The following is a 62,183-nucleotide window of genomic DNA, read 5'->3' on the forward strand; positions in this document are numbered from 1 at the left end:
ATGCGTGATTGATGATTGTATGGTTATTTACTATTAAATGACGGTGAAAGATATGATCTCACTGATCCACTCCAGCGCCAGGGAGGCCGTGAGCGAGCGTGCAGCAGCTTCCCCGTCGGGGGCTGTGCAAGTGGGAATCGCCTAACCGCCACCTGCATATTTAATCGACCCACGTGGTCCTGGTCCATCCGTCGTCGGCGACAGCCAATCGGTGTTGACAACGTAATCCTCACATCACACACAGGCAGCGCACGAGCAGACACACCAAACGAAGAAAAAATATAAATCGGGGACAGTGTCTCTGGACTGGCAGACGGGGTGGTGGGCCTCTTATCAAAAAGGAGGGTATGTTCCAATTACAGGGGGCGTCACACTCCTCAACCACACTTGTAAGGTCTATTCAGGGGTGCTGTAGAGAAAGGTCCATCGAGAAGTTGAATCTCCGATTCAGGAGGAGCAGCGTGGTTTTTGTCCTGGCCGTAGCACAATGGACCAACTCTACATCCTCGGTAGGGTGCTCGAGGGCGCACGGGGGTTCGCCCAACCAGTCTAAATGTGATTTGTGGACCTGGAGAAGGCGTTCAACCGTGTCCTTTAGGGAGTCCCGTGGGTTGTGCTTCAAGAGTACGGGGTACTCAGCCCCTGTACGAGCAGTGTCAGGATGAGATCCTGCCCCAAGTGGAGTATCTTGGGGTCTTGTTCATGAGTGAGGGAAGGATGGAGTGAGAGATTGACAGGCGGATCTGTGCAGCGTCCGCAGTGATGCGGACTCTGTATCAGTCTTGTGGTGAAGAAGGAGCTGAGCGGATAAGTGAAGCCCTGGATTTATCGGTTGATCTACGTTCTGATCCTCACCTATGGTCACGAGCTGTGGGACTGGGATTCCCTGCTAAAGCTGCTGCCCACACGCCCCGACCCCGGATAAGCTGTAAAACATGGATGGATGAATCTCAGTCAGTCACTGTCAAATGTAGGTGCACTGCCTCTCACCAAGTCAAGATTCCATCTTCAAGTGATGCTCAAGAACATAAGCAGTACTACATAAAGTTATTGGACTGCGCTCTTGAAGAAAAAGAAAAAAACACAAGGGGGCGCTGATGGCCCTAAAATAATCAATTTAAGCAGCAGCAGACTTGTACAGAGGCTAATGGCTGGTGCCAGGCATTACCAACCTCCCCTTACAAGGACTCTCTTGTCACAAGCACACGCAAGGAGTCCTCACAAGTTCAGTCTGGGAGTCAACAGCTAAAAACTAAACACACTGCCCTCTGTCTCTCAAGCACAAGTACAAAGAACATGATAGTTTGTTAAGCAAATTTGATTTTCTTTTTTTAATATATTTTTTTTAATTAGCCACAGCGTCGTGCTTTCATGTCTGCAAGATGCAGCACTTCTTTTGGAGGATCATAATATAATTTTTCAAGATGCAGAAAGTTGTGTACAGAAAGTCTTCACTGGTTTAATTGGTAAACTGTTTAAGGTTTGTTTTGTTTTGCTGTAATTTGATACTATGGAGGGTTTCCGACAAAGTATTTGAGCATTTATTCCTCAAGCCTGATATTATACTGCTCAGTAATGTACAGTTCATTTACGCTGAGGAGGAATTCCAAGATCAGTTGGTTACAAAGTTATGGGTGGTGCCTTATGCAGTTAGGGAAAACTATTTCCTGGAAAGCAGCTATTGCTATGGTTTATTTCCCTTTGAGAGTTAGTTCAAAGCCCTTGATTTTGTCTTGTGTTTAACAACTATCGTTTAAGTAGGTGTAAGTTGCGTGCAGTGAGGAATATTCATGCCTGAATTTACTCTTTGCCGAGCTCAACCAAATCCCACCTCTGCTTGGAGCTAGCAAACATGCATGGCAGAGAAAACGGCTCTTGAATGAGCAGCTGGCAGGCCCAAAATGACGTCTGTGAGAGGACAATCAAAAGGGTTGCAAAATATCCACCCCTAATCATCAGTCAATATAGTTATCACCAGAGATGGGCATTCCGTCCCAGGAACGGAGGACAAGAGGATTTTTTAAAAAGACGGACTAAGCAAAGACAGAATGTAAGGACGGAAGCGCTTTAAAGGGACGAGGACGGACAGTTTTGGAGGATGATTATTTTTTAGAGTAAGGATGGAGGGATGATGATGGAAGGGCACCAAAGTCACGGACAGAGGACGGATCAAGTGCTAAAATAGGGTCAAGTGCCCATCTGTGAAATGGAATTCTCCAATTTAATGCTGGTTGTGTGGCCCTGAGGTTTAAACCCACATCCCATTCTGACTATGGGCCAAGGAGCCTGAAAAGGACTCTCTGTCTGCCTGTTTCAATCATGGTTTGGCCTCCCGACCATACAGGATACAGGAAAAAGAAAACAAGAAGAAAGACTAAATTTGATTCACCAAAGTTCTTTTCCAGGGAAAATCCCTGCTGCTCCAGGCAATACTTTTCAGACAGGAGCCAGAAAGGTGTTCAGGCCTCAGACATGTACGTACCCGTATGAACACACACACCCACACCCACACACCCACGCCCGCCCCCCCCCCCCCCCCCCCCACACACACACACACACACAGACATACACACACACTTTTTGAGTGTATATTGTTTTGGAGACTTGAGTGCAGCATGTGTGTCAACAATAAGAGTGTGATGAATAGTGATGAACAGACATGCACTGGGGCCCAAATAAATGGGTGAATCAGAAGCATTAAATGTTTAACTTCATGAGGCCACCAACTGATAGATGATCGGAATGCAGTTGGCCGAGCCCATAGCAAACATCCTTTTAAGCGCTGATGATGCATTCACATATGCCCATGAAATTCAACTAGTTGAATGTTTGTCTTGAAAGCATAGCTTAGCAAAAAACGTCCATGTTTCATTCAACTTCATCTAATGGCCCATAAGAGCATTGCAAGTATGCAAATAAAATTCATCATGGAAGGTTTAAGCCAGTGACTGAGCCCGAACGTGGCTAATGGGTGGGCCTGGAAAAATCAGGGTGGGCCTGAATATTTCTCTCACTGAGCACAATCCTCCTGTCCCGACACATCGTATATTCAAACAAATTGACAAACTGAATAATATGAAGTTCAGAGCTTCCTTAGACCACCGCAAGTATGCCATTCTTAATATTCAATAAAAGAAAAAACACAACAAAACGCAATTTAAAAAGCAATTTAATAATAATTGACTATAAATGTAACAGTATATGTTTTTTTCATTAAACCTCACTGAGTGGGCAGTCTGTCAATCTTGGTGGGCCTGTGCACACCCGGGACCATCCATGACTCCGCCCCTGGTTTAAGCCTTGGTCAACCTGTTGAGGGCAACCAGGTGGTGGACAACATTTAGCTGTAGGCCTTTTTTGGAAAGTGACTCTCAAATGGCTTTTCTTCCTGGCCTCCTCTTGCTAGTTCACGGTAGCTCAAGCACTGGATGGTATGGCCGCCAAACTGATCTCAGGCTCAGTTTAATGAATGAGAGTACAAAGACACATTGCTTTATAAGACAAGTGATGCGATTAGAGTCCTGTGCACAGTGACACATCCACTTTGATTCATTCCCTCTCATCAGTTCATCAGCCACTTAAGGCCTTCAAGGTTAGAAAGAGCTAACATGAATGTGCCAAGCAAGAACGCCCAAGGTGAATGGCACTATTGGTGACTTTATAATCAGTCTGCATTCAGCTGTTCCACTGACTAATTCCCATCAACTCTGCAGATGAAATGTATTAAACCACAACTTCCCTAAATGAAAGGGCATGTTTCTTTTAACTGTGGAGATGTAAAGGAGTAACTGTATGCCACCCCTCCCTCGTCTCCACCCTCAAGCAAAGCAGTCATAAAAGACAGGTGATATGGCTCCCGCACAGGGATGTGTCGGAGGAAAGTGTGTGCAGGTATCCTGCTGCCTGTGGAGAAGGGCCCACCACACCTATTGATCCTGTTTGCCCCGACAGGCCCAGATTATATGTCGGAGCCTGGAGGAGGTGTCTATGTCCTAGGCTTGTGCTGAAGAAAGTCGATCTAGTGAGAAAGAGGCGGAGCCATACCTGGAGGCATAGGTTTTTTTTTTTTTTTTTTGGAAAGGATGTCAACACACACCTTGCAATGGGAGAATGCACTCCCACTGACTAACCCTTTTTTCACCGACAAAGAAATAAAGCCATCTCATTTTAACTGACCACACCTGTGTCACCAAACACAATAAATGTATATTTTTTAAAACAACACCAGATTTGTTTGGCTATGAGACAAAGTCCTAGCAGCTTTAAGATTCTTCACAATTGCCAGGTATATTTACGCTATAATATGGCAAGTACCAGCAAGCACACCTGATACTTACTTTGTAATTACACTAAAAAGGATAAGATCAAGCCACCGCCTCATTTCAGAACGTGCTCACTTCAAATACACTAGAATCTATATATTTAAAATAAATTGAAATAAAAAAATAAAATCCAAATAAATATCACAAGCAAAAAAATGTCAGATCAATACAGGACAGGTCCATTTCTAGGCAGGGACAAGAGCGGGCCTGGCCCCTCAAATAAATGTTGTGTCCCCCTCAAATCTAAATCCCCCAAAATATATTTCACATATTTTTATTATCTCATGCCTCTCTCCTCCGCTGCACTTCTTACTGTCTTAAAGTAGAAGTCAACCCAAACAATTTTTTTCAAGAATAAGTTCCCAGCAGGCCCACTAGTTGAAACACGGCATTCTGATTAAGTTTGCGTTTGTGGACTATAAATGAAGCAGCAAAATGCACTCGTCTTTAGCCCTCTCTGGGGGCGGCCATTTTGTCTTCTGTTGACTGAAAATGACATCACAACTGCTCACAACTACCAATCACAGCTGACCTGTTTTCTGAATCTGAGCCGTGATTGGTAATTGTGAGCAGTTGTGATGTCATTTTCAGTCAACAGAAGACAAAATGGCCGCCCCAGAGATGGCTAAAAACGAGTGGATTAACACTTATTCCACAAACGCAATATTTAACAGAATGCCCTGTTCCAACTAGTGGGCTACCATAGAACATATTCTTGAAAAAAATATGTTTGCGTTGACTTCCCCCTTTAATGTGTTGCTTGCCCCCTCAAATATAGAATAAATCAAGTTGTTCCTCGTGTCATGTTTCTCGTTTTCTGTTCAATCTCCCCTATTCACTCTGCTTAGATTATTGGCCTGCTGCCGGCTCGCTGTGAGTTATAGCTGTCTGCAGCGAGCTGAAACCCAACATCCAATCAGCCTTCAGCATGCAAATGAGCCAGTGTTGTCAATTAGACATGGTAATAGTGCTGGAGCACAATGCCCCCTCAAGATTTGTGGTTGCGCCCTCATACATGCATGTCTAGACCCGGCCTTGATACAGGATACAAGAGCCTATTTCCAACATGGTGGCTTAAAAGAAGTTGTCCTGCAATCAAAAATGTTGTTCAGGGTTGCAGACTTCACCCGAAAGAAAGTGTTCCTGAGCCATCCTGAAAGTTCTTCCACTTAAAGTGAATAGTTTCCTGTTGACAATCAGCAGTTAGGGATTCAAGTGCTATACAAGCCATATTGCACAGCTTCAGGAAGGTCTTGAAGTGATCCTTGTCGCACGTTCTCTGACTCCCAGCTGATCTCTGGCCATTCAAAATCTGCTCATAGAGGATTTTCTCCGAGAGGCGGAGGACAGGCATGCAGATCACATGCCCAACACAGCACAGATGTTTCTGTGCCACCCATCACGGCGGTGATGGGTTTGCGCGTCTGGTCAAAGATCTCAATATAGGGCACCTTGTCTTCCCAGGAAACACCCGCGATCCTTTTTAGACATCAGGTGTGGTTGTCCTCCAGGGTTCGTATGCGCCTCTGGTATAAATCCAGGTTTCCGAACCATACTAGAACATAGAAAGACCAACTGCTTTGTCGACAGCTGCTTTGGTGACGATGGTGAGGTTCCTGCTCTGGAATACCTTGGAGCTAAACCCGCCAAAGGCAGCGGAGGCCAGGCCGATGGGGACATGGATGTCATAATTGATGTTGCAGGAGGGGGACAAATTGTTATAATGGTAAGGAATGACAAACAAGAGGGAAGGCGGGCACCGGTGTTTGGTTCTGGATATTACACAAGTCTGCATTTTCTTGGTATGATTTGCAGACCAATGGGGCTGTAAATAGAGGCAACCACATTCATTATAATGTGTTGTTTCCTGGCGTGTTTTTTTTCCACATTCTGTTGTCACCTAGTGTCTGAAACGGTGATTAATCGCCAATCGGCGCTTGGTCATAGTTTTCGGACATTTCGCGACGCTCAAGTTTTGTTGTATCGCCACAGACACACTGGCAGGCGCCCATCACTGTTCGCTCTTGCTAGCTCCCATAACATGTACCACTGCAGCTGTCTTGGCAGAATTAGCTTTCAGACGCTAAACGGATGAGGTTAGCAGAATGAAATTGACTTCTTATTGTCCAGAAATGGGGCTACGTGTCTTGGACACCTGCCCCGCTCATGCAGTTGAGTAGGAGTAGCTCCACGCCTGCAGCCCGCCAGCCGGGGAGCAATCAACAAGAGCATAGGCAGCATGGAGCCAGCTATAGCGGGGCAAACAGAGATTCAACTGTGGGCGTCCAATCACCGACCAATCATGGCTCAGCTTCAAAAAAAGGTGAGCTGTGATTGGTCGTTACCTGAGCCCTGAGCAACTCTGATGTCATTTTCAGTCGACAGAAGTGACAAAATGGACGCCCCTGAGATAGCTAAAATGGATGGCTTTTGCTGCTGAACTCATATTCCACAAACGCAATATTAATCAGAATGGCTTGTTTCAACTAGTGGGCCGCCATAGAACATATTCTTGGGAAAACAATGTTTGGGTTGACTTTCTCTTTAATTTATTATTTCTTATTGCACATTATTGGATCTTAGTATATTGCTCAACTGTACTTAATGTTCAGGCTAGCTCGCATCATTTCTGAAGTGTCATTGCAAAGAAGTTGAGATTTTTTTTTTTCGTGATTTGCACAAAAGAAGGAAGGAAGATCTTTTTGACAATAGTGATTGACAGGTTGTGCCCCCAGCTCACCTCCGCTGTCATGTCAGTTCTACAGAGACAGCAGGGCATTGAGGCTTTGTCACACAGATGACTTTCCACAAACAACGGACTGTCAGTGGAGACGGAGCCGTAAACAATTGACGAGAACAGAAGATACAAAAAAACTCACTGTTTTGCTATCATCGCCCAGCAAGATCAATCCAGAAATTTTAAACCAAGATTTTTTTTTGTTTTTTTTTTACTTGTGATGCTTGATGCCAAATACAAACTACAATACACAGACTAGTTTAGGCTCACTTTGCACATTGCAGAATGCATGCAAGAATTGCAGTGGCCCCTAAGGTCCGAAAGACTTATCACTAGAAAGGAAGAGACACAGAGGGTGCTTCATGTCCACATGATTAGGCAGCTCTTTTGCTCTTGCTGCAACAGCAGCTCTTCCAAATCCAAAAGTAGACCCACAATTGCAGAAACGATATTTAGGATTAGTCATGCCAACTGTTGATAGGATTTGTGAATTTAGTTTGTGTTTAGTATGTTTTTAAAAATAATAATAATAACCAAAACTAACAAGTCTACGAAACAACATACTGATACCATGCGTCGTACAGAGTGGATGGACTGAAGGTTATATTTATAACATTTAATTTGAACTCTTGAGGATACCCATGGCAGCGACTTTTTGTGTTCTTACCGTATTTTTTTTCATGTACTTACAGTCAAATTGAACTAAAAATGTTATGGTATGGCTAATACTATATACAGTAAATTGTCATTAAGAATCATAAATGTAGGTGTTGGAATAAACCAGTAGTGGAGAAGATCCGGCCATTACACTGGTTATGTACACATCCAATGTTTAAAATGGCCAAGGAAGGACATGCACAGTGTATACCCGTCACCTTGCACATGGATGTTGACCAGCATGATATTCATGAGCTCCAATTGTATGCTGCGGTCACTCGACTCTCTATCGCTTCTGCTAAACGATTTGTCCTCTGTCCCATGAATAATGGTTTCATTTGGAGGAAAGGAAGGTGCACAACAGGTTGACGTCACCACTGTTGCTTACTCAGGGCTCTCTCTCTTTCTCTCTCTAAAAAGGATCATTTACATAAGGGCCTTTTACCATATTATGACTTCAAATGTGTTTTTTAATGTTTTGAGGGGGCGGGGTGGGAACTGTCATGCTTGAGCACTACTATTAATACCAATACTGTCTGCAGCTCTTTTTTCACCTAAAACATGTCTTTTTTTCTGCCAGGACTTTCTTTAATCTTTTCAAGAATTTATACATTTCATCTTAATGTGATCAACATTCAAAACATTTTCTGTAAAGATATGTACAATCATGGCCACTGGAATTATAGGTATCTAGTGTAAGCCTTTGCTGTGAAACTGAAAACCTTTGCTGGAAAATTATTATTATATTTTGTATATATTTTTGTATTCCAGTATATTACTGCAAAACGCAATGCTCCATGGGAGAAAAAATACAACAACAACAACAAAGTACAGCACTTTTGCACCTTACTAAAACAGCGTTACATCATGGTATGGGAAGGTGAATCAAAACAAAAAAAAAAAAAAGAGAGGAAAATATTCTTGTGGTCCCATTTTTTTTCACCATGAAGGAAAACTTTTCCAGCCAGCCACCACTGGAAAACTTGAAATGCCACCTGGATATAACCTGCCTGTTGGATAAGTCCCTTTTTTCTATCTAACAATGGCATGTGAAAAATAGCTTTTGTGCCTTCTGTAGAGGTCAAGTGTCAACATATGTGGAATACCCAACGATTCCATTCCACATTCAATGCTTTTCATTTGGATAACTCAAAAATCAAAAGTTCAAGCATCATCACCTGGCCCAATGCAGATAAGTGATTCATCACTGAATATCGCTTTCATCTAGTCATCCACAGTCCACGATTATTTTTCTGTAGCCTACCGGAGCCTTATTTTTTTCTGTTAAGGATGGCTTTCGTTTGGGTTTTCTGCATGTAAATCTCATTTCCCTTTAGGCCGTTTCTTGCAGTCAGTCACAGATGTCGACTCCGGTTTCCACCCATTTGTACCTCACTGTTTTTTGTTGTGCACATTCTGTTTTCAATACATGTTGCTTGAACTTTTCCATCTTGGCAGCGCTTTGAGGCCTTCCTTGGTCTAACTCTTACATTTTGGAGACATGATTCATGTCAACCGAGGTCCAACAACTATCCAGTATATGACACTCATATTTAACTGCTGACTGATTAGCAGATGAATTCTGATGCAGCTGTTCGATCTCGAACTGAAAATTGCAAGCTGACTGCATATTTTTTCATCAGAATTGAATATATATATATATATATATATTTATTTTTTTATTGAGAAATAACAGACTTTTTTGTTACCAATTACCCTTTTAAAGTAAATGAAATAATGTTTCAACAAGCAGCTTTTAGTGTCCTCTGATTTTTGAAGTATCAATTTGTTGTGTTTATGAAATATGAGGCAATCATACATTTATTTGCGTTTACAGTCAAAACGGCCCTCCGAAGGATCCATAACTACGACGTGGCCTGCAACAAAGGTGAGTTTGACACCCCTGGTGTAAAGCCAGCACTATGTGATTGTTATTAAGACAGGTTGTTGTAACGTTGTGTTACATAAGAGCTGTTGTGAGCTCGCCATTCTAGCAAGGTCCATTGAACAAGCGGCAATGGATTCCCTGTGTTTGTCATTTCTTCTGTATTTACGGGATTATTATATCTGTTGATTTGCCTGCCAAACCGGGGGCCTAAAACAAATACATAATGAATTGTTTCAATACGCTGTTTTACTTCACTAAGTTGTTTGATGAAGAGCCATTCTACCATCTGAAAGAACATATGGGGCTGCAAGCCATTCACACAGCGGAGCAGTCATCAAAATGTCTGGTCCAGTCAGCAGGCCCTCAACTTAGCATGGACTTCAACACTCACACAAGTACTTTCTCTGGTTAGTATTTAAAAAAAAAAATCAGAAGAGCAACTTATATCTGACTAGCTTGATTTGAAGCATGAAAAACCGGCGATGTGAAAAACATTCTCCATTTGCGTGGAGACCTCTCTGTCAGTGCGGAATGACGAAAGTCCGCTGCTCTACTGGTTCACAAGTACACGTGCACACACACACCACTCTCCTCTCATCACTGTGGCTGAGGATTGGCATCTGAAAAACGAAGTGTCTCCTATATTTGGGTGACAGAGAGTCGAAGCATGTCTCATTCATCACCGCTGAAGGAAGATTACTTTAAAACTAAGAATCCAAATCTGGCATGAATCAAAGCCGCCAGGCCTCACTGGAAAGAAGCCGATTCATGAATCTTAGAGGGGAGAAAATGGATTGGGTGAAGACCATTTTAGGAGATTCACGCTTCGTTTGAACTCACATTATTGGCTTGAACTGGCACAAATTATAATACACTTTAATAAAACAAGACATGCCTGCTGTTTTAGATATGGTTGATAAGCAAATCGTGGGCAAGATCTTGCCTCTATAATAGCCTTTTCAGTATTTAAGTGAAACATTGAACACTGGTGCTGATATGCATATCAGAGGCTGGAATTCTAATACTGCACTAACAAATCAGTCTCACAGTGCCAAAAGTGTGACAGGTTAATGTCACAATCTCCAACCGCTTATCACTGATAACATTCAGCCACACCTTCCACAATGTTTTCCCCCAAAAAATCGATATACAAAGTACCCATCCGTGGTTTACGGTAGTCAACTGACCTGACAGTTTAACTGTTGCTGTGCTGGATGATATGTGACAATTCAAATTCTTCCTGTGCCATCTGTCCAAAGTGATAACACCCTTCACCTAATAGCGCCTCTGCACCATTAGCAGCTCATAAAGTAAGATTTCTCTTGTCGTTCCTATTCTTATATAGAGCTCTTCAGAATCACCTCAACCACAAAACGCACAGGGAAATTTTATTGCTCCCAGTTTCCAGGCGTGGAAAACATTTCACCCCCAAAACAATGAGGTCATATGTTTGTCTGACTCCTATAGCGTCCACTGGTAGCGACTATGTACTGTGACATGAGTGGTCAATTTTAAAGCATAATTGTGTTCAAGATCCCAGTGTTCACAACTTCATGCCAGCCTCATCTGCTAAAACACATCACACAGCAAGGGCCATCTGCATTGACCCCAACTCTTAAGAGCTGGCTTTTAAAAAAGGTCAACGGCTGCCCGCATGGAGATTGCAAAGCCAGGTGATGCATCAGTCAATGGCAGGAAGCCAGAACCTGATACAAGCATCAAGGTTGGTGCGATTGACGGTTGGTGGTGTAGCACTAGCAGTTGCCAAGCTATTCACACGTCTATAAATCACGTTTACTGCAGGCCATGGCAGCCTACGATCACCCACACGCCTACTGATGCCCGTAGCACATTATATCGCTGGCGTCGGAGCAAAACCTTATACACCTCCAAAATGGTCACTTTTCAGGAGACCCAACAAAATGGCAAGTTTGTTCAACCATTGGCATTGCATCATGAAAGAGAGCAAGCCTTTTTCAACACTTTACATTGGTTAATAATGTGTAAAAATAACAGCCACGCGTGTGCACTGACAAAATAGTGTAGAGTTTTGAAAAAATATCAAATCCACCTAAATGTGACTTATGAGGTTTTGGGCCGATGCCAGCGAGATCTAATCAGCAGCCTGAGGGAAAATGGCTAGGACAGTAAATTGGCAACTTCTCTGTCTCTGTTGAAAAAAAAAAAAAAAAAAAAAAAAATCACTCTAAAAAATAACCCAATTCTGGGTCAAAAATGGACCGATCCACTAGTTGCGTCAACAAACCCTAACTGTAAACCAAGTTTCAGGGTTGTTTTTGCAGAAAACCCAAAAATAGTAGTTTTGTACAAAAGTACCTCAAAAATTGGGCTGTTTTGTACCAAACATGCAAGAAAGTGGGTCAAATTGTCCCAGTTAGTGGATCGGTCCATTTTTGACCGAAAATTGTGTTATTTTTAACCCAATTGTTTTTAGAGTGTACAGAAAATACTTAATACATAGACTCATTCAAGGAGTTCAGATCATTGTGTAAAGGTTTTTGTCATTTGTTTTTAAAAAGCACTTTATTTAATGTTATTTATTTATGAGGATGGAAGTGTTACACAACCCATCATCGCAAGTTATTTGGCAGCAGATGGAAGTCATGTTAAAGCTTGTACAGTAAAAGATAGGTTTATCACATGGCATTCATGCACAGAGGAAGTGCATGACATCGACTGAAGCTAATTAGGACGCTTTTTAAAAGCGGGAACTATATGTTGACAGTTGGAACTGTTATCGGACGAGATGTATAAAAATCGGTTTTCTTTACTCGCACACACATTCAGTCACGCTGATATATTCATCGTGGTGCGGAACGGAGCACCCTCAAATATCAAGTTACACTGATATGCATGATGTACTATGAAAAAGCATGTTTAAAAAATAGAAAATACCCTATATATTTTCTATTGATGGTTATGTTATTACATGAGTGCAATCAAACCTGGAAAAAAAAAAACCAAAGTCGCATGATATCTCCCCTACAGACTACGCTCAAGAATTGTCCCAAAAAATAATCATCGTACAAAAGAAAACTCTATTATGGTGATAAAAATAAGAGTATAGTGTAAAAAAAAAAAGTATGTATGTATATATATATATATATATATATATATATATATATATATACAGTAAATATATATATATATATATATATATATATACAGTAAATATATATATATATATATACAGTAAATATATATATATATATATATATATATATATATATACAGTAAATATATATATATATATATATATATATACAGTAAATATATATATATATATATATACAGTAAATATATATATATATATATATATATATATATATATATATATATATATATATATATATATATACACATACACACATACACACTGTATATGTATATATGTATATATACACACACACTGTGCATTCATATATTTATATTTTCCTCGCAGTATTTACAAGAAGATATAGTGAGCGCAATGTACCATGGTCCTGCATGTTCCTTGGTCATATTTGGTCTGTAAAGCAAAATTCTGTCTCGATGACCCGAATGAATAAAAAAGGCCTGACATGATCTGAGTCAGTTCTTGAGTGTCATGTCCTGCGCGGGAGCGGGAGACCCATTTCCAACACCGTGACAAACTTCCACTCTTGACAATAGAAAGCGCCCCGTAAACATTGTTCCACCTAGAATCTGGAAATGGCTGCGCTCTGCAGTCCTTGAGATCCAACAAGTTCTCTGAGGCGTCTCCAAGCTTCTGTCTCATCGAGCAGCGGCGGTCCTTAGCTTCATCTCTGGGAATGTAGGGGAAGAGTCGGCAACCCCGTGAAACAGGGAGCGGAGTAAATGTCAATGTTTGTCTGCGTGGTGATGAGGTATCAGCGTTTCTTGATGGCCGCGCCGTTCGAATGGGGAGGGAGCTTTGGGAGGCAGGGCTCCTCAGCGCCGGCATCGTGGGAGAAGACGGAGTCCTCGCCAGAAGAGCAAGTGGAGCTGCGGGTGTCGGGGTAGTTGGGGGAGTACTGATCCAAGGGCACAGACAGCTCTAAATACTCCTGCAAGCAGGAAAGAGGAAAGACTCACAATGAACACGCTGTCTCCACAACACATATGGCCGCTGCTTTCACCCTTGATGAGGAAAGGACCGACCTGGTTGGACGTCACGGCCAGACAGCGGTCCAGGTCCTCGACAAGCTGCTTGAATGTGGGCCTGTGGGAGGGCACAGCATGCCAGCAGTCCCTCATCATCATGTACCTGCGGGAGGTCAAAGGAGAGAGATTGACCTCAAATTGTCCACTTTTGAGAGCGTTCACCTCATGTAAATAGGTCCAGTAGTAACATCTGCTGAAAGGAAAATCTTTTGTGTCGGAAAATAATACCTCTTGGTCCAAAAACAATCTCATAATTATACATTTCTTAGTTGGCAGACCACTTCCTCTTTGATGGAGGATGACCTAAGATGGGTGGATGTACAGGGCCATTTTAATGCTGGGGTGGGCTGTTTTGTAGTGTCTCAAAAAGGACAAATAATAATAATAAATTCTTCAATCTGCACCTAAACCTAGAATGCAATGATCAATGAATGTGGTAATTCGGAAAAAGGTTTGCACAAACTGATTATGTGACTTTGTAACAAATTAGAACTCCCGAACCAAAAGGGACCAACCAATACATAACCTCAGGCAACCCGAGAAGGTAGCATATTGTCGACAAGTTTTTGGATTTGTTGCGAACATTCCAGGGGAAAATGCCAGATGAGGTCATAATTTCCTTACAGCTCATGAGTGCATGTGGAGGGTTTGTCCATGCGGTGACCTTCCTTCAGCAGCTTAAACAGTTCTTCCACAGGGACGCCGGGGTATGGAGAGCCTCCCAGGGTAAAGATTTCCCAAAGCAGAACGCCAAATGACCAGCTGCAGACAAGCACAACGTGAACGCGCGCGCGCGTTTTCACCACATTGCATTGGGACTGAATGAAGAAAAAACAGCGATATGATACTCACACGTCACTCTGGTGTGTGTATATTCGATCAAATAGCGCTTCAGGGGCCATCCATTTGACCGGTAAACGACCCTATGGGGAGAAGTATGCGCTTCATAGTTATTCATGCTCATCAAATTGAAAAGTATTTCTCCAAACTGATGAATCTACTTACATTGGTGGTCTTTTTGTAGTAATCAATGTGGTGTATGTCTCTTGCCAGGCCAAAATCAGCTATTTTCATCACATTGTCTTCAGTAACCAAAACATTACGAGCAGCAAGATCTCTGTGGATGCACTGTTGGGGTGGGAGGGGGATGGAGGGGGGGATGTTTATTGCACAACAAATATGAAGAGGTTTGTGTAAACGCTGTTCGTTTCGTCTGGTCTGGTCGTGCTTGTATTACCTTTTTGGAAGACAGGTACTCCATGCCTCGGGCCACTTGATAGGCACAGGACACCAGGTCTTTGATGGACATGTTCTCAACAGGAACTTGGTCTGGGTTGTAACAGTACTCCATGCCTGGAGGGCGCCGTGCATGCAAAAACTCCCTCAAATTGCCCTTGGATGCATACTCCACGATCACATACAAAGGACCTACGGAGCACGGTTGGAAATGTTGGTTGGTTTTACATACAAAGACATCATATGAGTGAATTCAAACAGTAATGTTCAGGAAAATCAAGATATATTTTCCGCTCTGACAAGGGCGATTAAAAATTGCGTTTCAAGACTAGAGCAGCAAAGCAATGACTGCATGGGACGTGAGAGGCGGGGGCTCATACCATCCTGTGTGCAGGCTCCCAGCAGATTTATGATGTTCTTGTGTTTCCCGATGATCTTCATCATTTCCATCTCTGAAATCAGGTCTGACAAGTCTTTCTCCGTGGCATCAGCTGGAGGGCGTCACAAACAAATCACATTAGGGGGATGAGTTCATACTCTGCTTTGAAAAGAATCGAATACTCCCTGGACCAAGCATATAACCGAGCAGTGTAAGCTCTTGGACCATCGTCTTACAAATTGTGCTCTTATTCAAGTCAATGAAAGCTACTTTTGTTCAATCCTCACCATAGCCATTTGAACGGTTGTTTATGCTTAGGGATCCTACAGGCAGAAGTCTCCAACTGCTATACTCATCCAAGACATATTCCCCACCAACAATGGTTTCAGATAATCCTCAATGGTAAAAGAGGGGCTGACTTACACTTCAACATTTTCACTGCAACCTTTGTCACACGATTTGGCTTCTCTTTGTCGAGACCCAGCGCCTCTCCCATCACCACCTGACCGAAGCAGCCTTCGCCCAGGGGCTTCCCAAGAACAAGTCTGCAAGCAAGACATTATGAAGAAAGCTACATGCAGTTACTTCAATACATTGATGGGTTTGTAACAGTATGCTTTTCTTTCTTTCATAGTTTCATACCACTCTGATTTATGGCATTAGCTAGGTGCCTTGTACTAAAGGGGAACCTGAAAACATTCCATGCATTACACATTTTGTTCTTAAGCCATGTTTCCATGTACATTTCAGTTCGATTTGTCAGAAAATGCTTAACGTTGCTTTTATCTGAGAAGAGCTGCATTTTCACCAAACAGTGTGGAAAAAAAATAGAAAGCCGTAGGTAGGCCCTTGTGTGCTACCTGAAAGTGTCAAAATGACCTCTGCAAAATATGCGGACTTTCTAACGGGCCATTTCCTGGCGTCACAGACGCATTTTGTCCCATGTTAGCGATAAAACAGAAAAAAATGGACTTGATGGCATGGCACCTGGAAGAATGAAAAAGACAACTTCTGTACACACCGATCTCGACGAAGCTCCCAGCGGGGATCTTGCGGTAATTCGTACTCAGACACCCCTGACAACATCGGAGAGCCACTGGAGGAAAGGCGAGAAGGTCGAACCAACATCACACCAGAGTGGATGGAGGAACTTGAGTCCACCGACACCTGAGATAAGGAAGCCTGACATTACTCCCCTCATAGTGAAACAGACACAGATGACTGCCGAAACTAATTTAGTGAAGAACAGTGGAGGTGGAGAAAACATTTTGTTGTTAAGACCCTGTTGAATAATCTGTACCACTAGGTTCAAGAAGAACACTATACTGTACCTACCTGGTACAAAACTTGGGACTCTTGACAATCTCTATGGAAGTATGCTTTTAGTACAATTAAAGCACAGACATACACTCAAAGAGGTGAGAGCAAAAGGGGTATAGAGAGAAAGGAGTGGAAAAGGTAAAAATGTTCGGAACCCCCTATCTACTTTCTGTTACCTGTCTGCGCAGAGGGATGCTCTTAGCCAGCTTGTGGACAGCCAGCTGACTGTTGAAGTCACTCTTCTTTGAGGAGGTGCGAATCTTCACAATAATTACGATGGCAACCATGACTGCGATGAAGAAGAAGCCCACGCAGTAGATGACCACCTCCAGATAAGTGTGGTTGGCAGGAGGATAGTGTGGGACGGCTACACGTGGAGGGGATTGCAGGGGCAAAAGGGGTAGGGGAGTAGCATCAGCTGTTACATGTGAACTGTACATACGGAAGCATGTTGAAACACGCTCGTTAGCAAACACCATAGCATTCTCATACACAAACAGACAATCAAGCGATTGTGTCTGAAACCAGACCCTTTGACGCCACACCACGAACACACTAATAACGTGATATTATCGTCAGTGGTCGCAGCATGTTATACTACAGCTATATGACGTAAAACCCAAACAGCCAATTGGTTGTTTTGGAAGTGGAACATTTTAATTGCAGGACATTTATAAATCAACGTTTAAAGAGAGAGAGGCCATAAACATGCTAAGGGTATGATCTTCACACACAATGCTCATGGTTCACACACCCACTTCACACATGCACACACACACCCACACACACACATTCGCACACATACACACACGTATGCATGCACCCACACGTGCACGCGCGCACACACACACACACACACACACACACACACACATGCACACTTTTACTGTTCTAGTGTCACATGTAATGTTTGTTACTTGTGTGGAATTTATAAAAGTGTTGTGTGTTGAGTCTTGTGATAAACAAATGCTACTCTTTAAGAAAGAGCCAATAGAATCATGAATTGAACTGATCTTAATGTAGAGCTGAAACTAAATAAGATATTGTTTTTATCCTCCCATTCAATAAAAAGTGTATGTATTATTAACACCAAGAGTTGCGTGCAGCCTAATGGACAACACACAGAGGCACACATTGGCTTGGGATGCGACTGTATATCGATATATTGGCTAGTTCAGATTGGGATATATATATATATATATATATATATATATATATATATATATATATATATATATATATATATATATATATATATATATATGACAGTAATAATGAACAGTATAATGATTCCTTTTTAGGAGATCCTTGGTATTATGAAGGATACCTATAACTTGTATATGCATATATGTGCAGTATATATGTATGTATGTTCTGTATCCAAACCCCCAATTCCACTGAAGTTGGGACGTTACGTAAAATGTAAAAATAACAGAATACAATAATTTGCTAATCATGTTCAAGCTACATTTAATTGAATACACTATAAAGACAATATATTTAATGTTCAAACTGATAAACTTAATTGCTTGTATCAAACAATCATTAACTTGGAATTTTATGGTTGCAACACGTTCGAAAAAAAGCGGGGACAGGTGGCAATAAAGACTGAGAAAGTTGAGCATTGCTCATCAAACATCTGTTTGAAACATCCTACAGATAAAAGGCTAATTGGGAGTTGGTGGGTGCCATGATTGTGTATAAAAGGAGCGTCCCTGAATTGCTCAGTCATTCACAAGCAAAGATAGGGCAAGATTCACCTCCTCGTGAACGACTGCCTGAGAAAATACTGGAACAGTTCAAGGACAATGTTCCTCAACTTACAATTGCAATGAATTTAGGGATTTTATCATCTACCGTCCATAATATCATCAAAAGGTTCCGAGAATCTAGAGAAATCGCTGCATGTAAGCGGCAAGGCCGAAAACCAACATTGCATGCCCGTGACCTTCGATCTCTCAGGCGGCGCTGCATCAAAAACCAACCACAATGTGTAAAGGATATCACCACATGGGCTCAGGAACACACAGGTTTTGAAGAAGAAACATATGCTGCCATTCAGGCAACGTCTTGCTCATGGATGCCCCTGCTTATTTCAGCAAGACAATGCCAAACCACATTCTACAGGTGTTAAAACTTTGGAGTATATATTATAGTATATATTAACTTTGGAGTTAAAGAGTGTGGGTCCTAGACTGGCCTGCCTGCAGTCCAGACCTGTCTCCCATTGAAAATGTGTGGGGCATTATGAAGGGTAAAATATGACAAAGGAGATCCCGTACTGTTGAATAGCTGAAGCTGTACCTCAAGCAAGAATGCAATACAAACAAGCTCCAACAATTAGTGTCCTCAGTTCCCAAATATTTATGGATGTTGTTCAAAGAAAAGGTGATGTAACACAGTGGCAAACATGACCCTTTCCCAGTTTTTTTTGGACCATGCTGCAGCCTTAAAAATCTAAGTTCATGATTATTTGCTCAAAACAATAACGTTTATCAGTTTGAACATTAAATAATATTGTCTTTGTAGTGTATTCATTTAAATGTAAGTTGAACATAATTTGCAAAGCATTGTATTCTGTTTTTATTTACATTTTACACAATGTCCCAACTTCAATGGAAATGGAGCTGGAATTTAGATTAGAATCCTGTCCAACATAGCACTACATAATGGGGTTCTTCCATCCCTCTGATGTGCTTTGCATCCCAAACCAAGTGTGCTGCTACACCCATCACCAACACCAGCATCACAGTGTCAAGTGAGCTGCACTTGTGTTAAGAGGCTGAGTGACAAGCAGCTTGAAAATTGGCCAAATGCCCATTCCAACACGGAGGAATGAGACTCACAGAGAGCCAATTATCAGAGCCGGCCAGAGGACTGACAGCAGGAAATGACATGGTGGATCCATGTCATTTAAAGCGCTTGTCAAAGAAAATCAGCTCAACACATAATGTAATGCAAATATCTATTAAAGAGCAGGAAGGTTTGGACAGTCCAAAGTGAAATCTGAACAAAAATGCCAAACTACAGAACCTGGGTAAGGCTATAACAAATTCCAAAAGTTTTTTTCTACCTGATTTTTAAATGATTCGTTTTTGAGTCTTCATTTTTTGTTTTTGTTCCAGACTAGCTTTGAGGTTGCTTGTGAGTTGTTTGGCATTCTTAGACTTCATGTAAGCACAGCAAGGCCCAGAGTGAGGAAGGAGCCATGCTGAGAGAGGGGAAGTCAAGAACTACAACATGCGTTCTCACATTCTGACAGAATTCCATTTGTTTCACATTCTGACAAATGTGAAGGCAGATAGACTGTGGTAAAGGAAAGTGACGGGAATTTAGGGAGGGAGAGGCAGAACCACTGATACCTTCAAAAACGGTCAACCATGCAGAGTGATGAGAGTACCCGATAGAATTTCCCGCCAAGCAGGTATACTCCCCAGCGTCATCAAAAGACACATTTCTCAGTTGCAGGACTTCCATTTCCTTGTCCGTGGTGTTAAGGCCAGCGGTCTAGAAAATAAAGGAAGTAGACCCAACAAGAGGCCCAATAGAAAGAAAGGAACCATGAGTAAAGAATTCTGAAAGAGAAAAGTGACAGAGGAGAGTTTTCCTCCTCCTACATCAAACACCATTTTCCCAAAAAGGTATGACTTATAGCCACAGCCAAGGACCTGTCAGGGAGAGCCCCCCACACAAGAATCTGTTAGTGGAATAGCTAGTTAGGTTGAATCTGGCTGACTAAACCCAATATTGAGCCATCCCTTCACCATGTTGAATAACTCAGTCTCACCTCCCCATGCACGAGATGGGCAACATGGAAAACTCCACAGCAGAACAGATCACACTCACACTCACACTCGGGCACACCCCACATTCCTGTCTGTGGACAGTGAGCAGTAGACAAACAACTGGACGTCTGTGCAAGAGGAGGCTAGGAAAAACCAAAGGAGAGTCCAGACATAGAGTGTGAAGCGAGTGTGACAATGTAGAAGGGCAAGGGAGAAATAAAATGACAAAGAAGATGGCGAAGGGACTGAAGGTGGAATGGGAGGGCAGAGGAAAGAGTGAGTCTTGAGAATAGATCCAATGTAAACCAGAGACTAAACACCTTCAACTGTTCTGCTGGGAATTTTCCATAGAGTCATTTACAGTCAGGAGCACTGAGGCAGGAGAGAGGGAGGGAGAAAATGGAGGCAGGGTGGGAGGAGAGAAACAGCTGAGGGTGTCTCCTGTTGTACGGCCCTAGCTTTTCCAGGTGGTCTTGGGAGTGTCTCCACTGTGTAGTCCTGTACATCTTCGTGATGTTTACCTGTGGGCTCAAATCTGTTGACAGTCAGCCAGGCCGACTGATTGGCCTCCCCTATATAATTGGACACTTTACATATATATTCTCCACTGTCCTCCTCAGTCACATTGTGGAGGGTCAGCAACTGAGCGTCCGAACTATTGACCCCAGAATGCTGGAAATAAAAGAATGTCATGTGCAGTTCAAAAATATAAATCGCATGGCTTGGAGATATTTCATCAAAATCACTTTTTGACAATTTGCTTGATAGCTTGAATTCAATTAGTTTCACCCTTATACACATTTACAGCTATGCAGCAAAATTCTCACAGCAGTGTGGGTGACTGGAGGCAAACAAATCAGCGTGCGTTCCTACCTTGAGGACACGAACATATGGTAAGTCGTCTGCACCAACGCGACTCCCGTTGACCTCGACGTGCTTTAACCACTGGATGTGAGGTTGAGGGTCACTAAAGACCTTGCACTCAAATTCCACATCACTTCCCACCACTGCAGTGCGATTAGCAGGCAGGCCAGCCTGCAGGATGGGCCTGTGTGGAGAGCGCTCTGCAACAATTAAAACACACACATTATATATATATAATATAATATATATATACATACATACATATATACACATACATACATATACATATACATACATATACATATACATATATACATACATACATATATACATACATACATACATATATACATACATATATACATATATACATACATACATACATATATACATACATACATACATACATACATACATACATACATACATACATATATACATACATACATATATATAAAAAGCGATACCGTTGCAAAAAACTATACACTCTCGTCAATTCTTGTTTAGAAGCACCACCTACCGACAACATCCAGCTGGTAGGTGTGATTGATGCTCCCATACTGGTTTTCCACCACACAGGTATAGTTTCCCTTGTCGGAGGGCACTACAGATTCCATGATGATGGTCCAAACATGGTCGCGAACCTAATCATTGGAAAAAAAGGTTTCAATGAGCGTTACCCAAAATACGCCCATAAGCAATGTAATCATAATATCTCTCGGAGTTTTCCGAATTATATCAAGAGTGAATCATTACAAAAAAATGATAGCAAATCTAGTCAAGAGAAGAGTGGAAAATCTTCAGGGAATCTTTACAGTTTTTTTAAATGAGGAAATGCTTTATACTTCTGATTTTACAAGACTGCCAGTGCCGAATAATCTATTTTGAAGCCAGTCTGAAGATTTTAAAAATGGATGTACAAGATTACATGAATTGCTTTGAGTGTCGCTGCGGCACAAAAGAAACCTGTACTTACTCACATTTTGCCTGTGGCTTTGCATTTCTTTAAAAGTACGGGTAAGCTAATTAAGACAAAATATGGACGTTTTGCATCTGCTTTCTGAATATGAACGGATCATTAATATAGTGTTGAATGAAGTGGAACGTGATGGTAACTAGTCCCAGGTCTACCCCTATATCCTGTTGGTAACATATCTTTGAAGCAGCAGATCTTTTTTCTACCCACCCACAAGAAAATTTGGTACATGTTTCATATTGAATACATATATGCAACAGCCTGTCTTATTAGCACGAGCAGATGACTGGTTCTTTTCATGTTATAATTTTTCTTCCATAAATCTGCCAAGACCGGGACTATGTGATTAGCTAAAAGACCTCTAAGGCAATGGCAACATCAAACATGCATGTACAGAGACTGAACCATGCGCTTTCCCTCATTTAGCCAACACAAGAAGGAATCCAGCTGCCTGCTGCCAGATGTGTTGTGCTTGACTTCATACATGTGGTCCACATTATTCCCTTCCTCCTGCACGTCTCTAAGCAGACGGTATACAGTATATGAACAATAGATGTCTGGCCATAAAAGCAAGCGTGAGTGAGATGAGAGACATCCCGAGCCGCCAATGTGGAACTTTGCACCATGACTGAAAAAAAAAAAAAAAAAACAGCAGCCAGATGGTAAAGTGTGCTGCCTGGCTGTTGTGGTCTGGTCAAAGGGGGAGGGAACAGGCAGCTGAGAGGAAACTCCTAAATGTGTCCCACCTGGGAGGGAAGAAGACTTGGGGATGCATGAGGCAAGGCTAAACTAGCCTATATCGTACCTTAATAGAAATAGCAGACATTGGAGAGGAGGAGGATGTTTGCGCTTTTCTCTAAATGTGTAAACACATGCACCACATATCTGTGTTGCTGCATCGTGAATGTAGCAGAGGACATTGTGAGACACCAACAAAAGTCCAATTTAGAAACCTAAGCTTCATGTGTGCAAACGAAAATGACTGATGAACTTCTTTAATGTTCAGTTCAGCACATAATTCATCCTTTGTGATAAAAATGTATTAATATAGTTATGTGGAGGAGCTACGACAAAAGAAATCCAGCAAATATCTGGCAGATCTCCCTTCTTGAATATTGCAATCTCCCATTTGATCAACAGTCAGTCAACTATGAGTTCAGCTTGCTTGTATAGAGGGCGTGCTCTGTGTGGTGTAGGATCCGTGTCACAGTGCTACGCATTTACTTTACAACAGGGAGGGGCAATTAATTTTGCAAAGGGGCCACATGAGAAACTTGAACACTTGCCGAGGGCCAAGCCAACATGCTAAGCTCATCTTTGTACTATATTAGTTTTTATGTATTGACAAAAAGCATAAAAAAACATTATCTTGTTTCAATAAAATGCTACGTGTGGACAGGGTATATATTGTTAGAATTAGAAAATACGTTAAATGAGTTTTAAACACAATTATTTCATTAAATGTCATTAAATTTACATCTAAACACATTCAAATTTCTAACAAAATTTTGCGCACCTATCGTCAACTCATATTAGCAGTTCCTAGTCACTCCCAAATCCAATTGGCCCTCTTTTCCCCCACCGCGCAAGAAATAAGAATGTTGCTAACATTAAGACCACTGTTGTCACTTTAACTGTTTTGTGAGGGCCAGTCAGAGCCCGCGGATGGGCCGGATGCGCCGCCCCCCCCCCCCGTGCCGTACTTTGCCTAGAACTGAACTCCAACAATCAAAATACATAGTCCAGGGTCATAGTTACTGATATCCTGTATAGATGAGATTACATTTGCACTCCTGCTCAAAGAGTTTGAGCTTCCAGAACAAGAAACAACATGTCGAAGATGGTTATAATTGGAAATATTAGAAGATCAATAGAGTCTAAAGAGCAATAGACAGATCAATAAAACTGACCTTAAAACCTCCAATTCGATGGTCTCTTTTGAACTCTTTTCCGTTCTTGTACCATTTCAATATGGGTGTTGGGTTGCCACTGGCCTGACAGCGGAACTTGACAGTCTTGCTGGCAGGAACAGCATGTAGCTTTTTTTCCATTTTTTCTGGATGAGCCCACTGTGGAGCCATTGCTACAACACGGAAATACAGAAACCCCCGTTAATCAATACTTTAAATACAATAAAACAAAGGTCAAACACAATACTCACTGATTGTCTGAAAGTTTCTGGAATACTTCACTCAATTTTTACATTGTGTTCTTAAAACGTGGTAAGTTTTCGGGTACAGATAAAGCTTAGAGTACGAAAGTCTCAAAAGGTCAGCGTGTCAGTGTGATTCGGAAGCGGTCACATCACACACTCTCGCACACACACACGCACGCCCCCACACAATCTTTAATCCTTGAACCCTCAAGAGAGTTAACGGTGTGAATTCATATGCATAAACATGTTTATCTGACACAGCAGCCCTAGTTGGGTAAAAAGGATTAAGCCAACTCACGAAGTAGTTTTTGACTGCCTAATAATTTTGATTCCTCCGAGGAAGATTCTTCATCCTCATCATCGTCCTCAGATGAGGCCAGGGTGTCAACTGTTTCAATAGAAGTATTTTGTTAGGCATTTTAGTGTATTGACTTATGATTACATGACTATTATTGGTTCCTGTCTCATGAATATACCTGTGACGTTGAAAAAGACACTGTGGTTGCCAAAGGTCATGCATGCGTACAGGCCAGAGTCTGTCAGCTCCACTGTCTCAATCTCCAGCTGGCCATTGCGTATGCGTGTGTGTTCTCCATCCACTATGACCACATGGTCTTTGGTCCAGTTGACAGCATGAACGGAGTCCTTGGTGAAGCAACTTAGGTCCAGCCGATCTCCAAGATAGAGGGTGAAAATCTCTGCTTGTGTTTCCAAGGCGACTAAATGGAATAAGGGGAACCGGTTATAGATTTAGCAGTTTAGACAATATCGTCATTTCCAAACATACACAATAAACGAAAGAAATAACCAGCTGCAGCAATACAGAACATAAATCACAGCCAGAATAAATATGAACTTGAATAAAATGAGGCTGTCCACTTGAAAAATGTACTTTAATCATACGGCGATGACCAAGAGACACTAGAAAAGATCTTCCTTGATTTCCTTCTGGCACATGGCCCGCGGTGTGCCTCTTCCTGAAATTAGATTGCCTCCTAAATGGGGCCCAATCGGCAAAGAGGTAAGGAGCCACTAGGGAAAGGATGGTGAAATTCAATTACAGGAATGAAGAGCGGGGAAGCGTCACAGAGCAGGACACCTGAGCCCCCCTGTTCTAAATGACTACATAGCCCGAGAGGGAGGGAGTAACCGAATTATGTTGACGCACAGTCACAATGGTGTTGTTTGTGTGCTTTTAAAGGTGGGAAGCATCACTGGCCAACTTTTCTGATTTTGTCGCTCAAGGATACCGCTAACATTGTTTTAAAGCCAGTTTGTAGTCCTTTATAAAATGTGTGGCTTTTACCAAATGTGCCTAGTCTAGTCGCTATCTGAAAAAGTACAACAACAATATAACCCCTTCCACCATCCCAACAAAGCCCTCCTCACAATAGTAGCCAGGAAGCCCGAGAGAGTTAGCATGTGCACATGAACGCACAAGTGAGGGCCTGCAGTGGCAGGTTCTAGTACCAGTTGCTATGGTGACCCCACTTGGGCCTAGTAAAGGTATTTCCTGGATCGCATATGTCTGACAGGCCCTTAATCCCAGCAGGAAAAGGGGCCAGGCGCTAGGATCAACTTTCTCCTCAGAAACACAACCAAAGGGTCCAAAGCAGAATAGACATTTAGAGTGATCCAACCTGGATGCAGTCCAAAGCGCAAGGTAACCCTTTTGCTCTGTGTGAGGGCCATTCAGTGTTTCTGTTCCTGCCCTCTAAACGCAGATGCCACTGATAAAGATGTGTCAACATCCCATCTGTTAATCTGGCTGCAGACATCATAAAACACCCAGAAAAGTTGTAAAAAAAAAATAAATACATTGCTTGTTGTTTTATTGTAAACCACAGTCCAGAACACTTGAGCGTGAGGAACAACTGCAATGAGAGTGTGACACAAAGTATGTGAAAAGTTAGCTAACTCAAAAAGAGTTGAATGGAAATTTGATGATGAAGACTCCGCAGGAATTTGTTTTCAACTCTTCACCCTAAACCAAATATGAACCTTAGTGAATATTTCTTCTGAATCTGAGCATGTTTGATCTCTGTGAAGCCCCCTACTGCTATGATTGGATTACACTGGATTAAAGATCTTTGCCGCCCATCTGGAATGTTCTTCCAACTATTTGGCGAGATAATGATTGACATCGTTTAAAATCAGCCTAATAACAGAAATCCTTAAAGGAATTTATGTGAAGAGGTAAGCATGCTTAAATGAGGGGTACAAAAAAAGCTCACTGGTGTGAAAGGAAGAGTTGGCGCCACTCGTTGGAACACACTTGGGCTTTGCGATAGGAAGCAATATGCTGCATGAATGACTTGTGGGATTTCCTGCTCCCACTGAAGTGATGGCTAAATGCAGCAAAATCTGCTAGCTGGCCAGGGCTTTGCAGTGGTACTCTGTCAAGCAACCACAAGAGATTGGAAAGGCGGGCAAAGTGTATAAGGGACTGATTCGAGACAAAAGCCAGGACGTGCAGGAAGCACATGAATACCACAATGGCCATTAGCAAGTCCCCCAGAATTCACCTACAAACTGTTTCTCCTGAAAGCACTCCAGTGGAGGACCCTTTCTCTGCTAAATGAGATGATGACAATTAGCATGGATTAACAGTTGGGAGCGACGAGGATTTCTGTGCAGGGCAAAGTTAAACTTCAAGCTCTGCCAGTATCATTCAAATGACCCAAACAAATAACAACTTCAAATTGGCAGCTGGAGAAGAATAAATCATTTCACTTCAATGAAACGCCTCTGGAGCTTTTCTTTTTGTGCTGAATTATCAATACTACCTTAACTAAAGGATTGTCCTAACCATCAAGAATCCAAAGCCATCGATAAATCGCTTGGACGCAACTCAGAGCAAGGCATTCTGCGAAGTCTTTTTTTTTCCAGCCCAGCCATCTTGGGTGGTTACACACATGCTGCATGCACACACATAAAGCTGTTAACCCATTAAGGCCTAAAGTGCCTGGCTCAACAGCTACCCAAAACCTAAGGTCACCTTTGGAATTACCCTTGAAAACCTGAAAATTTTCCAGAAATTCAACACTTACAAAATAATTCATAATAATTAAGCCCCTGTAGCAGGCAGAAACATAATTCCCCAAAAATTAGAGAGTTTAGACATGTGGCTTTCACACAGGCAGATTTTATTATTATTTACTAGTAAATAATAATGTATTATTATGTTTCAATCGAAGATGTAAAAATAACGTGTGAGTGCAAGAGAAGCACTATTTTAATTTTTTTTTTTAATTGAGTGGTCGTTGAGTGGAGGTTACCATCCTCTATTTTGTTGCAAGACGTCAGTATCGTCATTGTGGACAAACCATAACATATCACGTTCTATTGGTTCCACTGGTTCAAAGTCCACAAGCGCGTCGTCTATATATCACTGCCGTTACTTATTTCAGAGCTCCTGGCAATCGACGGCGTCTGCCATTAGCCTACGGCTCGAAAAAAATCCGCGATATCCTCCGTGGTCTCCGTCATACACCGTCATGTGTATATTCTGATGCATTAAATTGGCTAAGAGACGGAGAATTGGATTAAAAAAGGACAGTGACATATCCCCTCTCCCGGCTTTAAAGGTAGAAAGACGCAACAGTGCTCCCGGCTTTAGTGGTAGAAACGCGTTTATGCGCTCCCGTCCTAAATGAGTTAACAGTGATCATCAACCTCTTTTATTGTGGCACTTTCAAAGTATTTGGATGACTAGTCAGCTGACTTACAGTACAACCGCGACACCGGAAGAAAGTTGGAGGAAACGACCCTACACGCTGTCAAAGGCTGATTTTTCGACGACGAATACTTGGCCATGTGTGTCTTATCCCAACATTGTTAACTACCTGGTGTTGATGACAGGCTCTGTGACACACCCCCAGATGAAAGCTTACAAATCACTGGAGGCTTACAACTACTTTGTAAGCGTATGGATACAGAGTGTACACATCAAAATTGAATGAATGTTGAACCCGAGCGCCTTTCTTATCATCTGCAATCATTTAATGGCTGTACAAGTGGCGTCTTGGGGGAACCAGTGTATTTAATTTGATCAGGGAAAAGCCTTTTCTTATGTGAGCAACACACAACATGAAGCCCCTAAGACTAATAAAAGAAACATGCATACGGTACTAGATAATTTCCATACAACTATTTTGTTTCCCCGCTCAAGACAAAAGGAGTGAAACCAAATGCTTCTGCTGTGATTGTTTGTCGACAGCTGAAGCCATCCGTCACCCAGTAGGGAAGTGGGCAAAAGTGAAGCATTCCCAAGCTACAGTCAGTGGGGGAGCAGGAGGAAAAGCACAGAGGAGCATAGATAATACCTGGCCATTTGTTGAACAAGGACTGAGGAGTGTTTTTCACTTCCTACGTATACAGTAATCTATACTGTAGCTCACAGGAAGATGCTCATGCTCCACAAACCTTATTTCTAAAGATGGCCCAGCGTAGCAGAGCATTGTTCTTCCATGTTTTTTCTTTGAAAGAAAAGCATTAGTGAATCATGCATTCACTGAAAAAATAATAATGTTTCATTACTAAGAAAACCAGGAGCTCAAATGGTGGTAGGGCTTCCCTTGAGCTGCAGATGGGACTCATTTACTTCAGCATGTTCCACCATTGGCTTAAATGCAACCTTGGCAAGTTTATTTTAGGGCCTTAGAGAGACCCTATTGCTGAATTATTTGGATTATAATGCTGAGCTGATCATATCTCTCTGCTGATTTCCACTTCCGACTATGAGTTGTCAACACTCAAAGCCATCTATCCAAAAGATTCGCTATTATGGTGATGTCGCCAATCCAAAAGGTACATTTATAGAGGTTTCATTTCACCATGTCTTTCCCCTTCATGTGGAAGGGACTAAGCTGAAACTGAATTCATCATAGAAAAGTCCTAACATTTCACTTTGCAGTTCAAGGGCTAAACGTTTCAATTAAGGTATAGTTCTTTAGTTGTTTGTTACAGTCCCAATATTCCACTTCATCGTGTAGATGACGGTAGTACTAGGAGTGTGCATCTCTCCAACAAAAGATCATTCTAAACGTATCTCGATACTTGCCGTGATACGATTCAAGGATGGTTCAAAACAAAGTGGAGTGTTTTGATTCGGTTCGATTCAATGAGATTATGATTCGATTCAATATGGTGCGGCTCAGTTACAGAGGCTATGGGGCAATGAGTTTCTTGTTCGTTTTACATACCGTATTTTCCGGACTCTACGTCTCCGGAGTACAAATCGCACCAGCCATAAAATGTATAGTAAAGAAGAAAAAGACATATATAAGTCGCACTGGAGTATAAGTCGCCCCGCCCCTCCACCCGCTCTCGGAATCCAAGTTGTCTCTGTCGTGTAACGCAAATAAATGTGTCCATATAAATCAAATTAATAAAATTGTGCGCTTAGTACACATCATTTCCACCGAGCTACGATGGTAACAATTAGCTAACATCCAAACATGTAGCATTACTAGAAAGTTATGGTAAAATACCTTTAAACTCACCAAAACAGTCGTAGATTGATTAAATAAGTCTTTTATTTATCGCCGACCATGTACAATGTTTCCAAATCTCCAAAAGTATTTTTGTATTCGGTCGTAATCATCTGTTCTCTCCTCTGCTCTCGTGCATGCGTGTGTGTGTGTGTGTGTGGCTGGCTGATGATGCAAGACCATGTGCTGCCAGGCACGGCGCCTTTAAAAGGAACAGTACACTACTTTGGACAGGTGGATTGATAGACAGTCAAATTGTCTTTTTATCATACTATTTTAAGTACCGTATTTTTCGGACTATAAGCCGCCTGTTAGGAAAGAATCTGCTCAGGTACATACATGTACATTTACAGTTCATAATTGTTTTGTAAATGCAGTAAATATAAAAGTTTTCAACATAGATAGGTGCGGTTTATATAAAGGTGCGGCTTATTTAAGGTTTTTCCCAAAATGTTCTAAAAAAAATTTTTTTTTTTTTTAAAGGAGTGGGTGCGGCTTATATAACGGTGCAGCTTATATCCCAGAAAATAGGGTACTTATTTAACACAACATTATATTCTAACCGTTTAAATTATTCAAGCATTTTAATAGCTTTTAGGATTTATCTTTATGTTGTTTATGTCACCTGCATGTGACGTGGTACAGGATAAGTCCGGTCTCGACCCTGTTTGGCTGACTGACCAACTGACACCACATGGGTCGTTTAAATATGCAGACAGGAACTCGGCGGTTCGGCGATGCCCAGTTCTGCGTATGAATGAACTTACTGTCCTGAACGTACTGACTTTGGTAAGTAATGGATATGGTGAATATACAATTTGCTGGAGAAGCGTTACAACAACAAACAAGATGATTGCGCTTTTTCATAGTCTCTGACTGAACCTGTGTATGCCTAGCCAAAACAATGCAAACAAACAAGTCTTTTCTTTTCCGCATATGAATTATTTCCACTGTTTCCATGGAAATTGAGACCCTTGTTTCAGCATACAAAACAAAATGCCATTGTCACAAAAAGAAACGGTCAAATGACATTGCTTAGCCAGTGTTGTATAAAAAAAATATGTAAGAAGTCCCTAAAATTGTGGACACTTGATACGAAAGGACAAACTTCACTGAATGCGGTAATGTGTCACATTCATTCCACTTTAAACAAACACGCTTTGCTTATCAATAGACTATTCATCAACAGTGAAGATAAAGCAGCCTTAGGAGTTCACTTCAATCACCTCTAAACCAAAGTGGTTGAGTTTATCCCATAAACTTACCTTCATCAGGAATGGCAGGGTGGCACTGTGTCCTTAAAACTTGGGCAAAGAAAGCCAGAAACAGAAGTACACTTGGCCTCATCAGCATCCTGTAGAGGGAGCTACAATTGTTGTCTTTTCTGCGACTGGAACTCCATTCAGAACTTTGGGGCATCAGCAGCAGGTCATTTGCACATGTGAACTGTGAAGAACAGGAGCACAAATGCATGAGCTTGCCTGGTGTATTAAAACTGCAGGTAAAACGACAGCAGGTGTCAAAAGAGTAAAAAGGGACACAGTAGAGGTGGGCGATATATATCGATATCGATATCATCGTCAATCTTGCTTTCACGATGTGTAATTTTACATTATCGAGTATTAATACTGCCTCGAAGCGAGTCAGCCGACGGCCGCGAAGTATGAGGAAATGCTGAAAAATCAGTGCGCATAAACGGCAGAGGAGGAGCAAGTGATAATTATTCACCAGCGGGAAGGACCCGGTCACGTGACTCTGTCCGCACTACAGCAGAGCTGTTTCCTTTACATTTGTCGAGGAGTGTCGAGCGGATATTCATAGCAAAGTGCGAGTCCATGTCGTCCGTAGTCTGTACATGGTTTGGGGTTGACAAGACTGACGGCGGTGGGAATAACACTGTTAGATGTGCCAAAACGGTCACCGTGAAGAGCAATTCTGTTGCGCCACGAGCCATATGGATTACGAGGAAAACTTGGCGACCGCGGAAGCACGCTAAACAAAAGCTTAAACACACACTCAGAAAACAGTCGCCGAGTTGAACCAACAAATATAAACGCACGCACGCACTCACTCAGTACTTTAGCGAGCAAGTCAAACGTGACATCCTGAATGATCGGTTAACATTCAGTTTACACGCTTTTCGTCCGCATCATTCATAATTAGCCTGTATTCCCGAGACATGTTGCACAAACTACGACGGTTTATTAGTGTGACGCCAGCATACACCCAAACATGAATAGTCACAAGTCTACAAGTCACAGCGATGAATGAGTGGGAAAATGCACTTTTCTGTAAATTTTTGTTTTGTTATTCAACTTTAGTCTGAATACGTTGGCCAATGTATGAGAATGGGTGTTGTCATGACGAAGGCCTTTTTTTCTCTCCCTGGGTGACACTTCATCACGCGTCACATATCAAATACATTTTTTTCTCATTCTGATTGCTGTAGTTAACAACTTTTTCTCCTTCTGATTGCTCTAGTAGTTGGCAGTGGTACACCAGTACTTACTGCAGCTCAAAATGTCACTTCATTACGGAATAACAGCAGAGACAGTTAAATGACACAAATATTCCCAAAAATCAATGTACGTCTATACATAATTGTTGTTTTTTTTTATTGTTAAATATTGTCGTAGAATATCATTATGTTTTGCAGAAGCTGTATTTAGCAATTTAAAACAGATGTTGTTCACAAACGCTGTCTATCCACAATTGGTCTGTGAAGCAAGTGCAGATTTAAAATATTTTTGGTAGAATATCGGGACACAGCACTAGAAGTAGAGGCAAAAAACAACAACTTCAAAATGACAACATTCTCAAAGAAGAGAAAAATACTCAGAAAGTCTGCAAGGTTCAGGGAAGCACTTCAACACGTTGGACTTATTATTCATATAAACTGATGATGAGAAATGCAGACAACCAGTCTTAGGACAGGCCAGACACATTTCGCATAGTTTGATGGCATGAAGATTGTCATCGGATTTTCTCAAGTTAGTTTTTATTTTTATTTTTTTTTACAACTATACGCTGCAAAATGGAGCCCTGTGACTGACCCACTCACATGCACATCTGCTTGCATCATCACCCCCTAGCATCTGGCCTCAGAGATTAACACTTGCCCCTACCCCCCTTGAGGAATCTGTTAAAGACCAAAAAAACGACCGCGTGTCATGTGACACCGTTGTAGAGAGACATCATTTCCACACTTCAAGATCTATTACCTAACATTTGGTTCTGGTCCAAGCCCAAGAGCCTCGATCAACCATTTGCTACCATACGCTGAACGGACAGATTTAGCAACAAACACACACACACACACAATTTGCATGGCTGTCCGACTACAGCAGAGAGCTGGAAACATTTTTTTGTAATTAATTGTGCTGCGAGTACATCAATAAGCTAGTTGTAAAACAACAAACAACGTCACATGCGAATCAAAGCCCGTATCGGTTTTATTTGTTTACCCAGAGCAGTGTTCTGATGCAGCTGTGGTCTCTTTTAAGCGTTAATCACCAGTTGAGTGTTCTCCCAAAAAGTCACCGTGTTTCCCCCCCAAAACCAATTCATTTTCACTTTCCGAGAACACTTCACTATTCCAGCAGCTGAGTTGGGCCACAGGGAACCAAGGGTGATGAAGAAGCTTGGTCATGCGGCTTCGTAAGAAGTGACTCACTCTCTGGGATGATTCCAAGAAAGCGCTTCTGCGTCAAGACCACACGTACCCTGTTCCCTCGGCATCACAGCCAACAGTCAGCAAGATGGAGGAAGTCGCCTGTCCAAACTATGACACAAAGGTCTGTCATCCACAGTTCCCCTGAGAGCGGGAGTCAAACTAAAGTGTGTTTTACTATGCACACACTCAGCATAGGCTCTTCAACTTGGTTTACAAAGACCCATCTGAAAGTGACCTGAATTATTATCCCATTCATAATATCCAAAGCCGTCTTGCGACTTTTTAAAGTAAAACTACGTAAAAGTCTGTCTTTGCGACAGTGACTATCCTCTAAGTTTGGCTGCACAGTGAGCAGAGGTCAACTGCTAAGACAAGTAAATAAAACTAAGTTAATTTTTTTTGTGCGTTATAAATTTTTTTTAATTAATCTCATAGTTAATGCTTTAACTTTGACAGCCCTAATATATATATATACATATATCTATATATATATATATCTATATATATATATATCTATATATATATATATCTATATATATATATATATATATCAGATCTATATTCAAGTTTCAAGTTTCGCGGCGTGCATCGTGGCTTTTCAAAATGTACTCAAGTGCTCAATACAGCCATATCAGCAGCCATATTGCGGCAAGAGGTGTTGTTTCAAAGAGATTGTTGACTCGGAGGCTTTGTACATACCCTCGTGCAGTACAAGGCACGTGATTAGTTCCCTGCGCGAGATCGACGAGAGCACGGGTGGATTTATCCTGTGAGCTGGTTGGCTGCGCATCATCGCAGCCTCACACGGGATTTTCTTTGTTTTGTCTCACCAGTCTTGTCCACGCTATTAAACGAACGGCATTTTTGAACAACGCTCTGTTCGAAAACTCATAACGTTATTCAAATATGCCGTTTAGTTAGTCAGAGTAAAACCGGATAAGTGGATAGTGAACAGCTGTGTTTTTAATCTTAAAATGCAGGTTTGCTTCCCTCAATTTAATTTTTTTAATATTTGAAAATAAAATTCAAACAAATAGTGCATTATTTCTCTACAAAATCCAAACGAAACGTCTGTCTCTTTCTCTACTCATTCAGTTGAGCGAAACAGTATCCGACCATTTTACCAGGTCCAGGGTACACACTTTACTACAAAAATAAAACTTTTCCTCCCTAAAGATTCATGCTGCAGAATTGTGGTTCATCAACAGCATTCCATGAGATGACACTTAAATGTAAAAACAATCAGTGTCAAGCTGCTTGACACATTGCCATTTGGTTCACATGCACATCCAAAATGCCTTTCACATTGAGGGTGGTGCATAGGATCGGTTTACATGTCCATATGGGAAGTTGGAAATAAATAATTTATTAATAGTCAGTGAAATGGTGGACGAGTGGTAGTGCTGAACAATTTTATGAAAAGATTGAATTGTGATTTTTCTGACAGTTATTGTGATTTCGACTCAATTCACGATTTTCTTCAAATCAAGCTTCTCTGCAACTGAGCAACTGTGATGTTGTTTTCAGTCAACACAAGTGGCAAAATGGCCGCCCCCAGAGATGGATAAAAAAGAATGAATTAATAACTCTTACTCTACAAACGCAATATTTATCCTTGCCTTGCCTATAATGCCTTGTTTCAACTAGTGGGCCTGCATAGAAAATATTCTTGAAAAAAATATGTTTGGGTTGACTTCCCCTTTAACTGCTTCAAACAGAGACTGAGGGCTTAGCGATATGTCCTGAAATTCATAAAATGGTATAAATTGAATCCATTTAGAGTAGCGGTGTCAAACTCACTTTTGACATGGACCCCACATCGTAGTTACGGTTTTCCTTTAGAGGGCCGTTATGACTGTGAACCCAAACCAATGTATGATCGCCTCATCCTACATATAGGCACAAAACAATTGACGAATAACTAGTTTTGAAATCAGAGGCCAGTTAAAATTGTTCGTGCAAATATTATTCCATTCATTTTAAAAGGGGGATGGGAAACAAAAAAAAGCTTGCAATAGCTCAATGTTTTTAAGTGTAAAGACAATGAAGACAATTTTAGTACTTTAGCTAAAAACATGAAGTCGATGCAGATCATTTGCTTTCGTGGGCCACATAAAACGATGTGGCGGGCTAGGTTTGAACCCCAGGGCCTTGTTTTAAATGTTTCCCTCTTCCAACACACCTGATTCAAATAATCAGCTCAAGCGCTGCAAGAGCCTGATAACGATCCTGATCATTTGAATCAGGTGTGCTAGAGAAGGGAAACATCTAAGACAAGCAAGGCCCTCGAGGATCGGAGTCTGAAACCTGCGCTTTAAAGTTACGGTCAGAGCTGGGCATTGCCTTACCGAAACGAAGTTACCGTCTGCATATTTAGCTGACTCACGTAGTCCCAGTCCGTCCCTCATCGATGACCGACAATCGGCATCAAGAACTTAATGTACATGTCACACACGCACTAGCAGACACACCGCCAAATAAAGAAAAATATCAAATAAAAACAACAGACACACACACACACACGTACAGAGTGGTGATTGGTAAAATAAAAAAAACATGGGGCACATGTCATTGCGTCTGTGGGAACACAAGGTACACAACACCATTTTCATTTTATTTATTTGGCTGTGTGTCAGGTATGCAGCACCTGCGTGTGACGTGGTACTGGTTAAATCCGTTCTCGACGCCGTTTGGCTGACTCGCACCGATTGAGACCACGTGGGTAAATATAAATATGCTAAATATGCAGATGAGAACTTCGTGACGGTTAGGCGATGCCCGGCTATGGTAATGGTGAGCGCAAAACTAAAAATCATAATGGAAGTTATTTCTGAATGGGTTCTTTAAATATGAAAGATAAATATTTCATGTTAAAAAAGGTCAGCAATTCTTCTCTCTGCTTCTTTTCATTCAAATTTTGCATTTTCTTATGAGCAGACATGCGTTTTATTCTGGGTAATGAAATGATCCATCCATCCATCCATTATCCGAGCCGCTTCTCCTCACAAGTGTTGCAGGCGTGCTGGAGCCTATCCCAGCTGTCATCGGGCAGTAGGCGGGGTACACCCTGAACTGGTTGCCAGCCAATCGCAGGGCACACAGAGAGAAACAAATTCACACACTAACAATACATAGGGGCAATTTAGCGTGATCAATTAACCTACCATGCATGTTTTTGGGATGTGGGAGGAAACCAGAGTACCCGGAGAAAACCCACGCAGGCACGGGGAGAACATACAAACTCCACATTGGAAGGCCGGGGCCGGAATCGAACCCACGACCACTGAATTGTGAGGCGGACATGCTAACCAGTCGAACACTGTACTGCCCGTAATGAAAACAGTTTAACAAAAAGTCCCAATCCACAATCATGTTTGATGTCACCAAATCTTGTGAAACTTCAGGTTATTGAGCATCTCAAGCAGTGTTCCGGAACTTGTCCACAGGCCATTTGGTACTAGGCTGCACCGATATGTTTATTTATCCATTCATCCATTATCTATACCGCTTCTCCTCACAAGGGTCGCAAGCGTGCTGGAACCTATCCCAGCAGTCTTCGGGCAGTAGGTGGGGGACACCATGAACTGGTTGCCAGCCAATCGCAGGGCACACTGAGACAAACATTCGCACACTCAATCACACCTAGGGGAAATGTGTTCGATTAACCTACCATGCATGTTTTGCGAATGTGGGAGGAAATCGGAGTACCCGGAGAAACCCCAACGGTGAGATGGCGTACAGCAATGTGTTTTGGAAGATACTCCTCTCTGCTCAGCCTGAAATATACCTTGAGGCAGTTGTAGTGGAAGTGTAGGACATGAACAAGGATAAACTGTCCAAGTTGCCGCTGAGCCATTAGTTCAGGGTATACCAATTGCCTTATCTGCTGCTCGTCTCCTCCTCCTCATTTGTTAAAATGATCCAAGCCAGAGCTTTCTTTTACAACAATGAAAGATACAGCTAGTCAAGATGTGGTCCACTTCTCGTCCAAACCAGTGGCAAAAGTCTCCATGTTTACATACTGTTAGGTAGTTATGTACATCAGCACTTCCAAATATGGGCACGCTGACACCAGGGCACCGTTGTCTTTCCGCACTGCCGCGCAGACCTTTTGCACTGGTCGAGTGCAGTGTGAAAAGTATCTGGCTGCTCAGTGTAATGAGTAACAGTACATAAATCAAATCATTTATGCACACAAACTTAATTTTACCAATCAGATTATGAAATATCTTAGATCTACTTTTTACTTGCTTTTTTATATTAATTTTAGTTTTTCTTACTAACAAGTGGTTCAATTCTCTTTCCACTCATATGGCAACTAGGAAGCTACAATCTTGCATTAAAAATCGTGTAAAGTTAAAATTGTTTGATTATGGTGACCTTGCCACAAACTAACTGACTTTGCATTATTATACTGTACGGGAACATCTGTTACAAAAGTCTACGGGAAATGTGTTGTGAAATTAGAAGAAGTCATCAAACATCACGACATCAACATGTGATGTCACAGAGCTGATTGTGTTAGACTGGTGGTTCCACTGAACAAAACGTTACAACATTTCAAGTATGGACAGAATCAATTCCAATCCAAGAGCGCCTATAATCATAGCAAAATAAATACAAAGACAACAACAAGGAATCCAAACCCATCCTAAGAAATATGGCTTTCAATCACACAGAATGCAATAGTTTCAATCATTTTCCAAAACTGGAAACTGTATTTGTAAGTAATTTTGTTGCAAGGGGAAAGTATTACCAGGTGCAAAATTATTCCAAAACAGCCATCTTTGCACTTTTGCAGGAACGGCATTTGACGAGCATAACTTCACAGCATTTCTGAATGAGTGACCAAAGTATCTGAGCTTTTATGTTCGAGAATCATTTGACATAGCGAACGAAAAACTAAAGAACATTAAAATGATACAATGTAGATGGATGTTGCTGTAAAAACAGCATAGCAGCAACTGAATTCATTTTTTAAGGTGCAGTATCTTTTAAATACTGTATACTGTGCCTTACTGTTATTTGCACATCAGTTAGCATTGTCTTCGGATTTTGATTTATTTATTTATTATAAAACACAAATTTGGAGATGCACCCTAATTTCGTTGCATATGCAGCATACTCTGACAATATAATCTTTTTTTAAACTCTATTGAAAATGTTCAGATAAAATTTAAGGATGTATTCACAATGAAGTGAATTGTTAGATGCTCTTTCTAGCATTTCTTTGCCAGGACTGTCCCCAATAATACGAAGATATGTCAAGAAAGTTATACAAATACTCTAGTGGTTAAGTATTTATATATATACATACACATGTATATATTTCCTGAAAAAAAAAAGAAACAAAAAGACGTGTTCAAGTGTAAGGAAATAATTCATTTGTGCATTCCTTGTGAAGGGAATGATCTTATCAGTAGGATCTCAAATTGCAGCGGGAAAACAATGCTAGCCCCACAGCCCGTCAACATACAATAAAAACGTGTTTGGGAAATAAGAAAAGGAGAAGCTCACCTTACTGGCGGTCAGCCAGCGCTGGTCTGATAAGAACACTTTGGAGCTGAGATTGGAGGGAGAAAACGTTCCCCCCCAAAAAAGTAGAATATCCAGTCGTAGTGGGAGCTGCGACACTCGCTTTAGTCGCAACTGTGGAAGTTTAGCTAACAAGCTCTCGCATATTTTCCCAAACTTGACCAGGGAAGAGAGAGTGCGTGCCAGATGAAAGAGCAGAGAGAAACGCAGAACGAAACTTCCGTAGGGTGAAACGGATTTGAGCTAATCGGGTGTAACGTGGGATACAGTCAGGGTTTTCTCTGCGCGGGCATTCTTTTAAAACGCCACTAACACAAACACTGTTTGACAAACTTTAGTGGTTCGGTCGTCCATTGATCTCAGCGTCTTCACTCCCGATGAATCGCAGTCCTCTCGCACCTCCGGAAAAAAAACAAAAAAAAACAAACAAACAAAGTTCCCGATCGAGTCAAATGTTGTTTGTATTATTTCCTCGCGAGAATATGGCACCCCGGCAGTTTCTAAAAAGTTATTAGGACTATTCTAGTCGAAGAAAATGTTCAAGAACGGGAATCCGTGCAAATCCAGACCTCCCCCTTATTTTCTGACTAGTGGATGCCTGGATGGTCATCCTCGGCGACAATTGACAAACCTAAACAGTGATAACTTCCGGTATGTAATTTGCAAATAAAAGCTCAATGTAAAACTTGAAGAAAATATGAAAAACTGTCTCGTGCAGTGTCTGCTTCATCACATTACTTTCAATTGGAGTATTTGTAATTAATATTTAGACTATTATGAATAAAGTAATATGCAGTTTATTTGATAACCTCACAAAATACAGTAGTGCAGCACTGTGATAAATAAGAACAAATACAACATTAATACAACGATGGGTCAGGGATAAAGTGGTTCTTGGGAGAATACATCCAATATTTCATGAGTTTTCAAGAAAACAAATGGTGACTGGTGAAATTGCAGGGCTTGTCTCCCCTGACATGTACATCTTTATTTTGAAGTCCACGTTACCGACTCTTCGGGCTGTTATTTTGAGATTTGACGGCGCTCTGTTGGAGTTATAAGAAACCTGGCTCCCCCTGCCATCCGTTGCATCTCTACGGCTCCCCAGGTTTTGCATTGTGGGGATTGACCCCAACGCTTCTACTTGTAATACAGTAGGATATTGTTTTACATTGCATTTCTGCTTGTAACATTATACCCTAGCCGACTATATCTAAACAGAAAGACAACTGAGATACGCATAACTCTAAATAGATACGCAATAAATAATGTAAGGTTACTGTCATGACATGATAATAATTAGTCATTTATTCTGCAGAATCCCTGCAGTCAACGTAAACTTTTAAATGATAGAAGCCTCTAAGTATGAGTCTTACAAACCGTGTTCATGATACAGTTGATGTGACAAGGTACGGAGTTTGCATCGGTGTTTCTAGCCCATTTCCTAAATTGAATCCCAGCACCTTCTAAGATTTGAGTCGGTTTTTTGTTTGTTTGTTTGTTTGTTTTGTTTTTTTACTGTATTACCCCTTTAACTCATTCAGTGCCAGACTTTTTCAGACCCATTGTAAAATATGTCATTGGGACAGAATGAGTTAAACAAGCTAGAAAAGGTGTATAACCATACAATACTATGTTAAAAACGTAATAATTTGACAACAAAATACAAATACAGCATCCCCTTGCCTCAGAAGTGGTTTGTGCCACCCAACCCTCCCCTCTCTGGTAGACCAGGCCCTGAGCACACTTCTGCACAGTTATATTGTCACCTTCTGGGAATAATGACCTCAGTTTTTTTTTCTGTTTTAATACCCCAAAACTCGAAAAACTAAACCAAACACTGATTATATTATCCATCCATCCATTATCGATACCGCTGATCCTCACAAGGGTCACGGGGCGTGCTGGAGTCCATCCCAGCTGTCTTCGGGCAGTAGGCGGGGGACACCCTGAATTGGTTGCCGGCCAATCGCAGGGCACACAGAGACAAACATCTGCACCCACAATCACACTGATTATATTATATTTAAGAATAATTTCATTTCAGGGGTAGAATTGGATGATTTGTTTATCCAAAGATGTAGCTGACTTTAGTAAAGGTGTAGGCCAGCAACCTGAGATGTTTAAGGCCTTTTTTGTGTGTCAAAATATGACATAGCCCATTATTTTAAGAGGGTGACAATATGCTGCCCTCCACTGATGTGCAGCCAGGTTTAAGTACTTGGCTTAAACTAGGATATCGATGGCCTCTGACTGGAAAGGACTTGGTTCAGTATTTTTTCACAAATCTATACTATTGGCCCATCCACTCGTGGGTCTTATTTTTTTCAAATCATTGAACAATTGAAAGTGTTGAAAAGGGCCTGTTCTATCAAATCAATCAATCAAATGTTAATGTTAAAGTTGAATGAACAGCGTTTTTGAGGTTTACTAAAAATTGATGATTTTGGAGGTCCAACACCAGCGATATGTGAAACATTTCTTACTATTCGTCATTTCTCTGCATTTAATCATAGCTCACTGTTTATATTGTTACGTAGGACTTAGCTGACATATATTTCTATCTGGAACATGTTTCAGTTGGTCAGAGACAGCACCACTGCCCCCTGTTTGAATTGGAAAGAGAGAAGATAGCTTTTTTTTAATGTGTTAATACAAAGCCAAGGGGCTACTGACAAGCTAACTGACTGGATGCCAGTGTCATTTTAAGTTTGATTAGAAGTACTAGTACTCAGTATAGGGGGTGGTTTACTCTAGAAAAAAATGCATACTGTTAATGTGTATGTCGAGGTGCTGCTGTATCAAAACGAGTTGTATTTCCACAGAAATTAGTAGGGTTACAATAAGTTTGTTTTATAAATCCAATCCATTCCTTTTTTGTTGAGGTGCGACATTCAAACAACCTTTGTCAGATTTGATGGTTTAATCACAAATTTTCGTAAAAAAGTGTTATACTTTCTCTTTCATAAAAGTGGGAAAGAAATTGCATGAAAATGTACATACAGTGAAATTGATCTTGCCTGGACAGGGGCACCCCCTAAACCCCTGATCCTTGACTCACCCCTAAGTGTAAGCAGATGCTGAAATAAATCTTCACTCAATGTGATGAGCATTGTTGTAAATATTTCCGAGGAATGTGTTTCACCCGCACAAATTCACAGCACTTTCCTCAACTTCCTGTTCAAACAGCAATGCAATAGCCTTTCTTGTGTTGGTGGACAGATCTCATGCTTTGGCATCATTTCAAACACTATCAAGTTTGGAATACAGCACATCTAAGCACTCTGTCTGATCAAAACAAACTTTTAACTGGTGCCTTTGAAAGCCATTGACTTCATGTCACAGATTACAAATGATTGATTGCTGTAAAGCACATGAAGTCCTTCTTGGTAGCGTAATGAGATAACAACGTAACAGATGAGGGTTTTGACACGTGGCAGCTTTTCGTCATGTGCAAAACGCTCACCCTGTTTGATCTAAAGGGCATCCATAAATTTAGATGACTTTATTGTTTGGATTACGGTACAGATGTTACATACTGTATTTCTTTTTGAAAATAGGACATTACAAAGTATGTAATTCACCTCTGGCAGTCCCTGACTTTGGTGCTCATAAAAAATGGCATGATACTACTAGATGCCTTCTTCCAGAACTATTGAGGGTATAATGTCAAATCTGTCGTATGAATAAAACACATACTAACTGTGTCTTTTGGTGCACATGATTTGCTTTGACATAATCATGAGGTTACCAGGAAGTCACTTCAACTGGCAATAAAATACAGTATTGCAACGTGATTTTCCACCTAGTGATTATATCCGTGGATGTTGGATTTTTTTTTATTTTTGAAAGAACTGCCTAAAACTTACATCTGCATGACAGAAGACTGAAATGCTAGTTATTGTCTAAATTTGCGACTGCTCAAAAGCATACTGTCTTTGTCCTCTTTGACAATTCCGTTACTTGTAATACACATTTTGGTTCAAACAGTGTAGTTCACCATATTGCAGTGGCAGGTCATATCTGACAACAGCATACAGCATAAACCAGAGACAAAAGAAGTATGTTTATTGTTAGAACTAAAGAGAAGGACGGAGAAATGTGTGCACTCTGTGCAGCCACATTTTAAAACTTAAGAACAACAAAATGACTCGGTTGATCTTCATGGGGATGGGACAATATGTCACCCGTGGTTAAACAAAACAAGTGGGAAATTATTTATTTATTTATTTATTTTACAAATGTCAGTCACATGGGGTCGTCTTGTATTTGATTTGAAATGTGGATAAATCTGTTACACTCAGATTTTCATTTCACACAAGCAGACAAGGGGTCACTGATAGTGTAGTGGTACACACGCCTGAGTTGTGTGCGGGCAGCATGGGATCAATTCCCGCTCAGTGACAGTGTCTATGTGTGCCCTGCGACTGGCTGGCAACCAGTTCAGGGTGTAGTCTGCCTTCGCCCATTGACGGCTAGGATAGGCTCCAGCAACTACCCGCGACCCTGTATAGGATAAGCGGTTTGGAAGATGACATTACATGACAAGCAGACAAGGAAAAGGAGACGATTATAAGTGGTGATATTTTTTATCACAACAACGCACTGTTTTTCTCCTGCAGCCTTCTTTTGGCAATTGAAAAACAGTCCAAAAATAACAGGATAATAAGATACCACTTTGTTTTTCAATTTTTACTGTCTATTGGGACAGTGGCATGGTAGATTTGAAGTCATTGGAACTTCTGCTTTTGCAACAAAAGCTCTCTTTCAACGCAGTCTATTTATGATGAGGTGGGGCATTTCTTGGTCACCGCTCACTCCTTTTCTGTTTTGTGAAATATGCCAGACACTGTTAAAAGCCAAGAATACCTTATGCAAAAGTAAACCAAAGGCAAATTTGACCACACATCACCACGAAAGTACACAGAGAATCCTGCTACAGGTAGTGTGAACAATATCTGTCCTCAGGATGCTTTGCATCATCATTTTCCTAGCAGCTTCCTCATCACCCCAAAAGGATGCCTCATTGTCCGTCCTTGTGTTTGCTTTGCATTGTTGATGGGCAAGTACAAATGTCCTCCTATTATGGACAAAGCCCTCACCCCGGTCTTCCAATCCGTTGCTTGAGCTCACCCCTCATCCATCCATCAGCAGTGGCCCTGTCCTACACAGCCCACCCCACCCCCAAGGCTCACCACCCCCAGCTTGGTCTTTGACACAACGCTGTTGTGGTTTTCCGGGTCTTTATGCTGCCTGTTGTCTGAGGCAGATTGAAGACCCTTTGTGTGCGTCCGCCCCTGTCCTGAGTGGCCGGGAGGAACCAGCTGGGCTGCGAGTGGAGAGACAGGAATGCGCATATGAATGGACCAGTGTGTGTCGGGTACCTGCTGATAGAAGGACGACGTGCCTGTATAGTTTTTCTTCATTGGCGTAACCAACTTGTTCAATTATACGCACGGTGTAATGTGTAACGTTCTTTGGTTATTCACACTCATCAAAGTACTGAATTGTCTTTGTCATTTTTGGAGTTGTGGAGTTGCTGCTCCAGCTATACAATCAGGTCTTTAAATAATGGGGCATTGACTTTATCCTCAATTTTGTGGCTCCAAACACCACTGTAATGGATTTGAAATTAAACAATGTGCTTTACATTCAGCTTTAATTTGAGGGTATTTACATCCACATCCAGTGAACAGTGGTTAGGAATTACAACAATATGCAACCCAATTTTTGAGAGACCAAAAGTAATGGGACGTATATAACAATCATGTATCAATCTTCACATTTTAATAATTAAAGCCTGAAGTCTGGAACACCGAGACATCAGTAGACATTGTATTTCACCCCTGGTGATGTTTTGTCTTAGTTTCTGCTTGTCCTTGGGGAATTTTCCCTTCAATTTTGTCTTCAGCAAGTGAAATGCATTCTCAATAAGATTCAGGTCAGGTAATTGACTTGGCCATTGCATAACATTCCACTTCTTTGACTTAAAAAACTCTGCACTCTCCAGTGCTGTCCAATGAGTTGTAAAGCATCTGGATGAATATTAACGAATTATATTGCCCGAAACACTTCTGAATTCATCCTGCTGCTTTTGTTGGCAGTCACATCATCAATAAATACAAGGGAATCAGTTCTGTTGGCAGCCTTAAGGCCTACATAGACCAACGTTGGCCAACTGTGACCGATGCTTACCCCCTGTGGCGTCAGGCCGACTGTTGGCACGTCGCGCTGGAAAAATACACCGCAACGACAGACTGTGATGCTGACCATTAAGTACCTTCTGCGCATGCGTGAGATGTAATACCCCGCCTTACCATCGGCGGCGGCAGTCAACCAGAAAGCTATTGGCCGGGCGCGGATTATAAAAACGTAAAGATTGCATTACGCCATATTTTTCCACTCACGATGAACTCCCATGCAAAGAAAACCCTCAAACTTTTGGCACACTATTGTGCAATACTTTCATTGTCAACCCTTGCCCTTGTACTTGTAAGAAGATTAAGGCAGCAAAGGCGTCCTCACTGTTTATCCGCATTTGTCACTTCTTGTTCTTGCCCCGTCCGCTGATTTGCTAGCTAACAGCCAATCAGAGTGAGCAAATGTCACGACTTACGACCGATTCAATGTGTTAAAACACCCATCAGACGGTTACCGACGGGACCCAGTGTTAAGACGCTGTTCCCTACATCAATCAGACGGTGCAATCCGACGCCCCGACACTTCCCGACGTCAAATTGGTCTATCTAGGCCTTTACATGCCCACCTGGCCATGTAACACCTGTGCAGCCAATTGTCTCATTACGTTGGGTCCCTTAAAAATTGAGAGGCACATCATCAGCATATATCAATTACAAACTGTTGTAATTCCTCCACCGTTCACCTGATTTGGATAGAAATACCCTCAAATTACATCTAAAAGTCTGCAGTTAAAAGGCATCATGTTTGTTTGATTTCAGATCTGTTGTGGTGGTCTTAACAGCGAAAAAGATGAGAACTATGTCGATGTCCCAATATTAGTGGACCTGACTGTCCCTGCAGTTGTCTGAATCCAATCCATAGAAAAGATATTTTGTCATTGCCTTTACTGCAACTACCAACCATTACAATATGTATGCCTCCACTATTAATAGTTGTAGCACTACAATTTAAATGCACATTTGTAGTGATACTGCACTGTTGTGAAGGAAAACGTCAAGTAAACATCTTATATTAAATGGACTAGGGGGACACACTTTAATTTGTTGATGGGCTGTAGAGAGATTAACAATCACTTAAAGAGGAAGTCAACCCAAACATATTTTTTCTAGAATATGTTCTGTGCAGGCCAACTAGTTGAGACAAGGCATTCTGATTAATATTGCGTTTGTGAAATATGAGTTAAGCAGCAAAATCCCCTTGCTTTTAGCCATCTGAGGGGGTGGCCATTTTCTCACTTATGTTGACTGAAAATTACATCACAGTGTCTCAAGGCTCAGCTTCAGAAAACAGGTGAGCTGTGATTGGTCGTCACCTGAGCCCTGAGACACTGTGATGTCATTTTCAGTTGACAGAAGTGACAAAATGGCGACCCCCAGAGATGGCTAAAAACGGGTGGATTAACTCTTATTCCACAACGCAATATTTATCAGAATGCCTTGTTTCAACTAGTGGGCCTGCATAGAGCATATTCTTGAAAAAAATATGTTTGGGTTGACTTCCCTTCAAGCCATCAATTGCGTCACATTTTGAAGTATTTTGCTTACTGGAGTGTGACAAACCTCTGAGTGTGCTGAATTCCTGGTTTGACAACGGTGTTGCGCAGTATTATGCTGTCTGGAACAGTTGTGTCATAGTGAAGGTCTGCATAAATGTACTGTCACTTTAGATAGCGGACTACATGAGACGTAGTAAACAATATCTCTTGCAGCCAAGAAGTGCACTCTTGAGGACTACATCAATCAAGTTAATTCTGTACTATGCTTTATACAGTAGGACTCTGATTGGTTCATTGATATTTTTGATAACATGTTTATAAGGGACATGATAATGAATGTGTGAGAAATATTGTTATTGGCTTTGGCAGCACTCAATTTGAATGTACTGTAATTACAAATCACTCATCTGCATGCATTGTTCCTCAAATTCCACCAACACACAACTACCATATCACTCTATATTAACAAAAGAAGGGGGGGGGGGGTGCGCGGTAATTGGGATCAAAAGTGAAGTTTTATTTTTATGTGAGATGCAGTATTATATGGTATGCTCTAATTGTTTTTTTCTGCACAATGAAAGGGCCCTTGAAGCTGAATGCTGCAAGTCATTAATGAAAGCTGTTTGATAGATCAGGCTCAGGCTGGAGGGAAAAAAACGGTCCTGGTTTATGTTATTTCAGAGAGCCCGCAAATGGCCAAGTCTCATGTAGTATAAACTCAACATCTCCCCACCTGCGTACATGGAGCACCTAAAACATAAAGTTGTATCATGGATTTGGAAAAGAAAAAAACGTGTTTGAATAAAAATGCTAAGTATCACATTGTAAGGCGCATGCTTCTGCCAAATTCTTTGGATTTGGAAAGAGATTTCTAACAGCCATCTGCTGTGATGGGATGTAGATATATGATCCCAAAGCTTCATTATTGTCCTCTGACTCATATGGTATAGTTTATGACTTGTTTGTCTGGCCCCGCTTTTGAGGAGATTACATCTCCATAATCAATAAAAACAAACCATCACCCAAGCAATCAGCCCAATGTAAAAAGTTAAAAGTAAAATAAACTCCCCTCTCAAAAGTACCCACAACAAAACCACTGGCACGTTGATTGCAAATGTATTCCTGTAGAAACGTGTTTGTGAAAGTTTCTTAGGATGGCTAAATCTGTTTGTCTATCGTCTGGTTGCCATTTTAGACCAGAAGAGGGTGCAGGGGCCATATCATGTATTAAGCAGTCTCTGGACTTATGGCTCTTATCACCTGCTTACCTGCTGAGAGGGAGACATGTGCAACACTTCAAACAAATGATAACTCCTGTTGACTTTCACGAGGATCCAAATTGGATTATGCATCATCTCTGAGAAGCAGCTCCCACAGATTTGATTACATCCATACACCCCCGCACCCAGACTTCCACTTTTACTTCTCTAATGCAAATGAGACAACATGCATGGGGCAGACCTCCACGCCATTCTCTGATACCAAAGCCTTAAAGTGTGCCCATCTGCCAGCTTTTTGCCTGATTACTTCAGGCGAGCAAAGGCAGGTCCAGCTCTGCCAGGGCAGCTGGAAGGCTTGAGTCTGGCATACGTTTAGGACTGAAAAGAAGAAGAAGAAGAAAGGAGGAGATCATTCTTGAGTCACGGGTAACAAGATTAATGCCATGCACAGTGGCATAGTACTAAGGCTTTTCAGGTACACAAACTAGCAACATTGAATCTTCATCTCCAAATTGTAAAAATACAGACTCCCTGTCATTTCCCCCCTCATCTTGGTTTAAAAAAAACAAAAACACAAGTTCAAATCCAACCCAAGAATTGCAAACAGACCACCGTCTATTTTTGATGAAAATAACATCCATTCCTGCTTAAACTTGGGCTCATTATGGTGGAAGTGGGTTCCCGGGCCAGGAAGTTTCATTGCTTTCCAAATAAATCTCACTAAACAGAGCTGTAATCCAAATTCCTCATCTTGTGTAGTCCTCCCTCTGTCTCCACACTACATGCAATCTCTGAAAGAGCCAAAGGCATAAAAATCACACATTTGCATTTGCAACATCCCAAAGAGCAACATGCCATCAGATGAGGATGAGTTAGAAACAGCTGATTGAAAGTCCAGTGTGTGAAAGAATAATTTCGGACTGTTTTAACATGGCATATTGTATCTCATGCTTTTAAACATACATTACTTCAACTGAGAGGTTCATTACCTCCACTAATTCCAAATCTACGTAAATAACGTTGATTACAGTATGAGCTGGTATAACATCGACCAGCATGTGAGCCAATCAAAACCATACAGTATTATAAAAAATATGTATATATTTGAAAAGCAAAATGAGCTATTTCTTCAAAATGTTATGACTGCTGAATGAATGATTTACAGATTCATGTGGAAAACGGCTCACTCATTCAAGTTGGGTGATCGTGCTCCTTGGCTGTGTGTGAGGAAGAATTCGTCACTGAGCGTAAACAGCTCTCTTGGCAAAGTCCTCTGAGCTAAAACACCCCCAATACCGCCCCATGTGCCCCCCGACACCCCATCTCCTTGTGCTGTGTGGCGTCAGCTGCAATGAGCTCCAGATGTGGCCTGGCACCCATCCAGTCGCTGCACTGGATGTGGTTTCGAAGGTAGTTTGGAAACACCACCCACCGGCCGACCCAATGAAAGTTGCTCAGATTTAAGAGACCAGTTCCTGTCAGTGTTAGTATTTGTGTAGTGCACTGCACTGTAGAGTAGAGAAGGTATTTGTCTCCAACATATTCATGTGTTTCTCACTCAAGTGGAATTCAATTAGAATAAGTAGTAGATTTTTCCCATCTGTTTTCGTAATAATAGAAAAAACAATGTAATGGCAGTTTTTCCTTTATGGTCCAATCTCCCTGCATAATGGTTCTGTCCAGATGAAAACAAACATGTTGTTTGGTAGATGCGCAGAGGATAAAACAAATTGATACAGCATACCCTCTCCATATTTTGTAATCAACAAATGTATTTTCATAATGAGAAAAAATTTGCGGATGTTAATAAAATAGGATAAGCAGCAAAAACTGTGTTTAACAAAAGTATTTTTTTCATCGACATACGATTCCTACTCAACAAAGTATTTAACACGTCACCATTTTTTTTCACTAAATATATTTCCAAAAATGCTGTTGACATGAAATTTTCACCAGATGTTGAGAACTCAAGTAATACATAAACATAAATTCAAACTAAATAAGAATTAAAGTTGTGTGTAATAATGTGAGCTGGCACAGGGAAGAAGTACTGAATACACCAAGTGGTATTTAATATTTTGCACAACAGCCTTTGTTTACAATAACAGCTTCAAGACAACTGCTGTATGAATACACTAGTTGCATGCATTTCTTTAGTGTTATTTTGCCCCATTCCTCCAAACAAGTAGTCTTCAAATCTTGAAGGCTCCGTGGGGTTCTTTTATGGAGCTTGAGTTTCAGTTCTTTCCATAGATTTTTGATTGGATTAACATCAGGTGATTGGCTGGGCCATTCTAGCAGCTTTATTTTTTTCCTTTGAAACCAATTAAGAGTTTGCTTGGCAGTATGCTTTGGATCATTATCCTGCTGAAATAGCCACCCTCGTTTCATTTTCATCATCCTTGTAAATGGCAGCAGGTATTGTCAAGAATGTTTTGGTAAATGTGCCCATTCATCCTTCCTTCATTGTGAAGTTTACCAGTACCATATGCCGAAAAGCAGCCCCACACCATCATTTTACCACCTCTGAACTTCACTGTTCACCGAACTATGGTGTTCTTCGGGTGATGTGCAGTGTAACCTGTAACTGCCTGTAACCGATCCCATCATTATGTTTTGCAACATTTCGTTTGCAATGGTCTTGGCTTAGCTCTTTGCTCTTACCCATCATGAGATGTGTCTTGACTCACACCTTGGCAACGAGGTCATCACTTAGGACTGAACCAACTGATATTTATTTGCAATGACAAGGGGCTGGATTCCTCTTTGATTACTGTTAGATTTTAGTTGTTGTCTTTGCTTTCCATGCCTTTTTGAACCTCTCTTTCTTCATGTGTTCAATTCTTTTCCCATGTCATTTTACAATATTACACATAATTTAATGTCGCACATATGGATTGTTACCAACATCTGGTGAAATTGTCAGTAGCAGCTTTAGAAATATACAGTACTGTATTTAGTGAAAAAAATGGTGACAAGTTAAATAGTAATTTCAGCCGCTGTGTGTAGCACAGCCCTTTTGCAAGGCCATTTAAAAACCGAAGGATAAAATTAGAGAATCGTGGCTGGAAAATGACAAAATAAATATGGCATGTAGGTTTTGCCACAATGGAAAGACACAATAATTTTTTTAAAGTCAAATGGAAAATAAGTGTCACTCTACTCTGTTTTTTTTCAAATGTTGCTGTTTAGTTACCTTACCTTTGTAAGACAATGACTCTGACTTTTATAGTCTTTCAGACTGGCAGACGGCTAGTTTTCTAAACACAAGCAGGAAGAATGAATGAGGTCACTTCACATGGTTGACTAAAACCACAAGTCAATCCATTTAGTATATGGCTCCCCCTGCTGCCTGGCATCATGCTACCAGCCAAAAGAGACTAATCTCATACGTAAATGTAAACATACAGAACAGTATTCAAATGCTAAATGTGGGGTGCTGTACGTTTTATACATGTAACAATACATCCTTGAGTGAGATCATATCAAATATAGTCAACAGTACTTTACATCATTCATACCTTCACATTTTTATGGTAAGGTATGATTTATTTAGGCAGCGGCAGTAAATAAATGGGTTAAAGCCACCAAATAAATCATATAACAAAAAAAACGAAAAAAGAAAGAAAAAAGAAGGAGCTGCAAGATCAAGAATCCATGTTGGTGGAGTTCAACGTTTAGTTCCACCCCACGTTGAGCCGCACCTCAAACTGCGTTCTGCAACCATGGCTTACTCAACCCCTCTCGTAGAGGTGTACTTAAAACAATTTTATACACAAATTTATAGTTATGTCGGATAATTTTCTTCTTCCTGGGGATGCCTAGTAACAAATAACTGAGAAGCACTGTGTTAAAGGCCATCACTCACTTTTGGAGGATCTGGCCAGCTCAAGACTTGTAATAAACTAAAAAATAGAGAAGAGGCCATGAAGAACTGTTCCTGGGGTAGTGGCAGTGTGTGTTATTTTTCCTAGGAATAGTCATGGTACCTACGACCCAGCCACAGAATCCTCAATTGTTGTGGGGTCGTCAGAGTGTGCTGACATCAGTTTGAAATTTTTTTGTACAGGTGGTATTCAACTACCCATGTATTGTTACAGGAATTATTTTAGGAGCTTCTGCAAATGTTCTTGAGGGGCCATGTGGTAGGGTAGCTGGAGCCTCTTGTTCTTCTGGCTGCTAAGTGCAGGACAGGCCTCAAGAAGCAGCTGACACACCTTTTCATGACTTTGTTCTGCAGCCTAACCAAGCATTTTACAAAATAACAGAAACAAGCAAGAGCAGTTGAAACATAATGAGATGTTTCGGTGTTATCACCACCAGGCAATATCGTAGTGCCCATCACTTTATTTTGGCAGGTATAACTTACCTTGTGAAGAGGAGACGCACCGTCATCATCAGAAATCATTGGATCAGATTTATGGAGCAGCAGCAATCTAACGACATCCACATGACCGCAGAATGCCGCCCGATGGAGGGGTGTGGCACCACCTGGTGTCTGAGGAGATGCACAAGCACCATTTTCAAGAAGAAACTCACATACAGTGAGATGACCGCTGCGACTTGCATAGTGCTGAAACAAAATGTGCACAAATTAAACACCTTAAATTCATGGAACAGTAACAATGAAAACAATAATGGTACATCTTAGGGAACTTACTAGAGCTGTATATCCGGCTGAGTCCCTGAGGTTTGGATGGGTGCCCTTTTGGATCAGTGACTGTACCCTCTTCAAGTCTCCATCCATAGCGGCAGACCAAATACCTGCATACAAAAAGATTTCGGATATTCACCACAATATACAATTTATATTATAATGTCTCAGAGTGAAACGATACAAACCTCGTTCAAAGTCCATCTCATTCACTGTCTGGTAAGCACTGCGAGAGGCAGGATGAGTGCAGCACGAGCAACAATGTTCTCCATCAGAAGCCATTGTGTTTGTCTTCACTGAAATGCAGTCAATAAATTATTTATCTCTTATTTGTAAATACTGTAAATACAAGACCGACATGATTCAGTGTCGCTACCTGGTTCGTCACCAAGGACGTAACAAACGTATTGACGTCGAGTCTTGCTTAACCAATCGCAGTGCGGCAGTCAGAAGACACCTTCAATGTACTCTAAAACAGTTGTTTGTTTTAAATCTTTATATATTAAGACAATCTCAGTACATTGTGGTCACATTTAATATTAACCATAACGTATTTTAATCAAAACATGACTATAATTTTGCAATATTAATGTTTCAAACATTAGACTTTAATCATTTTAATATAATATTTACATTAATTCCAGATTGCGATGAAGGCACCGCCAGTCTCGTGTTATTGACTCTTTTATCGCTAGCTAGCAGGCTTGAGATACGGTACATGGTAGCTGGCTGGCACGAAGTTACCTTTAAGATTCCAATAAAGTACATATAACCAAAGAACAATAATGAGAAGAGTCACGTTATTTGTTAACGGGACGTCTAAAAATGGTAAGGTAGGTAAAAACTCCACGAGCTGTTGTGCGAGGATGCTTGGCCTGCTATATTTGACGGCCCTGTTTTTGTTGGTTGTCATACCTTTATTTAGGTCAGTTGTTTTCATTTCATTCATTCGCTAATTTGAGGTTCCTTAATGTACTTTGCCATATACGCATTTGCGCATATACCCACCTGACTACATTCAGTAAGCCCTATACGTCTGAGTTGACGAGCCATCTTTGGTTTTTTTTTGTTTTTTTTACTGTAACACAAATACATCCAGTAAATGTATTTTCTCTACTCAGGTTGTAGCAGTGTATGGGGCTTTGTCTGACTTACTATCTGTAGCCAGCAATAAATTAGGAATCAAAGCATCCTGTTTATATAATGGAAGGGGAGGTCTCATCGATGACATTGCCCTAATTAGGTAAGCGCACACAACAAAAATATGTAAATACTGTCTTATTGACCTGCTTCTAAGTGATCTCGCCTTGTATTTAATAGAGATGATGACGTACTGTATGTCTCAGAAGGTGATCCATTTATTGGTGAGTTGCACCATGTTTGCAGCTTGTATCTTCCAATACATGAATCTTAAAGACTATCACTTGTAATTGCTCACAGAATTTCAAAATGAAGTCAAAGTTGGCTCTGATCAACAAGGTGCTCACACTGACTGGTTGACTCTGAATATTGGTGGTCGTCTCTTCACCACTACCAGGTATGTCACACACTCTTGTTACTTTCAGCAAATTGTTCTTCACACCTAGAGCAAAGTATACCCATATTCATGTACTCTCTCATTTGTATTGTTTGTATCCCCTTTCTAAATGTGTCTATTAGGAGTACCCTGGTCAGCAAAGAGCCAGAGAGTATGCTCGCTCACATGTTTCGAGAGAAAGGTACAATGAGCCATTAAAGCCACCAAGAATGTTCACTTTAGTTTCAGTGCGAGCCTTTGGTTGAATTGATGTAGTAATTGTGTCTCTTTGCTGCAGATGTGTGGGGAAACAAACAAGATGAGCATGGGGCCTATCTCATCGACCGCAGCCCGGAATATTTTGAGCCGATTCTTAATTACTTGAGGCATGGCCAGCTCATTATCAATGAGGGCATAAATATAAGAGGTAAGGGTAACTTTGGCTGATGATTGGCTGCCGCAGACGAGGGACAGACTGGGACCACATGGGTCGGCCAGAAATACCGGCCAGAAGTTATAGACGTATAGACGATACTCAGCTCTGACTTCCCTTTTAATTTCATACTGTGATATATACCGATACCGTGAAGGGATATACAATTGATACCAGGATATGAGTTTAGGGCCATATCACCCATTATATATATATACAGTATATATTAGGGGTGTAACGGTATAAGTGGGTGTATTTATACGTTTCGGTATGGCATGTTAGGTTCAGTCCACTTGCGTACCCTTTCTGATCAGTTTTTGTTATTAGCGGGACGTTATGTGGTAGTACGTGGGTTTTCACACAGACGCTTTTGAGTGTTGCACGCGTAGGAGAGTCGGGGCACAGAAGAGGAGCCAGTATGCCAGAAGCCTTGCTAAATCATAAATGCATGGATAAATGGCATTTTTATGGCATACGCAAACAAGCCAGAGCCCGAAGGACCCCCTGTGCACTGCGGTCTCCTGTTTGGGAACATTTTGGCTTTCCTGTTAAAATTGCCGATGGGGAAAGCTACGTGGATAAGTCCCAAAGTTGTGTGCTGACATTGCTACATGGAGATCGGCGGCTGTGTTGCAGGTAGGGGTGGGCGATCTGGCAAAAATATCAGATCACAATTTTTTAAAAATAAAATCACGATCACGATTTTATCATGATTCTTTTTTTTACATCGTTTTTTTTAAGACTAATTTGCACATTTCTGACCATTTTCCTCATGTTAAACATATAAAAATGTGTATAAAACTCTAAAAGAAAAAAAATGACATTTTAAGTCAGCTAGGCTTTCTGAACAGGTTTTAATTTGAATAGTGACAATTTTTATCAAAATGTGCAGGGAATGTAAACACAAAAGGTAACATAATGTAAACTTAAAAACACAGCTCAAAACGCAGGTCTAGTACTTTGAAGAGTCTTTTAAAGCCCTCGTTTTCCACTGTTTTAATGGGAATCATGTCTTCAGCGCAGTAATAAGTCACTACCTCAGTTACTTCTTTACACTGCTTGCTTGTTTTTTCATATGGAATGAATGCTCTTGTTAAATGGCTGTGTTACCGTGGGTTGCGTTAGCTTGGAGCTAGCAGCTGTTGAACATTCAAAGATTTCAATGCTTAAAAAGTGTTTATAATTTCATAGACTTTTTAAAGTTACTGTATTTTTTTTCATTATAAAAAGAGTTTTAATATAGGTAGCAATAATTGTAACTGTTATGTATTTTCTTCATCACAAAAAGTGTAATAGTACATGTACTGTAATGACAACTTGCCTTTAACTTGAATCCTTAGATGTGCCATAGGCTGCTGCTGCTGAGTGTTTAAAGATATCAGTGTCTTAATAGTTTACAAAATTAACAGATCTTTGTTGTTAATGTATGGTTTAATTTCTTAGAATATCCCCTGAATGGTTTGCTTTTATTTTTTCTAAAAAATGTACCGTTTTTGTCATCTTTTCAAAATTAACATATTTAAAAAAAATAAACATTTTTTTTGTACCGAAAATATACCAAACCGCAAGAAACCGAACCGAACCGTGATTTTAGCGTACCATTACACCCCTAGTATATATATTTTTTTATTTATATGGTGCCTAGATGAGTTCAGTGCTTAAGAAGTGCAGACCACAGGTTTACATATCATAATTTCATGAAACATGAAAAGTTGAAGTGATTAAGCAACAGATTTGTTTTGCATGATTGCTGTAATCTGATTCATGACTGATTGAGTTATGTTTACGCCACACTTGTTTGGTAGAATTTTGAAAAGTTGTTGGAGTGAACGCTTAAAAGACTGCAAGTCACAGTGTTTAATAATTTAACAACTCTGATTGAAGTAGATAAATAAACTGCCTTTAATATTAATTTATGGTTAATTTTCCATTAATTTTGCGTAACCCTGATCAATGACGCTAAAACATTTATGTATAATAAATCTGATATTGTTTATTGTAATATAGAGTAATTTATTGCTTGTATTTGTTAAAAAATATTGGTGAAGAGGACCTTGAAAAAATAATTGCAATATTAAGGAGGAAAAAAATTTCAATTAGATTATTTTTCATCATTCAGCCTTAATGTAAAGATGTGAGCAGTGGTGAAATGTCTTCCAGGTGTTCTTGAGGAAGCTCGTTTCTTTGGAATTGAGCAACTTGCCGATCAGTTGGAATTAGTCATCAAGGTAATGTTTGACATTATTGAGAAGTGTCATTAAAGCCCATCTGTGTGCGCTGACCTGTCCTATATGCACTATGATACCAGAACTCACAGCCGCCTGAAGACCATTCTCCCATTTCCCGCAAGGAGTTTGTGCGTTTTCTTTTGGCTACTCCCACCAAGTCTGAGCTCCGTTGCCAGGTAATGCAAGTTTAAAAAAAAATATATATAGAATGAACTTACTGCATCATATGGGTGTGGACATTGGGAAACATCAAATGCACTCCATAGAGTTGTTCAAGAAATACGATTATCTGTCAGTCGAAGGGCTGTGATTTTTGTGTTATAGAAACTATGTACTGTATAGTCAGACCATAGTACCACGACATAACACTCAGACAAGCCACTGCTTTGACCACTTGCACAATACAAAAATCTATATCAAATATTCTGTCTTTACAAAGATAATATTCAGGTTTGATTCACACAGTGAGAGTGGTATTAATTGTACTGTACTGCATCCAGAGCTGGGCACTTGACCATTTTTTGCCGGTCCGGCCGCGACCCTCCACCCTTGACTTGGGTACCCTTCCGGTCGCGACCCTCCGGCCATATTCATAAACATTGTCGGCCTCCGCCCCATTCCGCGCCTCGACCCCAAAAAAAAAACCAAAAAAAAGCGTCCGTGATTGACGTCGCTGCGGGAGAGACGCTAACGGCAGAGGCTTTTTAAGGATCATTAGCTGGTTAATTTACTATCCGAACCCGCTGTGGACACGCTTCGAATGCGCCAGTAATATTTACCCAACTGAGTGCTTCCTTGCATTGCGAGCCCCGGGGTAGGATTTGTCGTATTGTATAATTATTTGGGTCCAATGATTATAGAGAAGAGTCGTAGAAGAAGAAGTCACAGAAGTCGTAGTCAAATTACTTATTTATTTTGCACACTTCCCCTCCTTTCCGGCCTTCAAAATAAAAGCATGCCAGCAAAGCACTAATATACCACAATCCCTATAACAGCAGTTGTCGCTCGCGCCGACGCAGGACTAGAAAGAAGCCTAAAAAGAAGCCTTTCACCAAGTAGGCTGAGATGAAATTTGGCCGCCTCGCGAGCATGGTCACATGCATGAGGGCCGATTAGTGGGCCGAACTAAAATCAACTTCCGGCCATGCTTAGTCCAGCCATTTTTTTTTTAATTTGTCACCCCCCCACCCCTCTGCCCCAGAAATGGGCATCCGGCCGGGCCTGGGACGGACTGCCCAGCTCTGACTGCATCATATTTAGCACTGTTACTAATATTTCCGACTCATGAAATGTTGAAATTATTAAACCTTCATTATGTGTGTATAGGCAGAACATTTGATATAGCTCTTGTATTGGCTCCCATCATATTCATCTTTGGCTTTGGTTTAATGTTGTCGCTGGTTGGTGTGGATTATTGTCAAAATTCCCAAATGCCAAAGAAGAACTTAAATACTGTTTAGTACATGTTCTATTTAATTAACTTAAGTCAGATAACAAAACTGCATTATACTTTGGTGAAAAGATAGGATTAACTTAACATTAACTTCTTAATGAGAATTCTGTGTGAATGGTCCTCTTGTTTACTATTTTAGGGTCTTAATTTCAGTGGTGCGGATCTGTCCCGTCTTGATTTGCGCTACATCAATTTCAAGATGGCGAATCTCAGCCGCTGCAATCTGACACACGCCAACCTGTGTTGTTCTAATTTGGAGCGGGCCGATCTGTCCGGAGCCAACCTGGATGTGAGTCAGTCTGTTTTACCGTCTCTTCTCCAAGATTCACGACATGTCATTTGCAATTTCATGATGATAGTTTGCATTCCCTGCGATTGGCTTGCAACCAGCCCAGAGTGTACCACGCCGCTCGCCCCGAATCACCTGAAATAGGCGCCATCTTACCTGCGACTCTAGTGAGGATAAGCGGTACAGAATATAGATGGATGAATAGTTGGCATTCCGTCATTGAACAATGGAGTCTTTTTTTTTGGGTCTACTTCACACCTCCGGCCCCCTCAGTCATGTGAAGACGGGGCCGTTCTGTCCACACATGCACCCACACTGACCCAATTACGCACATAAGAAGCATACAGGAATATCTTGCAAGTGATCTTTACATTTGCAATAAAGCACGCTGATTTTGAATGCTTGTTTTTTCAAAGGGTGCCAACTTACAAGGTGTGAAGATGCTCTGCTCCAATGCAGAGGGAGCCTCTCTTAAAGGATGCAACTTTGAAGATCCCTCTGGGCTGAAGGCCAACCTGGAAGGTAATCTATTGCACATCTTTAACCAAGGCATCTGTTGTCACCTCTTGGTGGTTTTGTTACGAGTCAGTTTTGTTGCAAATAGGCGCAAACCTGAAAGGAGTCGACATGGAAGGAAGTCAAATGACCGGCATTAACCTGCGGGTGGCCACTCTGAAAAATGCAAAGCTGAAAAACTGCAATCTACGGGGCGCCACTTTAGCAGGGACGGATCTTGAGGTGAGATGAAGCCATCAGAGCAATTAACACCGAAACAGTGTAACCACAGGATCTCTTTTTTCATCTTAATTCAAGCAGTGGAAGTGGTCAACCTGTGGTTTGTTCAGGGGTTTTTGTGTTTTTTTTTGGACAATGATCCATTCCAAGGTCTAAACCTTTATTAACTGTGTGGGCAATTTTTAAGTTACTGTACATTTTAACATTCTTAATTCTCTTCTCTGTTTAAATTGTAATTTTGTGTTGATTCAAAGCTCAGATGAGCGTCATGAGTCATAAGTGTAAAAAGAAGTAAGTCACAGTAAAACAGAAACAATTTTCCCTAATTTTGTCAGTTGGTGACGATTTTATGGGACACTGCTAGAGTCTTAATTATGTCTTGTATGTGTGTTATGCTGATAAGTAAAGTAAAACAAGCCATTAAAAAAATATTCATTTTAACTGCAACCACAGCCCTCAACAGTAGAGGGATTTAAAATTCAGTAACCTGATAATTATTTTCTGCTCGGCCTTCTCCCACAAGTATCAGTGTGTGTGGTTTATTTTCCTCGCATTTGGACTTCTTTTATTTGTCTTCTTTTGTTGAGGTCCTTAGAAATAGGTTACATTTTTACAATTATGTTAGGTAAGGTGCATATCTAAATTATTTGTAAACTGCAACCAATAGTTTTTATTTCAGCTTTGTGTTTGAAGGACAACTGAAGAAGAACTGATTAAATTTTATCGCAGCTTGCTGAATCTCTTCACAGCACAGCGAGGGTTGCTCTAATTTTTGATCCCAATGGTATGTCTGTTACTGCTTCCTTGCTGTAGAACTGCGACCTGTCTGGCTGTGATCTACAGGAGGCCAATCTGAGGGGCTCCAATGTGAAAGGAGCCATATTTGAAGAGATGCTGACGCCGTTGCACATGTCACAGAGTGTTAGATAACTGAGCATGCACGTCAACTCAGCCACTGCCGGCTCCTTCAATCACTCAACGATGACAACCTCTGACGGTATATTCCGTCAGTCTCAATCTTTTTTTTTACCTGCATTTAGTGCAGGTAATTGTATGCACTTCCCTGACATTTTACCCATCTCATGTTAGCTTTAAATATTACACTTATTTATCCAGTGTTGTTTTGGATGTATTTTAGTGTCTGTTCATTTGCCATCCTTGCATCTATTCTCTTGCGCTTATGTGAGGTCGGGCCGCGGCGGCAGCGGCATTAGCAGGGAAGCCCAGACTTGTGAACCAAACTGACATCGGTTGTACACAGACCGAACAGCCCATACCGGGTTGTCCGGCACTCCCAAAGCACCCCCCACAGAACTACCCGAGGGACGCAGACAAACGCTTTCTCCAAGTCCACAGAACACATTAAAACTGGTTGGGCGAACTCCATACATTCTTGAAGACCCTGCCGAGGGTGTCCGAGCTGGTCCGCGGCCGGGACGATAACCGTACGGCTCCTCCAGAATCTGAGATTCGACTTCCCAATGGACCCTCCACTCCAGCCCACCTGAATAGACCTTACCAGGGAGGCTGGGGAGGATTAACCCCTTGTAGTTGGAACACACCCTCTGTTCCCCCTTCCTAAAATGGACAACCACCACCCAGTCTGTCGATCCAGAGGCACTGTCCCCAATGTCCATGTGATGTTGTAGAGGCGTGTCCCAGCCATGCCCTTCCAGGTCTCACTGTTATTCCCCACATGAGCATTTGAAGGTCTATAACAGAATGAGGGCGTTCCCAGGGGGAGCGCTCTCCAGATTTGTTCACAGCCCTGCCCTCTGCACACCTGACCCCATTGGCCGCTCCCACTGTTGGTGGGCCTATGGGAAGGGAGACCCATGTTGCCCTTTCGGGCTTTGCCCAACACAGCCCCGGCCACCAAGCGCTCGCCAACGAGCTCACCACCAGGCCTGGCTCCAAAGGTGTGCCCTGGAGACCCACGTCCAGGAAAGGGAAAAAGAAGTCCAAAAGGTTTTCTCATCATAAGAGGTTCTTGAGCCGTGCTTTGTCTGGCGCCACACCTGGGACCTATTTGTCATGAGTGACCATGTTAGGGGAATAAAGCCCCAGACAACATCGCTCTTAGGGTCGGTGGGACACATAAAACCATCCACCACGATAAGGTGTCAACTCGTGGAGGAGCTCTTCACCCATGTATATTCTAAAACAAAATGTCTTTAGTGTATCTAGAAGTGTCCGAATGCAATACAGTGATTACAATCATTTGGTCTTTGGCACAATAATTTATTCGTATGTGTATTTTACATTCTATTAATTGATTTAATAGGAGTTCAAACGTGACAATGGTTGCAATTTCTGAATGCTGCTGTTGAAGAACCAGTTGTGGTCTCTCTTCTAAATGTCTGTGTTGGTGTACTTTTCTCCAAAAGTAACTTTGACCTGATACAACGCTTTATAATTGTAAGCCAAAGCCACAGGAGAGCAGTGTCAAGGCTCAAAAGTGCTGTGAAACTAATGCGACTGGCTAGATGTCAACACAGCTCAGGAACAATACGTAGTTTACAGCTGTCACTGTCCTCTTTCACAACACTCAATATTTTGTGCTCAAAATGCATATTCTTTTTTCTGTGCTCTGTGGATCTACCTCTTTTTTTTATAGCAGTGATCCATTTGCATGTATTCACCTGTGGCCCTGCATACTAAAATGTCCATGTAGGTCAAAGTCTTACTTTTCAAATTAAGAGAGACTTGATTATTTATCTGTTTCGCCTAAAGGTTGCAGTCAAATGTTCAGTGTCATTGTTGTTGATCATTCTCC

At 41.2% G+C, this 62,183-nt stretch overlaps 3 protein-coding genes across 7 annotated transcripts in view; 1 reads left to right on the forward strand and 2 right to left on the reverse strand.

The window, feature by feature from the left end:
• Positions 1-12,962: 12,962 nt before the first annotated feature.
• On the reverse strand, positions 12,963-39,786 carry fgfr1a (fibroblast growth factor receptor 1a). 4 transcript variants are annotated; one of them, XM_086030331.1, is made up of 18 exons: positions 39,166-39,786; positions 31,241-31,421; positions 24,960-25,202; positions 24,782-24,871; positions 24,239-24,411; positions 21,873-21,996; positions 21,362-21,552; positions 21,010-21,160; positions 16,880-17,070; positions 16,405-16,550; positions 15,807-15,928; positions 15,385-15,495; positions 15,006-15,196; positions 14,774-14,896; positions 14,621-14,691; positions 14,393-14,530; positions 13,766-13,871; positions 12,963-13,671 (listed from the first exon to the last, which is right to left on the reverse strand). In XM_086030331.1, the coding sequence occupies exons 2-18, from the start codon at positions 31,392-31,394 to the stop codon at positions 13,495-13,497; spliced, it is 2,502 nt and encodes an 833-aa protein (XP_085886457.1). In that variant the 5' UTR covers positions 31,395-31,421; positions 39,166-39,786; the 3' UTR covers positions 12,963-13,494. The 4 variants fall into 4 exon arrangements, with proteins under 4 accessions (XP_085886457.1, XP_085886455.1, XP_085886458.1 ...); XM_086030329.1 differs by having other exon boundaries at positions 16,405-16,549; positions 16,873-17,070; XM_086030332.1 differs by lacking the exon at positions 21,010-21,160 and adding an exon at positions 20,066-20,210 and having other exon boundaries at positions 12,965-13,671.
• Positions 39,787-51,627: 11,841 nt separating this feature from the next.
• On the reverse strand, positions 51,628-53,162 carry ankrd39 (ankyrin repeat domain 39). Of its 2 annotated transcripts, none has more exons than XM_086031323.1 (4): positions 52,942-53,162; positions 52,760-52,863; positions 52,469-52,597; positions 51,628-52,340 (listed from the first exon to the last, which is right to left on the reverse strand). In XM_086031323.1, the coding sequence occupies exons 1-4, from the start codon at positions 53,033-53,035 to the stop codon at positions 52,203-52,205; spliced, it is 465 nt and encodes a 154-aa protein (XP_085887449.1). In that variant the 5' UTR covers positions 53,036-53,162; the 3' UTR covers positions 51,628-52,202. The 2 variants fall into 2 exon arrangements, with proteins under 2 accessions (XP_085887449.1, XP_085887448.1); XM_086031322.1 differs by having other exon boundaries at positions 52,469-52,672; positions 52,942-53,159.
• Positions 53,163-53,286: 124 nt separating this feature from the next.
• Positions 53,287-62,183, forward strand: part of kctd9a (potassium channel tetramerization domain containing 9a) — a 9,426-nt gene continuing 529 nt past the window's right edge. Inside the window, exons 1-12 of the mRNA XM_086031321.1 lie at positions 53,287-53,586; positions 53,875-53,996; positions 54,074-54,117; positions 54,194-54,290; positions 54,413-54,471; positions 54,568-54,696; positions 56,863-56,930; positions 57,011-57,106; positions 58,523-58,672; positions 59,089-59,194; positions 59,277-59,410; positions 60,221-62,183. The exon at positions 60,221-62,183 is cut by the window's right edge and continues 529 nt beyond it. Of these exons, the coding sequence (XP_085887447.1) occupies positions 53,539-53,586; positions 53,875-53,996; positions 54,074-54,117; positions 54,194-54,290; positions 54,413-54,471; positions 54,568-54,696; positions 56,863-56,930; positions 57,011-57,106; positions 58,523-58,672; positions 59,089-59,194; positions 59,277-59,410; positions 60,221-60,337 (1,170 nt within the window). The 5' untranslated portion in view covers positions 53,287-53,538 and the 3' untranslated portion in view covers positions 60,338-62,183. The remainder of the gene's footprint in view (positions 53,587-53,874; positions 53,997-54,073; positions 54,118-54,193; positions 54,291-54,412; positions 54,472-54,567; positions 54,697-56,862; positions 56,931-57,010; positions 57,107-58,522; positions 58,673-59,088; positions 59,195-59,276; positions 59,411-60,220) is intronic.

Source organism: Filicampus tigris, chromosome 5 (assembly GCF_054856515.1).
Source record: "Filicampus tigris isolate MCC_2025a chromosome 5, RoL_Ftig_1.0, whole genome shotgun sequence".
Lineage (NCBI taxonomy): Eukaryota > Metazoa > Chordata > Actinopteri > Syngnathiformes > Syngnathidae > Filicampus > Filicampus tigris.

Coding starts and splice junctions, on each gene's coding strand:
- fgfr1a (XM_086030329.1), bottom strand. CDS start 31,394: ATGCCCCAAAGTTCTGAATGGAGTTCCAGTCGCAGAAAAGACAACAAT. Junction 21,553..21,872: donor CTACCAGCTGGATGTTGTCG/GTAGGTGGTGCT, acceptor TAATTGTTGCAG/AGCGCTCTCCACACAGGCCC. Junction 15,496..15,806: donor TGCAGTGAAAATGTTGAAGT/GTAAGTCAGCCC, acceptor GACGCCCTCCAG/CTGATGCCACGGAGAAAGAC.
- ankrd39 (XM_086031322.1), bottom strand. CDS start 53,035: ATGGCTTCTGATGGAGAACATTGTTGCTCGTGCTGCACTCATCCTGCC. Junction 52,864..52,941: donor TGAGATGGACTTTGAACGAG/GTTTGTATCGTT, acceptor TTTTGTATGCAG/GTATTTGGTCTGCCGCTATG. Junction 52,341..52,468: donor GTGCGTCTCCTCTTCACAAG/GTAAGTTATACC, acceptor ATGCTTGGTTAG/GCTGCAGAACAAAGTCATGA.